Genomic DNA, 72,089 nt, shown 5'->3' with positions numbered 1-72,089 from the left:
ATGAAAGGCAAAGATATACAAATGCAAAGTATGCTGGGTGATCAAGAAACAAACCTACAGGGCAATCTACCCACTAGGAGGGGACAAAGGCATGCAATGATCCTTGAGGTTATGATATGAATGATATGGGCCATGAGGGATCTTAGGGCCCAAAATTGGGGTCTTACAGATGCCCCTATTTAAGGTCATTCTAGCCGGAGAAGTGAAGTTTAGAAATCTTCATCTCGACGCGGTAGAATGGGCTTAAATAACAGTAATGAGACAAATTTTGGTCCCTAAGAGACCTCATGATGCAAATGTATGTATGCAAAAGACACAAACTCTGTGGGGAATATGATTCACACAGAAGAAAAGATGATCCATCGGAGTAGTACACTCACCAGGAACAGAGGCTCTAACAAGACTCTATGGGGATAATAAAAGAAAAAGAAATGTGTGGACAATACACGACTCCAAACTGGGGAAGATAAAACTGACATAACGTGAACAAAACACGACTCTGATTAGGGAAACAGAAAACAGACTGGAGAAGTCACTGGGGAGTGAAGGACTCACACTGGGGAAAAGAATTCCAAATGGAAAATAAATCCATTGGAGAGACACAAGCTGACTCCTGGGGAGAAGCAACAAAAAGTTCCACTGGGGAAGTAACAAAGAAATGAGATGTTACCAAGCATACGGGTAACAAACTCAGGAAAATCTGACTCCACAGGGGGACCGAGGTCATAATAGGGAGCAGAAAGGAGGGAACACCAAGGATACCGATTACTGGGTATATAATAGGTGACCGACCAAAACGTGAATTGGTTTTCACTTCCAAAACACTCATCATCCTGAAGAGAGCTAGAAAAGCAAACTTGTTCAAAGGATGGACATTCAATTCCACAAGGAAAAAAGAATCTTACTCTGAGGGGAAAACAACAAAAGATTGACCCAAGAGTGAACGAGATATAATATCCATTACCGTCAGAACGTGGATAGAATACTCAGATGAGACATATTATTCATTACCGGCAGACCGTGAATAATATACTCGAGAGGAAAATTATCCTGAACCGGTTACTGGGTTGTTTATAGGATAAAATCCGAAAACGTGAATTGGTTTTCACTTCCAAAACACTCATCATCCAAAAGGAGGGCTTGAAAAAGCAAAACAACTTACAGGATGGACATTCGAATCCACAACGGGAAAACGAATCTTACTCAAATGGGGACACAAACCCAAAGAGTGCATGAGATATAATATCCATTACCGGCAGACCGTGGATAAAATACTCGCATGAGATCTATTATCTATTACCGTCAGAACGTAGATAATAAACTCGCATGGTAAGAAACACCAGAGATACCGGTTACTGGGTATATAATAGGTGATCTACCGAAAACGTGAATTGGTTTTCACTTCCAAAACACTCATCATCCAAAACACAAACTGGTTAAAGGATGGACATTCGTTTCTACAAAGAATACGAATCTTGCTCAGTTGGGGAAAATCAACAAAGGATTCCAACTAAAGAGCGCATGAGATATATTATTCATTACCGGCAGACCGTGAATAATACACTCGAAAGGAAAAGACACCAGAGATACCGGTTACTGGGTATATAATAGGTGACTAACCAAAAAGAGAGACAATCGATACCAAGCATACGGGTAAACGAAAGACAACTCAAAGGATAAATTGCAAGCATCCGGCAATTATCCAACAACAAGAAATATTCGTCTCCGCAAAGGGAAAAACGAATCTTACTCGACTGGGGAAACACAAAAGGTTTCGACTGAAGAGTGCATGAGATATACTATTCATTACCGGCAGACCGTGAATAATATACTCGCATGGAAGACTATCCACAACCGGTTACTGGGTTAAAAAAAGGATAAATCAACCGAACAGAAAGGCATCGGGGTACCAAATTAGGTATATAATGATGACCAATCAAAAGGGAGCAACAAACATTACCAACAGAAGGGTAAATGAAAGGCGATCTGCTGAGGATAAATTGCAAGCATCCGGCAATTATCGACAGAAAACTAGCTGGGGATGCATTGGTATACAACCAATGATCCGGGGAACAAATCACGAGCATACGGTGAAAAGACCCACTGGGGATAAAATTGCTAGCATACGGCAATCATCCACAAAAGACTTGCTAAGGATATAAGTGCTGATCTGAGCAACTTATACAAGCAAAGGAAAATCAACATCAAGAACTAGATGAAGATAACCACAAAATTAGGGTTTACATCTACCGAATACGGGATAGAAGACCAAGAACTCCGCGTGGGGATAGAACAAATCACAAATCCGCACGGGAAACCAAAATAGGGTTTATAACAAACCACAAACTGCTGAAGAGCAGAAAAAAAGGGTTTACAACTACCGGGTAGTAGGTAGAAGACCAAAAACTTTGGCTGGAGAATAAAAGGTGTATAACCACAAATTCTGTTAAGAAAGCCAGGAAAGATAGGACTTACAACTGCTGGTTTGTAGGCAGAGGCCCAAAAACATTCTACTGGGGAACAACCCACTGGGAAGCACAAGACATCTGACAAATAGCCAATTCGGGAATGATCCGAAAAGACAGACTGAATAAAGACACGTCCTAATGAGGATGTAACTCAAATAGGAAAATCCATCCCAATATATGTGTTGGGAGGAAACGGAAGAAACCGTCATCCACGAGGATATATCTCAGTGGGGAACTGCAGAAGGAAAAACAATATTTTCTGCTTATGGGGTTGACTCTATATGGAGAGATTTATAAACACCCAACATCTGCTTGGGGAGATCTGTAAAGAGATCTATATCGCCAGAGCAGGAGACACGACAAACAAAAGATATATGGCAAAAAATGCAACATGAATATCTGAATGTTTATGAATATGCATGAATATGCGTGATTTATGTTTGATGAATGCTGACAAAACAGACAATTCTAACACAAACAGGTTCAGGAACCAAACGTCCGGTATTATACTTCCAGGGAAAAAAAACCAACTGGAGAGCCAATCTGCGGAGATCTACGTGCTGTAAAGCAAAGATCTGCAGGTACTGCTGAAGAAGCAGAAGGTCAGAGATATTAGGAAACAACCCAATCAGGGTACAGAAAGTCACAACGGGCAAAACAGCCACCAAGACAAATCTGTAGGGGAACAAAAGAAGTCCCAAAGTATATCTGCAGGAGATCCCAGTGTCAACTGAGAAACAAAAAGTGCATTGCACAAGCACGAACTGCTGTAGAAGCAACTCCACATAACTCCGCTGGGGGAAAAACCCACTGCGGGAGAAAGATATCATCCAAATAGAATCTTACTGCATAAGCAACTCTACTGGGGAAAACTGTCGGCTACTCTCTTGGGAACAAACCATTGAGGGAGGACAGATCAAACAAGCAGATTCTGCAACAAATCACTCCACTTGGGGAGAAAACGTAGCAAACTGATCACAACAAGTAGATTCTGCAATATAAGCCACTCTACTGGGGATCACAGATAGTCAGGAAATTAATCCGTTCGCTGGAGGCTAGAGCCATCATCCGACCATATCGGGGATTGAAGGAGTATTCAACGGGCGAAACTGCCACAGCAAACATTCTGCAGACTAAGCTGAGGAAAAGATGGTTGCAAGATACTGGGATGTCAACCCAAATCAACCACTGAGTAGGAAAATAAATCCTGCTCTGCTGAAGAGAATAACTCTGATGGAGAGATAGCAATAATTCCGCAGACGACTTCGCCGGGGAAAAGGTAAAGTACCGGGTATCAAACCACTGACTTACCGAGTCTTCAAAAAGAAAACAAACGTGCTGAGGAAACAGACAGTTCCGCTGGCACACTGCATGGGGAGAAAAGCGGTAACAACTCCACTCGCAACCCTGGTGGGGATATCAATAACAGCTCTACTCGCGACTCCGAGGGGAGTATCAATCAGTGGCTATACTCATGACTGTGCTGAGGAGACAAATGAAGTCTGGGGATACGACCCACTGGAGAGAGTGACGGGGCACCAAGATGACAGACCATCAACCGCCGAAACTTCTCGAGAAAACACCCATGCTAGGGGAACTGCTGCTGGAGAAACGAAGTCTTCAACAACAAATTACTTGCGACTGTACTGGGGAACAGCCCCAACAACAACTCTGTTTGAGGAACAACCCCAACAAAGATCTGAAGAAAGAAAAAACCACCAAACCAGGAATATGAACAAATGTCTTACCTGTTGGAAATCATGCCACCCTCGGGAGAGCACTGAGATATTCTTGAGTATCCTTTCAATCTTGTGAATGTTCACCTTGTATAAAACAAAAATTTTGAAAAATTTGATCTGTTTAAAACAATGACATTTTATCAATTTAAAACATGCAAAACATTTGTTGAATTGAAACAAATAAGAGTGCAAATAATTGGATAAAAAGCTCAAATTGATTTGATGGAATGGTAGCCTGCGAATGGCAAGACTCCATAGATCTGTACAAATTTGAAATCAGTGATATATATTGGAAGAGGGCTACATTGAACATAATGATCCTTTCTCTACCAATTTGAATCTCGATGTATCCGAAGCTTCAGTTGACGACGAGTCGAGAATCTTCTGACGAAATGACGACTGATGAACCAGAAAGTCTTGTCAGGATGCAGTTACTTGCCAAATCCCTAATTTTTGCCTAGATTGCCCCAGAGTGAGGTACTCAATCTAGCGGGATGCAAATATATATTTTTTTTCAAGTCTCTAATTTTTGCCTGGATTACCCTTGCGGGTCCTCCACCGAGACGCTCATTTTTGCCTAAGCCGCCCTTTCGGGTTTTCAACTTAGCGAGCTATTCTGTTTTTTCATTTCATTTTTTCATTTGCATATACCTTTTTTTTTTTTTTTTTTTTTTTTTTTTTTTTTTTTTTTTTTTTTTAGGCAAAGTATCTCTTGACTGCATCTGAATTCACAGGACGAGTGAAATCCTCCCCATCCATTGTTGTAAGCATCAAAGCTCCGCCTGAAAAGGCTCTCTTGACAACATATGGACCCTCGTAGTTTGGAGTCCACTTGCCCCTGGAATCGGGCGCGAAAGACAAAACTTTCTTGAGCACAAGGTCACCTTCTCGGAACACACGAGGCTTGACCTTCTTGTCGAATGCTTTCTTCATCCTCTGTTGATACAACTGACCATGGCACATGGCAGTTAATCTCTTTTCTTCAATCAAATTCAACTGGTCAAAACGACTCTGAATCCATTCAGCATCAGTCAACTTGGCTTCCATCAAGACTCGCATTGATGGGATCTCCACCTCTACTGGGAGAACGGCTTCCATGCCATAAACAAGAGAGAAAGGGGTTGCCCCTGTTGAAGTGCGTACAGACGTGCGGTATCCATGCAAAGCAAATGGCAGCATCTCATGCCAATCTTTGTAGGTGACAGTCATCTTCTGTATAATTCTCTTGATGTTCTTGTTAGCAGCTTCAACAGCCCCATTCATCTTAGGTCTGTAAGGAGAGGAATTATGGTGTGCAATCTTAAATTCAGCGCACAATTCATCCATCATCTTGTTATTCAGATTGGATCCATTATCAGTAATGATCCTCTCTGGCACACCATAACGGCAAATCAGCTGGTTCTTGATAAACTTCACAACCACCTGTCTGGTTACATTCGCGTACGAAGCGGCTTCAACCCATTTGGTGAAGTAGTCAATTGCTACGAGAATAAAGCGATGTCCGTTGGACGCTTTCGGTTCAATCATACCGATCATGTCGATTCCCCACATAGAGAAAGGCCATGGTGACGAAATCACGTTCAGGAGTGTCGGAGGAATATGAATCTTATCCGCATAAATTTGACACTTGTGACATTTCTTCACATACTTGCAACAGTCAGACTCCATTGTCAGCCAATAATAGCCTGCTCTCAACATTTTCTTAGCCATGGCATGTCCATTGGAATGAGTACCAAATGAACCCTCATGGACCTCAGTCATCAATAGGTTTGCTTCGTGTCTATCCACGCATCTGAGCAAAACCATATCAAAATTTCTTTTGTACAGCACTTCTCCACTGAGGTAGAAACTGCCTGACAACCTTCTCAAAGTTTTCCTATCTTTCACAGATGCCCCAGGCGGGTAGACCTGGTTCTGGAGGAAATTCTTGATATCAAAATACCAAGGCTTGTCATCTTTCACGTCCTCAATTGCAAATATGTGAGCTGGTCTATCCAAGCGCATCACAGTAATGTTGGGAACATCATTCCACCATCTGACAACTATCATGGAAGCAAGCGTAGCAAGGGCATCTGCCATCCTATTATCCTCTCGAGGAATATGATAAAATTCGACTTCTGTGAAGAAAGTTGAAATTCTCCTTGCATAATCTCTGTATGGGATGAGACCTGGTTGATTCGTCTCCCATTCACCCTTGATCTGATTGACAACCAAAGCTGAATCACCATAGACATCAAGATACTTGATTCTTAAATCAATGCATTCTTCAAGTCCCATAATACAGGCTTCATACTCCGCCATGTTATTCGTGCATTTGAAGGTTAGCCTTGCTGTAAATGGAATGTGCGATCCCTGGGGATTAACAATTACTGCCCCAATTCCGTTTCCATACTGATTAACAGCGCCATCAAACACCATCGTCCATCTGGAACCAGGTTCTGGACCTTCATCAAGTGTAGGCTCATCACAATCTTTCATCTTCAAATACAGAATTTCCTCGTCAGGGAAGTCATACTGAACAGACTGATGATCTTCAATTGGCTGGTGCGCTAGGTGGTCAGCCACGATACTACCTTTGATAGCTTTCTGAGCTCGATACTCAATATCATACTCAGACAACAGCATCTGCCAACGGGCAATCCTCCCAGTTAAAGCAGGCTTCTCGAAGATATACTTAATTGGATCCATTCTGGATATCAACCAAGTGGTATGATTTATCATGTACTGGCGCAAACGCTTAGCTGCCCAAGCTAAAGCACAGCACGTCTTCTCAAGCATAGAGTACCGAGACTCACAATCAGTAAACTTCTTACTGAGGTAGTAGATAGCAAACTCCTTCTTCCCTGATTCATCTTGTTGACCGAGTACACAACCCATCGAGTCTTCAAGAACTGTCAAGTACATAATCAGAGGTCTTCCTTCCACAGGCGGAGACAAAATCGGAGGTTCGGACAGATAATCTTTGATACTGTCGAAAGCTTTCTGGCAATCCTCGGTCCAATCATGAGACTGATCTTTCCGGAGGAGCTTGAATATCGGCGCACATGTGGCAGTCATGTGGGATATAAATCTGGAAATGTAATTCAAGCGGCCAAGAAAACCTCGGACTTGCTTCTCAGTTTTGGGTGCGGGCATCTCTTGTATTGCTTTGACCTTTGCAGGATCAACCTCAATACCTCTTTCACTTACCACAAAACCCAACAACTTGCCGGAACGGACTCCAAAAGTACATTTGTTCGGATTCAGACGAAGTTTGAACTTCCTCAAACGCTGAAAAAGCTTCAACAAATGCTCAATATGCTCAACTTCCGTTCGGGACTTAGCAATCATATCATCAACATAGACTTCTATCTCCTTGTGCATCATATCATGAAACAAGGTAGTCATAGCTCGTTGATACGTGGCTCCGGCGTTCTTCAAACCGAAGGGCATCACTCGATAACAGAATGTTCCCCAAGGTGTGATGAATGTTGTCTTCTCCATATCCTCTGGTGCCATCTTGATTTGATTATATCCGGAAAATCCGTCCATAAAGGAAAAGACTTTGAATTTAGCTGTATTGTCTACCAACATGTCAATGTGTGGTAGAGGAAAATCATCTTTTGGGCTAGCTTTATTCAAATCTCTGTAATCAACGCACATACGGACTTTTCCGTCCTTCTTAGGAACAGGCACAATATTGGCCACCCATTGAGGATATGTCGAAGTCACCAGAAACCCCGCATCAATTTGCTTCTGAACTTCCTCTTTGATCTTCACTGCCATATCTGGATGAGTTCTTCTGAGCTTCTGCTTCACAGGCACGCACTCAGGCTTCAAAGGCAGGAAATGTTGCACAATATCTGTATCTAAACCCGGCATGTCTTCATAGGACCAAGCAAAGATATCTGAATATTCTCGTAGCAAGCTGATCAAATCTTCCTTAACAGACCCTTCAAGAAGTGCCCCAATCTTCACCAGGCGCTCACAATCTTCAGATCCCAAGTTGACTGTTTCCAAGTCTTCGAGATGCGGCTGAATGATCTTCTCTTCGTGCTCAAGGAGACGGGTGATCTCATCAGGGATCTCTTCAACGTCATCTTCTTCTGCCTCAAATACAGGGAATTCAAAGTTGGGAGATGGCGTTGGATCATTATGTTCAATGGGTTTTAGAATCAACCTGCATAATGATTTTGGTTAAGAAAAATTCAGCATTTAAACAAGCAAATCATTATGCAGATGAAAGAATGTTGCTTTTATAGCTTTTATTTTTGTTTTTATGGTTTTTTGTGATCACTGATTTCATAAAGAAAAGCAAAAAGTGAAAACAAAGGAAAAACAAATGTTTTGACAATGCAAAAATTGAATGAAAATATCATTGTATATATGTTTTGCCAACAATGTCATCACTTCTCCTTTTGGCATGGGAGAAGGGTTTTAAACAAAATGAACAATTACTCTGATCTATGGATAACTGTAGGAACATCCACAGCGACCCAATTGTGGCAGACACCACCAGGAATAACAAAGTTGTTCACGTCTTCTGCATCTTCTTCTTCGATGATAGCAGCAGCTTCCTCTTCTGCAGGTTGATCAGCATGGATGAATCCTCCACTCGTGAACAGACCTTGCTCGTTGAATGCCCCAGAACCATAGCCAATGCCAGCCCGGGATCGATTATCTTCAAGTTCAAGCACTTTACCTAATCCAGCTACTGCACCACATTCAATGGCCAGTTTAGCATCTCGGTAGGAAGTGAATGAAGGAGACTTCTTCTCGATTGGTTTATCAATAGATAAAGCTTGGAACTGAGTTCCAACTTCATCCTCTGCATCAATATACGAGAAAGAAGATAGATTACTGACCAGGAGAGCCTTTTCTCCCCCTACTACAACCAATTTCTTGTTTTTCACAAACTTCAGCTTTTGGTGTAGGGTGGATGTCACGGCGCCAGCCTCGTGAATCCATGGTCTGCCCAAGAGACAGCTGTATGATGGGTGAATATCCATTACTTGAAAAGTGATCTGGAAATCACTTGGTCCAATTTTGATTGGGAGATCGACTTCCCCAATCACGGTCTTACGCGACCCATCAAAAGCTTTAACAACAACCCCACTCTGCCTCATAGGAGGACCTTGATATGACAATCGAGAGAGTGTGGATTTTGGCAATACATTAAGGGACGATCCAGTGTCCACCAGTACATTGGACATTGCATCAGATTTGCAATTCATAGATATGTGTAAAGCCATGTTGTGGTCTCTTCCCTCCTCAGGGAGATCAGCGTCACAAAAGCTCAGAGTGTTGCAAGCGGTAATGTTTGCAACAATGCTATCAAATTGTTCCAAGGTGACGTCGTGATCAACGTACGCCAGGTCCAAGACTTTCTGCAGAGACTCCCTATGAGGCTCTGAATTCAGCAATAGAGAAAGAATGGAGATCTTGGAGGGCGTGTGTAGAAGCTGGTCTACAATATTGTACTCGCTCTTTCTGATGAGCCTCAGCATCTCATCAGATTCTTCATCAACAATGCCACTCGGGCCAACAACTGAAGAAATGGGAGTCTTTTGTACAGACGAGGAGGGTTTGGCAACATCAAGTGCCGGATTCTGAACATTCACAGCATTCCCTACAGGGCGCTCAACAGATTCAGAAGAAACAGCAGGAGCTTTGGCAGGTGCAGAAAAGACACGGCCACTACGGGTCAATCCACTAACATCAGCGATAGTGGTTACGGAAGTAGACGGCAGAGGTACCTCAACCCCATCCTGGACAGCAACAGGATTGTACCGGAAAGGTACGGCTTGATCAGATGAATACGGCACAGGGCCAGCTGGTTTGATGATCAAAGCAGGGGAAGCTTTAGGCTTGTTGCTATTATAACGAATAACAACGGGCTCTGGCAATTTGAACACCGGGGAGATAACACTCACTTCGGGCTCAACTGTATCCACATTGCGATTCTGGAGAATCTCAATGGTACCTTCGTTCAACATCATCTGCAGTTCCCGGCGAACCTGATCACAACCCAAGCGGTTAACAGAACAGACACGGCACTGGTCATGGTTATGCTTCAAATAGCTGTGCTGACACAGCATCTTATGTAATCCAACCAATGACTGCCGGATATGACTGACATATTTCACCTTGTACTTCCCAAGGTCTTCCTGGATCATATTCACAGACTTCCCATGCGAAGGCAATGGGTTCCTGGTGACATTCGGGTTAGAGTCTTCAAAACTCAAGATTCCACTTCTCATAAGGTCTTGAACCTTATTCTTCAGTGGGAAACAGTTCTCAACGTTGTGGCCCGGAGCACCGGAATGGTAGGCACAATGCTGGTCTGGTTTGTACCACCATTGCGGATTTGCAGGAATAGCAGGAGGATCCCTGGGTGAAACCAACTTCCTCTCCAACAAGGAGGGATAAAGCTCTGTATATGTCATTGGAATAGGGTCGAAGCTGACCTTCTTCCTATCATAGCTCACATTCGCCTGATTGGTCGTACTTCCACGAGGCTGGTAGGCCTGTTGCTGTGGACGCTGTTGTTGCTGTTGATATTGCGGTTGTGGATATTGCTGCTGATGCTGATACTGTTGAGCATTATCCTTGAATACAGGTGCCACACTAGCCACCTGATGCTGATGTTTGGAATGATGTGCAGGCTTCCTCTGAACAGAGGGTCTTCGATGCTTGGGCTGAGACTGCACAGCATGAGCTTCACCTTCTTTCCTCTTAAACGCTCCATACCGTTTAGAGGAAGAGCCATCATCTTTTGCTAACCGTCCTTCACGGACACCTTCTTCAAGACGCATCCCCATGTTCACCATCTCGGTGAAATCAGAGGGAGCGCTGGCCACCATTCTCTCATAATAAAATGACCCAAGAGTCTTCAGAAAGATCTTGGTCATCTCCTTCTCTTCTAATGGTGGAGTAATTTGAGCTGCCAGCTCACGCCATCTCTGGGCGTACTCCTTGAACGATTCTTTGTCCTTTTGTGACATAGACCTGAGTTGATCTCTGTCAGGCGCCATGTCAACATTGTATTTATATTGCTTGACGAAAGCTTCGCCAAGGTCATTGAAAGAGCGGATGTTGGCACTGTCCAGACTCATGTACCAACGGAGAGCAGCACCAGACAAGCTGTCTTGAAAGTAGTGGATCAAGAGTTGATCGTTGTCTGTCTGCGTGGACATCTTTCTGGCATACATAACCAAGTGTGCCAAAGGACAAGTGTTCCCTTTATACTTTTCAAAGTCTGGGACCTTGAATTTAACTGGTATTTTCACACCGGGAACTAGACAAAGTTCGGCTGCTGACTTGCCGAAGAGATCTTTGCCACGGAGAGTTCTCAATTCCTTCCTCAGCTCAAGGAATTGGTCGTTCATTGCATCCATTTTCTCATGCACATCTGAGCCTTCAGAAGCTTCAGAGTGATAAATGGTGTCGTCTACCCTAGGCATGGTATGCACGACAGGAGGCACAGGAATAGGGACCGGGCTAGATGCCGGCATTTGAGCGAATGTAGGAGCTGGCAGATCAGGCATGAAGCCAGGAGGCATCCCCCAAGGAAAACCGGGAGGCATGGCGTTTGGCTGCGAGGCACTAACGGGCACCGTTGAGGTAGCTATCTCAGATATGACTGTCCGCTGAACCGGAGTTGCTGGCTGTTGGGGGAGCGGGCTGATTCTGGGCAGCAAGAAGTTGCTCCATCAATGCGCCAAGTCTGGCGACTTCATCCCTCAGAGTCTGATTCTCTTGTTCCAATTGCTCCATAATCCTGGCGGAGTTGACTCGCGTATAATACCGGTGAGTCAGCTTGTCTTCAAAATAAATGAAGAGCAGATGGTTAGAACCAGAAGACCAGAAAAAGGTACCTGTTTATGCAAGAATGATGCATGAAATGCTCGTGCAAATGCTTTGATTTTCAAGGAACCCTTAGGGTACATTTGCAATATTTGAATTTTTAAACACTTTAATTGTTCATGGAAAATATTTCATTCAAAATATATATAGACAAAGAAGTACAGCATTCTTTTAAATATTACAAAGAGAAAAGGTAAATAACATCCTATGGATCCCTATTAGCTCGGGATGCTGGAAGACGAGAAGTGTACAACTTCTTGATCTCTCTCTCGTAGGCAGCCTCCATATCAGCTTTCTCCTTTGCAAGTTGATCATACTTCCTTTTCCAGAATTTGGAAGACTGAGGAAGCAGAGAAGTCCAAGTGTCGTTCGGATCATCGATCACTCGGTGCTCGAGAAATTCAATCATATCATCTTTCTCCTTGAGCTGCTGCAGCAATTCTTCTCTCTCGCGGATCCAGGCACGCGAAAGGTCTTCTTCTCTCAACTCCTCTACACGTTGGGTAGGGAGGGTTGAAGGCCCAGCCACATCCAACAGTGTAGGTCTCGGATGATCATACGGCATCAGGTAGGTAGCAGCCCTCTGTCTGACCCAAGAGGTGTATGGCTCCAAAGCAATGCAGTTCTTTGGACCCAATTCATTCCTACTCTTTATGCGAATATTGCGCCAAGCGCGGACAAATCTGGCTTTCAGGCCTTGGGGATCTTTACCCTCCTGAAAGAATACACCTTCTAACAGAATGTTATGGGGTTTATCCTTTAGGGGGAACCCAAGCTGACGACGTGCAAGCGTAGGGTTGTAGGTAATCCCACCACATGTACCAAGAAGAGGCACATTGGGGAATTCACCACAAGAATTAATGATCTGGACGGTATCATACACGCGATCATACCAGGTGATATCATCATTGGTGAGAGACATGAGTCTCTGAGACCACCGTAGACATCCCTTGTTCTCCTTGAAAGCAACTGTCTGCGGCAAGTGCGAAATAAACCACTTGTACAGCAGGGGTAAACAGCAGACAATGACTCCTCCATTCTTCATATTCCTCAAATGCATAGAGACATATGCATCACCCAACAAGGTCGGAACCGGATTAAGGACTGAAAAAATCCTAATGGCATTCATATCGACGAACTTGTCAAAGTTGGGAAACAGCACCAATCCATAGATAAGCAATACGAATAGAGCCTCAAAGGCATCCTCACTCATGGCCTTCCCATAAAAGGTAGCTTGGGCAATGAGGAACTCGGAAGGAAAACCCTGAATTCCGCCTTTGGTAGTCAGATTAGCTCTAATCAGATCTTCATCTATGTGCAACAGACTGGAAATCTCTCGAGCAGATGGAATACTCTCTAAGCCACTGAACGGCACTTGATCCAGAATCGGAATCCCAATAAGGTGAGAGTATTCTTCCAAAGTCGGCAACAACTGGAAGTCCGGAAATAAGAAGCAATGATAGAGCGGATCATAGAACTGAGCAAGAGTGCTCATCAATCCCTCATCCACTTGAGTAGTCAGCAACGGCAGAAGCTTCCCATATCGAGCCTTGAAACCCAAGGGATCTAATACATATGATGTCAGATTCCTTAACTCTTTTACATCAGGCTGCTTAAAGCTGTACTTCTTTGTATGCCTTTTCGGTCTTTCCATGTCTGAAAATTTTGCAAATAACCCTTTAAGTTCCTTGAAAATTTTCTCTTTTTGATGACATGAATGCGGATGAATGCGTGAATGCATGAATGCAACAAACACACTCAAGGATCAAACAAAGCACACCAAACAAAGGTCGTGGGAAAGCTCTATGTATCCCTAATATCAATCATCCATTTTGGTGGATTTAGGTTTTCACCTTATCGACACCCAAGTTCCATTGATATTAACGGTACATGAACCGGTTCAGACATTCTTAATATCAACCAGCCGCTTTGATGGATTTTAGGTTTTACACCTGATCCGGGATCCATTGATATTAACAATGTTTGAACGACTCAACCACGAATCACGGGTTTGTTGAGAGTCACGAGCATGGAGTCTCGGTTAAGAACCACCCAAAGGGAGTGTACTAGGGTTTAAACCTGCCAGACATGTTCTATCAGAGGTTCCCATAATCATCGTTCCATCTTTCGAATATTTTCGGAGGAACGAATACTCGTATTCCAAGAATATTCTCAAGAGAAACTCTTATGAGTGTAGTATCGCGTAACAATCGTATCAGAACTGACATCTGAACGACCTCCGCACTACGGTCCTAAAAATAGGCCAAGATGGGTTCGGTAAACTACGGTCCTTGGCTTCTGCGGAACATGATTGAAAGAATAATGCCTAACCACAAATAACTTGTGTGACATTATTAGTTCAACATGACCTCCACCAAGTGAATGGTCTCGCAAGTCAACTGGCTAAGGACTACTCCACACCAGTCGACAAGACTATGCCATTCTCCTATCCTAGAGAGCACTCGAGTTCGGGTATAGAACTCATCTCACAGATCACCAAAGCACACAGCAAATGTATATCAAGCAATTCACACATTACAATCAATACATTCATCCCAAATTGTACAAAAATATGTCAGATAAACAATAATAACATATATCACAACAAGGGTGAAAAGTAGGCAATACAACCAGAGATTCTGGGTTCGATCCCCAGCAGAGTCGCCACTTTTCTGTAGCGGTGTATTCGTCGCTATATGATCTATCGATTAAATCATAAGCAAGAGATACATTGAAATTTCGAGTCGCCACCGCACTTTTATTTATCCAAAGGACTGGCTAAAAAGCGAACAAAAGCCTAAGAAGTTTTACACGTAGAAAACTAATAAAAAGATCAGAGAGTCTGGGTAAGGGGTAAATTACGCAATGGGAAGGTGTTAGGCACCCACTACGTCCTAGGTACTCCTAGGGAGCCCTTTTCACACTTGTTATGCAAAAATTATTATTTGTTATGACATAAAGATTGTGCAAACATGATTGGGATGGTGAGAAAAGAATATACAATTTATTATTATTGGGTTCGAACGGATGAACCCGTTGCCTACGTACCTTCCATCAAAGGTAAGGATCAGAACGCCGTAGTTCGGCTAAAAGATTTCCAAAAGTGGGTTAGGTTCAATTTTAAACACAAACCCTAGGTCTTACGTTATCCACGGGAGAAAACTCAACCTTATACAGACAACAACGTCCACCATGTGAGAACAGCTTCAACTGGCCAGAGAGGGGTTAACCCTATAATAGGCGAGGAAGACTTACAATTCAATCACTAAAGACAGAAGGTGAGATTAACATCAACCACTAAGATAAATCAAACCTATAGCTCATGTATGAAAAGATTAATGGACAAAGCCAAAACAAGTGAATGAGTGGAGTTACTGATTATGATTATGAAAATGGAGTCAAAGTATGATTAAGATCAATTCAAATAAGTATTATGAAATGGATTTTGGAAAAAGGTCAAGGACTTGAGTCCAAGTTTTTAGTTAGAAAACATGAAGATGTTTGCACAACACTTATGTCAAGTTTGAAAGATAAAGTGTGAAAAGGTTCTAAGACGTAATGAATGATGAATGGATGAAGGATGGATAGTAAAACTTCTTAGAAGGTTCACTTCTTGGAATCATATGGAAGATGATTCAAGTGTGTCCTTTGGAATGGCAATTAATAATAACAAACAAACAAAGCAAGCAAAAGCGGATATCGGATGCCAATCACTGGTCTTATACCAATCTCCTAAAACAAAATGGGATATCAGAAGCCACTCAATGGACTTACACTAATCTCCACAAGCAAAGAAGTAAAAGCGGATACCGGATACCAATAGATGGATTTACACCAGTCTCCTAAAACAGAACAGGATATCAGATGCCACTCAATGGACTTACACCGATCTCCTCAAAAGAAAAACAAAGATGAAATATGGAAGTTAACTGCCAATCTATCTGGACTTAGGTTAACTCCACAGTATGCTCACAGGAAATCCAATGCCACATCACAGGGACTTACAATGGATCCTCACATACAAGAACAAGAGCAACAATATGATCACAGGTATGCAAATGCCAACTTACAGGGACTTATAATTGCAACCTCACATCAACAAAGAAAACAAACTATGATCACAGGAAAGCAGATGCCAACTTACAGGGACTTATAACTGCAACCTCACATACAAATCAAACAGATCAAATTATGATCACAGGATAACAGATGCCAACTTACAGGGACTTATAACTGTATCCTCACATACAAACAGATAAACAGAAGATATGAGTGACCAATGAGGTCTTACACTCTATCCTTCCATATCATAGGAGCAAAGGCCAAAAGAGATGGACTTACAATTGTCCTCAATGGGCAAACAACAATGATAACATCACAAAACAAATGAGATGATCATGCACTAATGGCAATTGATGATGATGATAAATGCATAGCATATGGGCAAGCAAGTACATATGAAGCAATCAATCAATCAATGAATAACAAACAGCACACTCTATAGCCAAACAATGGGGGCTCACACAAGAGGGTTTGACTTTAACAGCCCACTGTAATAGGTAAGTGTCGCTCTTAACCTGGCCATTGAGGGGCTCAGGTGAAGCAGATGAAAAGGAGATGAGGGGTGTGCCTCATTGCTTCAATCTCAGATCAGAGAGAGCATCAAAGAAAGTGTGGGAGTTCAGAAAGTAGGAACTCTCTCCACATTATTGACTCGATTAGATCTTGGGTATTTATCTCATTGCTTCAACCAGGTACTGGGAGCAAAGAGAGGACACACTGAATAGTGGGGGATAGATTTCTTATCCCTACCTTCCACCAATTGCCTTACTTGAAGGACTTTTCCTGCTTGGGACAATTATAAACACACACAGGCATTGCCTCTTAAGGAGGACTTCAGACAGTTTGCCCGGTCAAATAACAGACCGGGTCTCCAGACTACATGAAGAAGAAGTAATTATACCTCAAAGCAAATGCTAAAAAGCAAAGCAAGCAAGCAAGTTCAAAGAACTTAAGCAACTAAAGCACCTGCAAAAGTCAAACTCATTAGTAAACAAGTCAACAGTCAAAATCAAAAGGAAATGAACCAATAGTCACACAGTGGGACCAATTGTGCAAGGCACAAAGACTCAAGCATGTGAGTCACCTACAAAACAAAGGTTAGCAAACCATATAATTCAACTCAAACAAATATTTGAATGATCCTCAAGGCATTAGTGTTCAACCTGAAACAGATGAACTCAACATAAGCTCAGAAGACCACTAGGACTGGCCTAGGGTCAAAGATGAAAGAAAAAGTCAAGGCAGCAAGCAATGTTCAATCAAAGTCAAATTCAATCATGTAAGAAAGTAAACACAATTGGATTCAAACTTATATCATGCATCAAAGCCATTTCATATGCAAAAGAATGCAAAGCATAGCAAAGGAAGCATGTAAAAGTCAACAGCAAGGACTTCATTCAAAAGTCAACTCAAACAATTTCAAAAATTATGAAATAAATTACACTCAATCCTAACATCTAACATGGAACACATGCAAAATTTCATGGCATTTGGATGAGAGGAAGGCAGTCAAATAAAATCATGAAGTCAAATCAAATTCAAGTAAGCATGGTGAAAGTCAACAAGCATGGGTCAACTTCAAAAAATCATATTAATTTGAAAACAGAAGAGAAATGAATGAGATTAACACCAATGCAAAGCTTGAAGTGTCTAGTTGTCACATATGAAATTTCATGGACATACAATAAGATTTGAGAATTTCACAAAAGATTTGGCAAGGCATAGCACAAAAAGTCAACAAATGACCACATATGGAAGAAAATTCTCAATCAAATGGAAAACAGCATGATTAATTCCAATAAAATTCATACATCAATTAGACATTCAAGGGATCATTCATGCAAAATTTGGAGTCATTTGGATAAGAGGAAGCATGTGAACAAAAATTGGGAAAATGCATGATCATGGTATAGCACCAAATGTAACACATAACTTCAGAAAATCATAACTCTCAATCCACAAATGAGAAATGCACAAACTTTATATGGAAATGAAGGTCAATGTGTCTAGTTTTACCACAAAAAATTTCAAAGGCATTGGATATAACATGAATATTTCACAATTGAAATGGTGAGATGTATCATTTATGCACACATGTTGGGAAAACAAATGCCAATAAAAATCCAGCCAATGAAAAATTTATTAAAAATCAAAATCAAATACTAGACACTCTTGTGAAAATGATGGAAAAAGTTTCATGATTTTTGGATTTGATTTGAGTGAAATATGAATTATGGAAGATTGGTAAATATTTGGATGAAACATGAACAAAAGTAAGGCATGGCAAGTCAACATAAGTTGACCGATGGCATTTTTGCAATTCTAACTATCACTTATCAAAACGGCTGTGTTTTGGAGGGCCAAACGAAATAACCTGATTGGTTGGCCCTCAATGCAACAGTACACACAACAACAACAGCCAATCGAAAATCAAGTTGCTGGGCAACATAAACCCTAGGGTTTCAACTATGGCAAGGCATTCTTGTGCAACCAACTCAACAACGAATTTCAACATCATCAAACAAAAAGCATGGCGTTGATGCAGCAGGTTCATGACACAACATACAAACAATAAAATTCAAACATGATTCATGAAAAAAATCTGGGCAGACATGCTTTATGGTTGGTATAGCAATTCATGCTCATGCGACCAACATCAACAGACCAACATACACAGCAGGATAGTCATCCTCCTTATCACAACAGCAAGGCATAGCATCATGTTCATCAATCATCATATCAAATAGAACAAACAAAAGCAACAACATGTTTCAAAATTGCAGCATGGTTTTAGCATGGCAGCATGTAAAACTTTGATCATACAACAAACCAACATTCATGACCAAACACAACAAATACCAACATGTGGATTTTATGAGCAATGTTCAGGAAGTTTCAAACAAGCAGCATCATGGTTTTATGTATCATTCGACCAATAAAACAAACAACAGCAATGTTCACAATTCATATGGTTTTTCATGGCAGCTCAAAAATAGCAAACAGCAGGGCATTCATGAGATTTTCTTATCAGCTAATGGCAGCACAACAGCAGCAGGCATCTAGCATAGTAAGTGATAATGGTTCAATGCAATTAAAACAAACAAAAGCAGCCAACAGGAGTCTAGAAAATGACTGAGGTTTATGTGTTTGGTTGTGGCAGCAACAGGTCAAGCTCATGTTGTTCACCCAACAGCAAAGTTCCAACAGCAAGGAAAACACAATATGGCAATGGTATGGACTCTCATACAATTAAAGCAATAGTAAACCAACACAAAACAAACATGTTCATGGGAAGTTTGGGTATATTAAGGCAGCAAATCAGCAGCAGGGTTTATTGGGTTTAAAAACAACAGCAACAACCATCATCATGCAATTAAACGAGCACAAATCATGAACATTAGCACCATGCATCATCAGTCAACAACAGCACAACAGCATATAACATATTGCACATGGAGCATAGATTTTCTAGGCATGGTCAGGTTTAAACAGCAGAGCATTGCACATTTTCATTGAAAACTCATCATTAATCGAAAAACAAACAGCAAGGCATATAGCAGGACATGACCAAACAACAAAACAGTATCAATAATCCAACAGGCCAAAACAACAATCATCATGGAACATCAACCAACATTGGAACAAGCATGCTCATGGGAATGTTCATGCTGCAACCCAAACAAAAACAGACAACAGCACACAACAGCATATAGCATATTTCACAACTGCAGCATAATGTGTTCATCAAAATCATCATCAAACATCAATCCACAACAAAGCAAATGTTAATCATGAACACAAAAACTGGACAAGGCAGGTTGTAGCAGCAGCATAATTCATTCATCAGTCTACAGCATGACTAACAGCACAGCAATAACAATATGCTCATACAAATACAAGCCACAACAGCCAATAAACTTCACAATTCTCTGGATTCTCATGCAGACCTTAGGATCTCTACTAGCAGCCAAACATACAGCACACAACAATATGGACTTTAGCAATAGCAGCACATGACCATATGGATTTTTTTGAGCACGTTCAAGGTTGCAATGACAGCCGCACACATGTTCAACTTCATCATCATCGAAACAAACAAAAACAAACAACAGCATGGCTTGGCAACTTCAAGCTCATGTTCATCAAAAACAAAAGCAAGCAACAGCAACGGTAATGATCATTCATCATTATCATGTGCATCATCATGAAAAGACATCAAGCAATCAGTAGGACAGTTTTTTTTGGAAATTAATCTTAGAATTTGTCAAAACAACATGGCAGCAACAACAGTCAAACATATGCCTGGATTCTGGAAGGCAGCTAGGGTTTTAATCAATATGGCAGCTCATGCAGTTTATGGTCTTGGCAATGCAGACCACATTCTCAAACAAAATCATATCAAATTGGGATTCCAAAATAGCACACGAACAACAAGGCAATGATGCAACCATACTCATGCACCAAAACAGCACAAACCCTACACATTCAATGCAAAATCCTGGACAAGTTCTAAGGTTCATGGACAGGGTATATGCAGCAACAATAGCAGGGTAGTAACAGCATGGTTTCAGTATTTTCAACATCCACACCAACACTTGGTCAGCAATTACAACAGCATGGTTCAACTAGCATTGTTAGCAACTTGGTTCATCAACATCATGTCATCATCATTATAACACAGATCATGAACAACAGCATATACCAATAACAATCACACCAATACAACATCCAATCAAAAAAACTGGACAGGACAGGTAGTTTAACAGCAGTATACACCATTCAACATACAAAATCACCAAAAATCAACATGCCCAGAAATCAACCATATGCATATCAATAGCTTCATCAAACTACATACAAGCATTATATAGCAAGGGTTTTCATGAAATCATAAACATGTGAGCCAATCGATGGAGAATGCATTTGGACCTAGAAATGAAAGTTCAGATTTCTTGCAATATGATTAACCAAATCAAATGATGTAAAGCACACAACATTCAGCATGGCAAAAACTATCAAAAACATATCATAGCATAGCAGATAATGAAGGTCGAAACCTTACTTGGTTTTGAAGAAAAGTGAGCTACAGTGGTCCTTTTGTGGTTGTGAGCAAAAACAGGTGAGCACAATGGTTGCTAATGATGAAGGCTTGAAGAAGATCAGTTTAAACTTGCTTGGTTTCACTCTAAACCCCAGCTGCCATTGAAGGACTCCTTTGAAAACAGAACCGGATAAAAACTGTGCAGAGGATGTTTTATACTCGAAAGGAGTTCCAAAGAATGTCCAGATGAAGAATCAATCCCAGTTGTTCAAGGGTTTTTTGTGTTTTAAGCAGAAAATGCCAAAAACGAAAAATGGAGAATGAGAGAGTATCAAGGTTCTTGGTCTGTGGCTGCAGTGTCTAGGGTTTTGCAATGTCAGAAAATGTCCTTATATTCATCTGTTAATCATCACTTAATTAAATGGTAAGCTTGTTTTGTTCAAAATGGGTGATTTGCATTTTTGCTAATTGAGGAACAAGTGAAATGGAGGGTGTGTGCTGCTGCGAATTGGGCTGCTACAGGCTGCAAAAAGGACAACATATTTGCTGTTTTGGTTGTACAAGAAAAAGCTGTACTGATTTTGCCTTATGTACTTCTATTTGCACCTTTTGCCAATTTTGAATTTTGATCCAAAATGATGATGGAATGATGGTATGATGATGGTTTTGGAATTGGAACAAGTCAAAAATGTGATATGGAACATTTCCCAATTGACCAAATCAAGAAAAAGTCAAAAACTCAAAAAGTCAAAGTTTGGTCAAACTTTGAATTTAAATGCAAAAGGTCCAAAAATGCCATTTTGAATGGTAAGGTTTTAGGTCATGAAATTTATATTTTTGGAAAGAGGATGAAAAATGTGGTTTGTAGAAAAAAACCCCACCAAATTTGGCCTTATGGTTTGAGAGATATGGCTTGTTGAAGTTCAAAATTTGGTGAAAATGATTTGATCATATCTTGACAACCACACATGGGATTTTGATGTTCTTGGACTTTTTGAAAATGGGAAGACAAGATCTTCAACTTTCATGTTGGGCAAAAATTCATTTGGAGCTTGTATCATGATGTAAGTTTAAGATCAAGAAGTTTCCATTTTTGGCAGTTGAAATTACAGGTCCACTTTCTATTTCTGGAAAATTTTCTGATTGGCCTGATTTTCTTCCATGATGAGGTTGAACATGATATATGAGGCTTATACAAGCATGAATGAGCTTCTTCAAATCAATTCTATCCATCAAATTCTTGATTAAATCCTCAGTTGACCAAGTTTGACTTTTCTAGGGTTTTGGACTGATTGAACTTCTTCTGATGATTTCCAAACCCTAAATCCTTGAGAACTTGACTTCAAATGATGTCTCAAGTTGTATGAACTTGTGATTATTGACCATGGTGCCCAAATTCTGCAAGAATGGCCACCATCCATTGCTTTGACTGACCGTTGACTGTCTTTGACCTAATTGCTTCATCTGCAATCAACAAGGTTAGACTGACAATATTTTTGTACTTTTTGAATGATAAACATATGAAAGGCAAAGATATACAAATGCAAAGTATGCTGGGTGATCAAGAAACAAACCTACAGGGCAATCTACCCACTAGGAGGGGACAAAGGCATGCAATGATCCTTGAGGTTATGATATGAATGATATGGGCCATGAGGGATCTTAGGGCCCAAAATTGGGGTCTTACAGTATCTTGGCTGACCCTTTAGCGCACCAGCCGATCGAAGATCATCAGTCTGTTCAGTATGACTTCCCTGATGAGGAAATTCTGTATTTGAAGATGAAAGATTGCGATGAGCCTACACTTGATGAAGGTCCGGAACCTGGTTCCAGATGGGCGATGGTGTTTGATGGCGCTGTTAATCAATATGGAAATGGAATTGGGGCAGTGATCATTACTCCTCAAGGTTCACACATTCCGTTTACAGCAAGGCTAACTTTCAAATGCACGAATAATATGGCGGAGTATGAAGCTTGTATTATGGGACTTGAAGAATGCATTGATTTGAGAATCAAGTATCTTGATGTGTATGGTGATTCGGCCCTGGTTGTTAATCAGATCAAGGGAGAATGGGAGACGAATCAACCTGGTCTCATCCCATACAGAGATTACGCAAGAAGGATTTCAACATTCTTCACAGAAGTTGAATTTTATCATATTCCTCGAGAGGATAATCGGATGGCAGATGCTCTTGCTACGCTTGCTTCCATGATTGTAGTCAGATGGTGGAATGATGTCCCCAACATTACTGTGATGCGTTTGGACAGACCAGCTCACATATTTGCAATCGAAGAAGTGAAAGATGACAAGCCTTGGTATTTTGATATCAAGAATTTCCTCCAGAACCAGGTCTACCCGCCTGGGGCATCTGTGAAAGATAGGAAAACTTTGAGAAGGTTGTCAGGCAGTTTCTACCTCAGTGGTGAAGTGCTGTACAAGAGAAATTTTGATATGGTTTTGCTCAGATGCGTGGATAGACACGAAGCAAACCTGTTGATGACTGAGGTCCATGAGGGTTCATTTGGTACTCATTCCAATGGCCATGCCATGGCTAAGAAGATGTTGAGAGCAGGCTACTATTGGCTGACAATGGAGTCTGACTGTTGCAAATATGTGAAGAAATGTCACAAGTGTCAAATTTATGCAGATAAGATTCATATTCCTCCGACACTTCTGAATGTGATTTCATCACCATGGCCTTTCTCTATGTGGGGAATCGACATGATCGGCATGATTGAGCCGAAAGCGTCCAACGGACACTGGTTTATTCTCGTAGCAATTGATTACTTCACCAAATGGGTTGAAGCCGCTTCATACGCGAATGTAACCAGACAGGTGGTTGTGAAGTTTATCAAGAACCAGCTGATTTGTCGTTATGGTGTGCCAGAGAGGATCATTACTGATAATGGATCTAATATGAATAATAAGATGATGGATGAGTTGTGCGCTGAATTCAAGATTGCACACCATAATTCCTCTCCCTACAGACCTAAGATGAATGGGGTTGTTGAAGCTGCTAATAAGAATATCAAGAGGATTATCCAGAAGATGACTGTCACGTACAAAGATTGGCATGAGATGCTGCCATTTACTTTGCATGGATATCGTACGTCTGTACGCACTTCAACAGGGGCAACCCCTTTCTCTCTTGTTTATGGCATGGAAGCTGTTCTCCCAGTAGAGGTGGAGATCCCATCAATGAGAGTCTTGATGGAAGCCAAGTTGACTGATGCTGAATGGATTCAAAGTCGTTACGACCAATTGAATTTGATTGAAGAGAAGCGATTAACTGCCATGTGTCATGGTCAGTTATATCAGCAGAGGATGAAGAAAGCATTCGATAAGAAGGTCAAGCCTCGTATGTTCCGAGAAGGTGACCTCTTGCTCAAGAAAGTTTTGTCTTTCGCGCCCGATTCCAGGGGCAAGTGGACTCCAAACTATGAGGGTCCATATGTTGTTAAGAGAGCCTTTTCAGGCGGAGCTTTGATGCTTACAACAATGGATGGGGAGGATTTCACTCGTTCTGTGAATTCAGATGCAGTCAAGAGATACTTTGCCTAAAAAAAAGAGTATATGCAAATGAAAAAACAGAATAGCTCGCTAAGTTGAAAACCCGAAAGGGCGGCTTAGGCAAAAATGAGCGTCTCGGCGGAGAACCCGCAAGGGTAATCCAGGCAAAAATTAGAGACTTGAAAAAAAAAGAGAATATTTGCATCCCGCTAGATTGAGTACCTCACCCTGGGGCAATCTAGGCAAAAATTAGGGATTTGGCAAGTAACTGCATCCTGACAAGACTTTCTGTTCTACAGCTGTCATTTCGTCAGAGCATTCTCGATTCGTCGTCAACTGAAGCTTCGAATACATCGAGATTCAAATTGGTAGAGAAAGGATCATTATGTTCAATGTAACCCTCTTCCAATATATATCACTGATTTCAAATTTGTACAGATCTATGGAGTCTTGCCATTTGCAGGCTACCATTCCATCAAATCAATTTGAGCTTTTTATCCAATTATTTGCACTCTTATTTGTTTCAATTCAACAAATGTTTTGCATGTTTTAATTGATAAAATATCATTGTTTTTAAACAAATCAAATTTTTCAAAAAAAAAAATTGTTGTTTTAAACAAAGTGAATATTCACAAGGTTGAAAGGATACTCAAGAATACCTCAGTGCTCTCCCAAGGGTGGCATGATCTCCAACAGGTAAGACATTTGGTTCATATTCCTGGTTTGGTTGTATCTTCTTTCTCCAGATCTTGTGATGGGGTTGTTCCCCAGCATAGTTGCAAGCAGAGTGTTGTTGAAGACTCAGTTTTCTCCAGCAGCAATTTTCCCCAGTAGATTTGCTTATACAGTTGGATTCTACTTGGATGTTGTCCTCCTTCAGTGGGTTGTTCCCCGGAGTTGTTTGGAGTTGCAAAACTTTTTGTTTCTCAGTTGATGCTGAGATCCCCTGCGGATCTTCGAGATTTTCTCTTGTTCCCCAACAGATTCGTCTTGGTGGTTGTGTTGCCCGTTGTGACTTTCTGTACCCTGGTTGGGTTGTTTGCTGATCCATCACTTAGAGATTTGGTGTTTCCTGATATCTCTGATCCTCTGCTTCCCTTGCAGTACCCGCAGATCTATGCTTTATAGCATGTAGATCTCCGCAGATTGGCTTTCCAGTTGGTTTTTTCCCTGGAAGTATAATACCGGGCGTTTGATTCCTGGACCTGTTTGTGTTAGATATGTCTGTTTTGTCAGCATTCATCAAACATAAATCATGCATATTCATGCATATTCATAAAACATTCAGATATTCATGTTGCATTTTTGCCATATATCTTTTGTTTGTTGTATCCTTGCTATGGCGGTGCAGATCCCTAATAGATCTCCCCTAGCAGATGTCGGGTGTTAAATCTCTCCATATAGAGTCAACCCCATAAGCAGAAAGTGTCTTTTGTCTTGTCCTTCTGCAGTTCCCCACTGAGATATATCCTCGTGGATGACGGTTTCTTCCGTTTCCTCCCAACATATATATTGGGATGGATTTTCCTATTTGAGTTATATCCTCATTAGGACGTGTCTTGATTCAGTCTGTCTTTTCGGATTATTCCCGAATTGGCTATTTGTCAAATGTCTTGTGCTTCCCAGTGGGTTGTTCCCCAGCGGAGTTTTTCGGGCCTCTACCCTTATACCGGTAGTTGTAAGTCCTATTTTTCTTTGCCCTTTCAGCGGAATTGGTGGTTATATACCTTTTTTATTCCTCGGCAAGAATTGTTGGTTTTCTACCTAGTAGGGGGTAGTCGTAAATCCTATTTTCCTGCTCTCCAGCAGTTTGTGGTTTGTTATAAACCTTATTTTTTTGGTTTCCCGTGCGGATTTGTGATTTGTTCTATCCCCACGTAGAGTTTTTGGTTTTATACCCCGTATTCGGTAGATGTAAACCCTAATTCGTGGTTATCCCCACCAGAGTATGGCTATTACCCCGTATTCGGTAGTTGTAAGTCCTATCTCTTTTTCCCTAACAGAGGTAACCTTTGTGGTTCGTTCTGGTTGTTGGTGGATTGTGTGCTGTTCTGGCCCCATCCCCAGTTGAGTCTGTGGTTTTCTACCCCGTATTCGGTAGTTGTAAATCCCAGGTGTTGATTCTTTCTCCTCAGCGGAGTTTGTGCTTGTGGTACAGTTGGATAATTGCCGGATGCTAGCAATTTTATCCCCAGCGGGTCCCTTCACCGTTTGTCAGTGATTGCGTTCCCCGGATAGTTGATTGTCATCAATATATCCCCAGCTTGTCATTGTGGATAATTGTTGTTTATGCAATTCATCCCCGGATCATTGATTCTCACCAGTGAATCCTCAGCAGATCATCTTTCATTTACCCTTTTGTTGGTAATGTCTGTTGCTCCTTTTGATTGGTCATCATTATATACCTAGTTTGGTATCCCGATACCTTTCTTTTCGGTTGATTTATCCTTTATTAACCCAGTAACCGGTTGTGGATAATCTTCCATGCGAGTATGTTATTCACGGTCTGCCGGTAATGAATAATATATCTCATGCACTCTTCAGTCGAAGCCTTTTGTGTTTCCCTGGTCGAGTAAGATTCGTTATTTCCCTTCGCGGAGTCGAATGTTCTTTGTTGTCGGATAATTGCCGGATGCTTGCAATTTATCCCTTTGAGTTATCTTTCGTTTACCCGGATGCTTGGTATCGATTGTCTCTCTTTTTGGTTAGTCACCTATTATATACTTCGGTATCTCTGGTGTCTTTTCCTTTTGAGTATATTATTCACGGTCTGCCGGTAATGAATAATATGTCTCATGCGCTCTTTAGTTGGAATCCTTTGTTGATTTTCCCCAGCTGAGCAAGATTCGTATTCTTTGTAGAATCGAATATCCATCCTTTAACCAGTTTGTGTTTTGGATGATGAGTGTTTTGGCATATATACCAATTCACGTCTTCGGTAGATCACCTATTATATGCTTCGGTATCTCTGGTGTTTCTTACCATGCGAGTTTATTATCTACGTTCTGACGGTAATAGATAATATATCTCATGCGAGTTTTCTTATCCACGGTCTGCCGGTAATGGATATTATATCTCATGCACTCTTTGGGTTTGTGTCCCCAATTGAGTAAGGTTCGTTTTCCCGTTGTGGATTCGAACGTCCATCCTGTAAGTCGATTTGCTTTTTCAAGCCCTCCTTTCGGATGATGAGTGTTTTGGCACATATACCAATTCACGCTTTGGTCGGTTACCTATTATATACCTCGGTATCCCTGGTGTTCCTTCCCTTCTGCTCCCTATTATGACCTTGGTCCCCCTGCGGAGTCAGATTTGCCTGAGTTTATGTACCTTTTTCAGGTCTTTCTCAGACGTTTGGTTGAATGATATCTCTCACCCTTATACCGGTCTTAGATATTCATTCTTCCTGAGTTTGTTACCCTTATACCGGTAACACCTCATTCTTTGGTGCTTCCTCAGTGGAGTTTCCTATTGCTTTTCCCAGGAGTCAGCTTTTGTCTCTCCAATGGATGTCTTTTTCCTTTGGAATTTTCTTTTCCCCAGTGTGAGTCCTTCACTCCCCAGTGAGGTCTCCAGTCTGATTTCTGTTATTTCTTAATCAGAGTCGTGTTTTGTTCACGCTGTGTCAGTTTTGTTTTCCCCAACTTGAAGTCGTGTCCTGCTCACGCATTCTTTTTCTTTTACTATCCCCAATAAGAGTCTTGTTAGAGTCTCTGTTCTTGGTGAGTGTATTACTCCGATGGATCGTCTTTTCTTCTGTGTGAATCATATTCCCCACAGAGTTCGTGTCTTTTGCATACATACATTTGCATCATGAGGTCTCTTAGGGACCAAAATTTGTCTCATTACTGTTATTTAAGCCCATTCTACCGCGTCGAGTTGAAGATTTCTAAACTTCACTTCTCCGGATAGAATGACCTTAAATAGGGGCATCTGTAAGACCCCAATTTTGGCCCTAAGATCCCTCATGGCATCATATCATACCATATCATTGCCTCAAGGATCTTTGTGCACCTTTGCTTCCCTCCTAGTGGGTGGGTTATCTTGTGAGTGTGGCTCTTGATCACCAAGCATGTATTGCATTTGTATATCATTGCTTTTCATTTGTCTATTAACCAAAAGTACAAAAATATTGTCATCTAACCATATTACTTGCCGATGAAGCCAATTAGGTCAAATCAATCAAAGTCAGTCATTGAGATAGATGGTGGCCATTCTTGCAGAATTTGGGCACCATGATCATTCATCAAGAGTTCATATGAGTTGTGACATCATTTTGGATCAAGATATCAAGTGGTAGGGGCTTGGAATTCACCAGAACATGGTTCAGTCAACCAAAACCCTAGCAAAGTCAACTGAAGTCAATTGTTGGTCAACAGTGCATTTAATCAGTGATTTGATGGTAGGAATTGGTCTGAGAGGTCTCATTCATGTCCATATAAGCCTCATATAACATGTCAAACATCCACAGTGAATAATTTGAAGTCAGACAAGAAGTTGCCAAAAATAGAAAGTTGACCTATAATTGGAATTTGCCAAAAAAGGAAAGTTCTTCTCCTCAACATTACTTCATCATACAAGCATCAAATGAATTTTTGTCCAACATGAAAATTGAAGATCTTGTTCTCCCATTTCCAAAAAGTCCAAGAACACTCATTTCTCATGTGTGGTTGGCAAGTTATGATCAAATCATTCTCAAAAAAAAATTGAACTTCAAAGTGGCATATCTTCCAAACCATTTGGCCAAATTGAGTGAGGTTTTTTGCTACAAGTCATATTTGATGTGCTCTATCCAAATCCTTCATCATAATTCACCAAAACTCAACCAATCAAAATGGCATTTTTTAGTTGACTTGAATTAAAAAGGAAAGGTAAAAAAGTTGACTTTCAAAATAGCCATTTGCTACACTTTCTACCAATTGAACTTGACTAGAAATCATATTTGGGGTATGTCTAAGGCCCAATTTCGTGCAGTCACATGCACCCCATGCATTTTTGGTTAGTTTTTAGCAAATTGGCAAAACACTTCATTTTTAGCTAATTTTCACTTACCATTCATTAACCAAACTTAGCAACATTAAAACAGAGTATATATACTTCTTTTCTGCTGAGAAAACCCTAGCCACACTTTGCCAAAGCAGACCAAAAACTCATTTTCTCTCAAGCTCTCATTTTCTTCACTTGACTTTTTTCTAAAAAAATCTTCAAGAGCTCGTGTTTCTGAGTTTTGTTTCTTCACTCACCATCCTTTTGGAAGCTGTAGCAAGCATCAAATCTCAGCTGTAAAGCCTCTCATACCACTGTTACATTAAAGCTTCATCCATGGCAGATCTTGATTGGAGCTGTTTCAAAGGTTGTTGAGCTAAAATTCATTCTCCATTCATCAATACAAACCTCCTTGTACATCTGTTTCAGCCTTTTGCAACCAAACAACCACTGTATCATCACTGTGCTCCAAATCAAGTAAGATTTCGAATCTCTTTATTCTCAAAATCATGCCATGCTTTAGAAAGGTCTTTCCATGCTGATTACATTGAGCTTTAAATCGTGGCAAATGGTTGAGTATTTTGAGAGTTATGTTGTCATGAAGTTTCATATGTGAATATTGTTTTTGCTTAGTTCTCTTTTGTTAGCATGAGTTAGCGAAATTTAAGGTTAGATTATTGATGAGCATGTTGAGATGATTTGAATGGTATGTCGATTTTTGAGTTTTGTTGCATTTTGTTCTTGCTGCAAATTTGGAAATAGTGAACAAGATGAACATTGTTACTGTAGCGTGGAACCCTAATTTCCTAAACCCAGAAATCGCGTTTGCATGAAAGACACTATTCCATTGCCATGCGCCAACCATCGCTTGACACCTCCTTAAGTGAAACGCAGAGTTTCACTTAAGGGACTCCCAAATTACCAGTATGCCACTGCCGTGTTTTTATTTCATTAAATCATTTTATTTTTTTTATATTTATTTCATTTTGTGTCCCAAACTTAGAAAAATCATAAGTTCCTCAATTTTAATCCAAATTTGATGGGATTTTTTGCTAAATGCTCCTCTTGATCTCTAGTTTTTTATGATAATTTTTCCAGATTTTTTGCACGTATGGATTTTAAAATGTGCTAGGGTTTGTTCATGTTGTCCATTTTATGTATGTCATGCCAAATTGATTGTGAAATGATTATACATTATCCAATGCTTCCCAAATTTTTTGTGCTTAAACTAGACATGTTCATGGTGATTTTGGTGTAGAGTTTGTGAATTTATCATTTCTGGTTGTGGAGATATGATTTTTTGATTAGGGGTGTGACAATTTGTGTCACACCATTCATGTCCAACTTCATGATTTTTATTACCATGCTTATTAAACTCAAATTGGTCTGGACTTTTGCATGAACATACTTGCGGATGTCTAGTTTACATGTGAATTTTTCTGGAATTATTGATGGCATTTCCTATTTGATTGGAATTTCCTCCCCTGTTTGGTCATTTGTTGACTTTTTGTGACACATGTTTTTATTTGATTTGGGAAATCCTCATGCTTAATTGGATGGACTTGAAATTTGACATGTGATTAGTAGACATCTTAAAGTTTGTCATGGTTTTAGCCCCATTCATTTCTCATATGTTGTCACTGTTTTATGATTTATTGAAGTTGATGCATGTTTTGATGCTTTGTATGAGTCTACTTGAGCTTTCTTTGACTTTCTGATTTTCATTGACCTACTTCCTTTGATCCAAATGAGCTGAAATTTGGTACGCTTATCATGTTGTGGATGATGTTTGATCATGAATTATTTGAGGATTTATTGAAATGTTTATGATTGGTTTTGACTTGAATCATTCTGTTGACTTCTTCGAGGTTCTATATGACATGTTTTGACCTAATTTGTCTGTGAAACGATAATGATGAATGATATGAATGTGCAACCACTTGGGTTTGCTTCTTGATTGTTTGAACTTGATTTTGGATATCTTTCACTTGCTGTCTTGGATTTTTTATCTCCTTTTGACCCTAGGCCTGTCCTAGTGGTCTTGTTGCTCATGTTTGAGTTTGTTTTTCAGGATAAGCAACAAATGCTTCAAAGAGATCAATACAAGTTGAATGAGTTTGATTGTTTATCATAAACTAAGTTGTTTGTTTTGTAGGTTACTTAGCTCACTTGTTATGAGCTTGTGCTTTGCACATATGCTTGACTGTGTTGTCTGTTGGCTTATGCTGTTTGTTTTAACTTTGTGTCTGGTATACTAATTGTGTTTGACTGATTTCAGGTACATTAGTTGCTAATAGTTCTTTGAGAACTTGCATTGCTTTGCTTGATAGCATTTGCATTGAGGTAGAATCTCTTATTCCTCATGTAGTCTGGAAGACCTGGCCTGTTACTTGGCCAGGCAACTGTCTGAAGTCCTCCTTAAGAGGCAATGTCTGTGCTTGTTTACTTTTGTCCCAAGCAGGAAAAGTCCTTTATATAAGGAAATTGGTAGAATCCAAGAGATATGTAACCTATCTCCTACTATTCTGTGAGTCACTCACCTTGCTCACACTACTTGTGTTGATGCATAGTGAGTAAAAACCCAAGATCTATAGAGTCTAACTTGTGGAGAGAGTTCCATCTTTCTGAACTCCCACACCTTCTGATATTCAAAGCTCTCCCTGACCAGGGATAAGAGCATGAGGCACACCCCTCATATCCTTTCATCTGCTTCACCTTGGCTCTCAATGTCAAGGTTAAGAGCACGATTAACCCTATTCCAGTTGGCTTCAATGCCTAACCCTTTGTATGAGCCTAATTGCTTGGTTATAGTGTGTGCTGAATGCCTCTGATTGATTGATTACTTGGTTCATTTATACATGTTTGCTTGTATGCTTTGTGCATTTATCACCATTAATTGCTCATTAGTGCATGATCATTTCATCTGTCTTTGTGACATATCTCTGTTGTTTGCCCATTGAGGACAATTGTAAGACCATTCATTGGCCATTGTTCCTATGATATGGAAGTGAGTATAAGACCATTTCATTGGCTACTCATCATCTCTTTGCTTGATGCATTTGTTTGATTTATGTGAGGATGCAATTGTAAGTCCGTGTAATTTGGCATTTGTTTTCCTATGATCATATGTTGGAAGTTAGAGTAAGCCCAGATAGATTGGCATATAACATCCAAGTGTTTGCTTTATTTTTGTTGGAGATTGGTATAAGTCCAGATAGATTGGCATCCGGTATCCACTTTTTATTTCTTTGTTGAGGAGATTGGTATAAGTCCATAGAGTGGCCTCTGATATCCAGTTTTGTTTTAGGAGATTGGTATAAGTCCAGTAATTGGCATCCGGTATCCGCTTTTGTTAACTTTCCTTTGCTTTGCCTGTTTGTTATTGTAGCGGTGTATTCGTCGCTATATGATTTATCGATTAAACCATAAGCAAAGCATACAATGAAATTTCGAGTCGCCACCGCACTTTTATTTATCCAAAGGATTGGCTAAAAAGCGAACAAAAGCCTAAGAAGTTTTACACGTAGAAAACTAATGAAAAGATCAGAGAGTCTGGGTAAGGGGTAAATTACGCAATGGGAAGGTGTTAGGCACCCACTACGTCCTAGGTACTCCTAGGGAGCCCTTTTCACACTTGTTGTATAAAATTGTTATTTGTTATGACATAAACATTGTGCAAACATGATTGGGATGATGAGAAAAGAATATACAATTTTTATTGGGTTTGAACGGATGAACCCGCTGCCTACGTACCTTCCATCAAAGGTAAGGATCAAAACGCCGTAGTTCGGCTAAAAGATTTCCAAAATATGAGTGGATTCAATTTTAAACACAAGCCCTAAGGTCTTACGTTATCCACGGGAGAAAACTCAACCTTATACAAACAACAAGTCCACCATGTGAGAACAGCTTCAACTTGCCAGTGAGGGGTTAACCCTATAATAGGCAAGGAAGACTTACAATTCAATCAACTAAGGACAAATAGGTGAGATTGACATCAACCAACTAAGATAAATCAAACCTATAGCTCATGTATGAAAAGATTAACAATGGACAAAGCCAAAACAATTGAATGAGTGAAGTTAATTGATTGTGATTATGAAAGGAAAGTCAAAGTATGATTAAGATTAATTCAAAGAAGTATTATGAAATGGAGTTTGAAAAAAGTCAAGGACTTGGGTCCAGGTTTTTAGTTTGAAAAGCATGAAGATGTTTGCACAACACTTATCTCAAGTTTAAAAGTCATGTGTGAAAAGGTCTAGGATATAATGAGGATGAATGGGTGAGGATGGATTGTAAAACTTCTTAGAAGGTTCACCTCTTGAAATCATATAGAAGATGATTCAAGTGTGTCCTTTGGAATGGGCAATGGATAATAACAAACAAACAAAGCAGAAAACCAAAAAAAGCGGATACCGGATGCCAATCACTGGGCTTATACCAATCTCCTAAAACAGAATGGGATATCAGAGGCCACTCTATGGACTTACACTAATCTCCTCAACAAAGAAAATGAAAGTGGATACCGGATGCCAATCACTGGGCTTATACCAATCTCCTAAAGCAGAGTTGGATATCAGATGCCACTCAATGGACTTACACTAATCTCCTCAAAAGTAAAGTAAAGATGAAATATGGAAGTCAACTGCCAATCTATCTGGACTTAGGTTAACTCCACATATGATCATAGGAAAACCAATGCCACATTACAGGGACTTACAATGGGTCCTCACATACAAGAACAAAAGCAACATATGATCACAGGAAAGCAAATGCCAACTTACAGGGACTTATAATTGCAACCTCACATACAATCAAACAAACCAAATTATGATCACAGGAAAGCAAATGCCAACTTACAGGGACTTATAATTGCATCCTCACATACAATCAAACAAATGCATCAAGCAAAGATAATCTGAGTGGCCAATAAAATGGTCTTATACTCACTTCCATATCATAGGAACAATAGCCAATGAATGGTCTTACAATTGTCCTCAATGGGTAAACAACAATGATAATGTCACAAAGACAAATGAGATGATCATGCACTAATGAGCAATCAATGATGATAAATGCATAAAGCATACAAGCAAACATGTGCATATGAGACAAACAATCAATTAATGAAAGCAATCAGCACACACTATAACCAAACAAGGAGGCTCATACAAAAGGGTAAGGCACTGAGGCCAACTGGAATAGGGTTAACTGGTGCTCTTAACCTTGCCATTGAGAGGCTAAGGTGAAGCAGATGAAAGGATATGAGGGGTGTGCCTCATTGCTCTTATCTCTGGTCAGAGAGAGCATTTGAATATCAGAAGGTGTGGGAGTTCAGAAAGTAGGAACTCTCTCCACATTATTGACTCGATAGATCTTGGGTTTGGATCTCAATGCTACAACCATGTAATGGGAGCAAGGAGAAGACTCACAGAATAGTGGGAGATAGACTACTTATCTCTTATATCCACCAATTGCCTTACTTGAAGGACTTTTCCTGCTTGGGACAAAAAGTAAACACACACAAGCATTGCCTCTTAAGGAGGACTTCAAACAGTTGCCTGGCCAAATAACAGGCCAGGTCTTCCAGACTACATGAAGAAAAAGGGATTATACCTCAAAGCAACTTGCTAAATAGCAAAGCAAAGTAAGTTCAAAGAACTAAGCAACTAATGGTACCTGAAATAGTCAAACAGATCAGTACACAGTTCAAGAGTTCAAGCAAAAGGAAGTAGGAATCAACAGTTAAAACAGACAGACAAATGTGCAAAGCACAAGACCCAAATCATATGAGTCAAGCCACCTACAAAACAAAGAGGTTAGCTCATCATAAACAAATAAACTCAAACAGTCGGTAAAAGTTTCCTTGAGGCAATTGCTCCTCAACCTGAAACATGAACTCAATCATAAGCCACAGGACCACTAGGACAAGCCTAGGGTCAAAAATAAATGAGAAAGTCAAAACAGCAAGTAATATCCAATCAAAATCAAATTCAAACATTTAAGAAGCAAACCCAATTGGTTTCAAGTTTATATCATGCATCATCATCATTTCATAGACAAAAGAAGTCAAAGCATGGCAAATGAGGGCTCATAAAAGTCAACAGCAAGACTCAGCTCAAAAGCCAACATAGACATTTCAAAAAATTACCAAATAATTCATGATCAATCACAATCCACATAATGACATGCATATAAAATTTAAGCTCATTTGGATCATGGGAAGATGGTCAATTAAAATCAGAAAGTCAAACAATTTCAAACATGCTCAAAGAAGTCAACCAAACATGTATCAACTTCAAAAATTCATAACTCAGTGATAACATACTAGAAATGAATGGGATCAACACCATGGCAAATCTTAAGATGTCTAGTATTCACATGTAAAATTTCATGATCATCCAATAAAGTATGAGAATTTCACAAATGGAATGGCAACATGTATCGCAAGAAGTCAACATTTTACTAAACAGGGGAGAAAATCTCAAACAATTAGGAAATGCCTCAAATAATTCCAAGAAAATTCACATGCAAACTAGACATACAAGAGTAGGTTCATGCAAAAATTCACATCAATTGGAGGTCAAGAAGCATATTATCAAAAATCATGAAGTTGCATATCATTGGTGTGACACAAATTGTCACACCCTAATCCAAAAAATCATAACTCAATGACCAGATAAGATAAATTCACAAACTCTATACCAAAATCACCATGGATGAGTCTAGTTTATGCACAAAAAATTTCAGGGCCATTGGATACATCATCACAATTTCACAAATGATTTGGCAAGATGTACAAAAATTGGTCACATGAACAAAACCCTAGCACCAATTAAAATCTATCCATGCAAAAATTCTGGAAAAAATATGATAATAAACTAGACATTGTGATGAACATGATGCAGAAAATCCCATGAATTTTGGATCAAAAATGATTGAATTATGAATTTTGTAAGTTGTGTAACCAAAATGAAATAAATATTGCACAATTAAAATGAATTGATTTAAATAAAAGGAACCGATGGCATTTTTGTAATTATAGGCACAACTTAATAAAACGCCGCGTTTAAGACAGAACAATGGAATGTTCTGATTGGTCCGGGCAGTGAACAGTGAAGCGAACTCATGCAATACGTGAACAGGGAATTCTGGAAATGCAAATTAGGGTTTGTGAAAGCTACAGTATTCATCATCTTCTTCAATTGACATCGTGCAAAAATTATTTCCAGAAATGGCCAAACAACATATCAATAAAATCAGCAAACCACACACATTCATAATATAGCATCCACATTCATCAAATCGAGCTAACAAAAGAGAAAGAAGCAAGAACAAGTTTGGTCATGAAATTTAAAATCCAGATTTCTCACACATAACTCAACCATTTCATGTGATATAAAGTTCAATGGAATCAGCAAAGCCTAATCTAACTAAAGCATCTCATGATTTTGGAAATAGAGAGAGTTGAAAACTTACTTGTTCTTGAAGCAAATTGTGAAAACAGTGATGTTTGGATGTTGTAAGCTCAAACAGATGTCCAAGAGGTGTCCAGGAGATGAATAGAGGAAGGTTTTATGCTCAGCCCTGTTGGTTTCAGCTCAGATCGTGATTTGCCATTGATGTAGCTTGGAAAATCAGAACTCGAGAATGGCTGTAGTTGGTGATTGATGCTTGCAAAGGCCTCCAAATGATGGTCAGATGATGAAACAACAAAGGGTAGCTCGAGTTGTTTTGAAATTTTTCAGCAGAAATTCAAAAGATGGAGAAATGAGATTTTTTGAGAGAGAGTTTTTCTGTTGGTAATTCGTGGCTGCTAGGGTTGGAATTCTCAGAAAAAGTGTTTATATATCTCTGTTTTGCATTGGCTAAGCAAGTGTTAATCAACATTAGCTTAAATGAACCAATTTGCTCACTTTGCTAATTTTCAACCAAATGGCAAGGAGGTGCATGTTCTGCACGAATTTGGGCCTTTGGGCAAGTTTCAAATGCATATTCTGTTCAATTCCCATTGGCCAAAGTGCTTAAAAATCAATATTTGGAAAAGTCAAATTTTAACTTCACTTGAAATTAAATAATGCAAGTCCAAAAAGGCCATTTTGAATGGTGATGTTTTGATGCATGAGGATGACATTTTTGGAAAGAGGGGATCAAATATGACTTGTAGGAAAAAACCCCACCAAATTTGGCCAAATGGTTTGAGAGATATGGCCTTTTGAAGTTCAAGAAATTTTGAAAATGAATTGATCATATCTTGCCAACCATACATGGGATTTGAGTGTTATTGGACTTTTTGGAAATGGGAGAACAAGATCTTCAACTTTCATGTTGGGCAAAAATTCATTTGAAGCTTGTATCATGATGTAAGTTTAAGATCAAGAAGTTTCCATTTTTGGCAAATTTGAATTACAAGTCAACTTTCTATTTTGGGAAATTTTCTGTTTGACTTCAAATTCTTCCATGATGATGTTTGACATGATATATGAGGCTTGTATGGACATGAATGAGCTCCTTCAAATCAATTCCCACCATCAAATCACTGATTAAATCCACAGTTGACCAAGTTTGACTTTTCTAGGGTTTTGCTTGACTGAAGCACCTCTGATGAATTCCAAACCCTAATTCCTTGAGATTTTGATTCCAAATGATGTCACAACATATATGAACTCTTGATTATTGATCATGGTGCCCAAATTCTGCAAGAATGGCCACCATCCAATGCAATGACTGACTTTGACTGATTTTGACCTAATTGGCTGATGATTGCTTCAGCTGCAAGTAACATGGTTAGATGACAATATTTTTGTACTTTTTGGTTAGTAAACATATGAAAAAGCAAAGATATACAAATGCAAGACATGCTTGGTGATCAAGAATCAACTCACAAGGCAACCTACCCACTAGGAGGGAAGCTAGGGCATGCAATGATCCTTGAGGCCATGGTATGATATGATATGGGCCATGAGGGATCTTAGGGCCAAAATTGGGGTCTTACAGTTATTGCTCATTGCCTATTCCAAAGGACACACTTGAGTCATCTTCTATATGATTTCAAGAGGTGAACCTTCTAGGAAGTTTTACACTCCATCTTCATCTATTCATCCATTTTGTCCTAAACCTTTTCACACATTACTTTCAAAACTTGAGATAAATATTGTGCAAACATCTTCATGCTTTCAAATTAAAAACCTGGACCCCAAGTCCTTGACTTTTTCAAACTCCATTTTCATAATACTTCTTTTGAATCAATCTTAATCATACTTTGACCCTCCTTTTGTGAATACTCATAATCAATTAACTTCACCCATTCAATGGTTTTGTGGCTTTGTCCATTCTTGTTAAGTTTTCATACATTAGCCATAGGTTTGATTTATCTTAGTTGGTTGATGTCAATCTCACCTATTTGTCCTTAGTTGATTGAATTGTAAGTCTTCCTTGCTTATTATAGGGTTAACCCCTCACTAGCAAGTTGAAGCTTTTCTCACATGGTGGACTCGTTGTTTGTATAAGGTTGAGTTTTCTCCCGTGGATAACGTAAGACCTTAGGGCTTGTGTTTAAAATTGAATCCACTAACTTTTGGAAATCTTTTAGCCGAACTACGGCGTTTTGATCCTTACCTTTGATGGAAGGTACGTAGGCAACGGGTTCATCCGTTCGAACACAAAAATAATTAACTTGTACATTCTTTTCTCATCATCCCAATCATGTTTGCACAATAAATATTTCATAACAAATAACAATTTTTATACAACAAGTGTGAAAAGGGCTCCCTAGGAGTACCTAGGACGTAGTGGGTGCCTAACACCTTCCCATTGCGTAATTTACCCCTTACCCAGACTCTCTGATCTTTTCATTAGTTTTCTACGCGTAAAACTTCTTAGGCTTTTGTTCGCTTTTTAGCCAGTCCTTTGGATAAATAAAAGTGCGGTGGCGACTCGAATTATTTGTATGCTTTGCTTATGGTTTAATCGATAAATCATATAGCGACGAATACACCGCTACACTATGACACTTTGGGTGCTAGCACCTTCCCTATGTGTAACCAACCCCTTTACCTATAATCTCTATAATTTTATTAGTTTTGATTTGAAAACTTCTTATCTTTTGGGTTTTGTTTGTACTTTTCCCTTTTTCTTTGGAAACAATAAAAGCACGGTGGCGACTCTGGTTTTATTGACGTTAAGCTTATCCATATCTTGATGCTCATGAATTTACCGCTACAATAGTCAATCCCCTCTTGCTGACTATAACCTTGTGCTACCATTCGAGCCTTGTTTATTACTACCTCTCCTTGTTTGTTCAACTTTTTTTTGAAGACCCACTTTATTCCAATAACATGAGTTCCTCTGAGTCTTGGCCCCAAATCCCACACGTCATTTCTAGAGAATTGATTGAGTTCCTCCTGCATAGCCAGAATCCATTTTGTGTCCATAAGCACTTTATCAATTGATGTAGGATTTATTGCAGAAACTAAACCTAGAAGAATCTCTTCATAAGGTTTGAATGAGGATCTGGTTTTGACAAGTTCAGATTTGTCTCCCAGAATTAATTCTTCAAAATATGAAGATCTTTGTTTCTGCCTTCTTAAAGGAGTCTGAGCTTCAACAACTTCTGGTTAAGTAGCTTCAAAGTCTTTTTCTTTAGCTTCTTTGGCTTTTGTACTCTTTCCTTCAAAACCTGAATAAGCGATCTCCAGATCTACAAATTTCTTAACTAACTTTGCCTTTTCAGAGTCAAGCTTATCATCAAATCTAACATGGATTGATTCTTCAACAATCTGTGTCTTAGTGTTGTATACTCTATAGCTTTTTGAGTGTTTAGAATATCCTAACATGATGCACTTATGTACCTTAGAATCAAACTTGCTCATATTCCCCTTATTGATCAACATGAAACAAGAACATCCAAAATAATTCATAAGGAGTCTCACCCATAATAGGTCTTATAGAGATCTTGTTCCAAAATAACACACTGTGTTGACTGCCTCTTCCCAAAAGTGCTTAGCCACATTAGTCTCATTGATCATGGTTCTAGCTATCTCTTGCAGAGTCTTATTCTTCCTCTCTACAACTCCACTTTATTGTGGAGTTCTAGGGCAAGAGAAATCATGGGAAATTCCATTAGCATCAAATAGTTTTTCAAAATCTTTATTTTAAAATTCTCCATCATGATCACTTTTGACTCTTATAATTTTGAGATCCTTCTAATTTTTCACTTGGGAGAAGAAGGTAGAAAACACATAATGTGACTCATCCTTGTGCCTGATAAATTTTACCCATGTCCATCTATTGTAGTCATCAATAATGACTAGCTTATACTTCTTACCATTGACAGAGGCGGTTTTCACTGGACCAAACAAGTCAATATCAAGAAGCTCCAACGGTCTGGAGGTTGCAACGACATTTTTAGCTTTGAAAAAAGTTTTAGAAAACTTGCCTTTTTAACATGCTTCAAAAAAAACATCTGAAGCAAACTTCAGATTTGGCAGGCCTGTGACTAAATTAAGCTTGTTTAGCTGAGAAAACCTCCTCATGCTAAAATGGCCCAATCTTTTATGCCATGTTCATTGCTCTTCATTTACAGGCATAAGACATTTTACATTTTGATTCTTCAAATCATAATTTCTTATAAATGTTATTCTTCCTTTTTCCATTGAAAATAATTGAGTCATCCTTTTGACTGACATCTTTACAGGACTTGTGATTGAAAATAATGTCATAATTGTAGCAGTAAATTTTTTGAGATTAAGCTATTGACTAACTTAACTCATTAAGCAAGAGTCGTCACCGCGCTTTTATTGTTTCCAAAGAAAAAGAGAAAAAGTAAGAACAAAACTCGAAGAAGTTTTAAACAAAACTAATAAAAAGAGATAAGGGTTTGGGGGTTAGTTATGCAAAGGGAATGTATTAACACCCTAAACTTCCATGGTACTCCATGGGAACCTCATTGAAAATATGTACATTTTAGTTTTTAAAAAAGTGTTGTTTGCAAAAGATTGGAGGGATGGAAAAAGATTTTTTTTTTTAAATTTGTGTTTGCCAAGACTTTTGAAGGATCAAAACTTCGTAGTTCATGGTAAAAATAACAAAGATGTTTGTTTTGATTCATTTTTAATGAAAAGACACTTTGTCATTTTAAGGAGAATACTCAACTAGTCACCCACAAGTATGAGAACTTTGCATCATCATGAGAAGGGCTCCAACTTGGATGAGGATCAACAAGTATGCCACTAGCTCTCATAGATGGAAAATAATTATCATCAATATTATGGGGATAGGAGAATTATATCTCAACTATGAAATGAATCATGTCTAAAATTTGATAAAAAGTTTTAAAAGGAAAAAGGGCACAAAATGATTTGAATGAGTTATGCATTTTTAAGTCTTTTGAAATTGGTATGAATATGCTTAAGATGGATTAGCATTTATTAGGGAAAGGCTTTGAAAATCACTTGGCAAAAAGTCAAGGTTTGTTAAGAAAATGGTGCAAGTTAGAAAAACATAAATGTTTTGAAAAAGGGATAAGAGATTTTGAAAATTAAATAGTGGAGAAGAAAAGACTATCATAGAGCATAAAGTAAAATCTAGGAAAGAAAGATCTAACCAACAGATAGCAAGCTTTATGACATAAGTCAGGTAAGAATTCTCTCATTTGGATTAAACCTAAAACAAGCCAAAATGAGCAAAGAATATATCATGCATCATATGAAATCAAAGTAACCGAACCAAGTCTTCACAGAAAAGTCCAACGTCAAAGGCATCAGATGAATCCCAAAGTCCCAAATCAACAACTCCCAAAGCAAGGGTCAAGGTCCTAGTTCTAAGTCCATAACTCCATAACAATGCTAAGGATAGTAACCTCAAGTCCATAAAACAAGAGAATGGATTTTTTAGGGGTTTTCTTTGTTAATGTTTTTTACAAGGAATGAAAGAGAAGTCCAAGTGGACAAAGGACAAGTAACATAATCACAAATAATATGATATGGGATGCTAAACATAAAGTATATAGTAAATGGCATAAAATAAAAAAAGCATAAAGTAAATGACATTGAAGTAAAAGTTAATAAAATAAAATGTTAGTAAATGATGTTAGTAATAAAAAAGAAAGGTGGTTTGGTCATTCTTTGGAGAACACTCAACTATTCACCCACAAGCATGAAGACATGAACCCATACATCATTATGAGAAGGGCTCCAACTTGGATAAAATCAACAAGTATGCCACTAGCTCTCATAAATGAAAAGGGAGCAATATTTTCACACAATGCCATGAGGAGTAGAAGACTTACAATCTCATTTATAAAAATGTCTTTTGCTTTCGGGAGAAATTTAGCGCTATGTTAAGCAATCGTAATTAGACTTATGTAGAAGTCATAACTATTTGAGGCCGGTCAATAATAATGTTAGTGTTAATACATGCTAGAGAAATGATATGTAAATAATTCTCCTAAAGCCATGCCACACAAAAAATAAGAAAAGGAAACGATCAAGCACAAAGTCTAGGAGGATGGTCCATTACTTCAATCCATACTTCATGACACTTAGGACAAACTTATGCATTAATCTAAAGTACCTTAAATGATCCATGATCAATTAGGAGGTAAATTTGAAATGATGAAAGTTCATCAAGCACCAATCCATACATCATGAACAAGATGGAAACAAGTCATCCAATTGATCAAAGGGAGAAGAAAGAGATGAAGAAGATGGGGACAAGAGAAACCACACCCAAATTGGACAAAGGTTTGATCAAATCATCATCAAAATCAATCATCCATTTTGGTGGATTAGGGTTTTCACCCCATCAACACCCAAGGTCCATTGAGTTTGATGAGATTCATGATCCAAACCATCATGATCCAAGGCCAATAGAAGTTCACAAATATAAAATGCAATAAAATAAAATAAAAATATACTAAAAGTATTTTTAAATGAATTTTAAAATAGAAATAAACTGAAAAGTCCATAAAGTCCTTCAAAACACAAAGTAAATGGCCGACAAAATTATGGAAGGTTAGAAATAAAATAAGAAGCATGTAATAAATTTTTCTGAATTTAAAAATGCAGAAAAGTATTTTTAAACCAATTAAAACAAAGGAGAAAAGATAAAATTCATGAAAAATAGAAAAATAGTGAATTGAAATATGGAAAAATAAAAATCAGATGAAGGAAAATAAAAGAGAATTTTAGAAATTATTTTGGGATTTTTTGGATGAAAAATGAAATTACTATGAATTTTAAAAGAAAAATAAATTAAAAATAATAAAAGAAAACAAATTAAAAATCAGAAAAACACAGAGCGTTTGATCAAGCCTCATTAATTGACGTTGCAGATCCAACACTCCTCAAGTTAGGGCGCACGATGGAATGCAAAACAAACAATACATGGGATCCAATTTAAAATGAACCAATGAAAACATTTCATTTGTCCAACGTGTCTGGCCAAACTCAGACGACCTGGACCACTCTGGTCTTATTCTCCGGTGGTCTCTCATCGGAGTTTCATCGTTTGGTAAATTTAGAACACGAGACCACCACCATTGTGATCCTCTTCTCATCCCTGAATTCAACCTTATGCTCCAAATTCATTTATCTAAATCGAGCATAGAATTTCAGAGAAGTTTCAGAAGCAAGCAAGCCATAAAAAATCAAATTGAATTATTAACACGATCAATCAACACTGGATAAGTTAGGGGAAAGCATCAGAGAGTGAATGACTCGTTGTGGTAACTTGTTTGAGTTTAAATGGTGCTCAGAACTACCTTGTCCAAATGGTGATCAGAAGTTGATGAAGCTTGATCTAGTTATAGCACTTCAGAAGGTCTCAGAGCTTGGGAATTGTTGCAAAAGCTTCAGAGGATGCTGAAAATGCTAATGGAATCAAGATATTGGGTTGAAATAAGTTGGAATTCAAAACAGGATAGTTGAGTTTTTCTGGAAAATTTTAAGTTGCAGCAGGGGTTTCTTGGCTCTCAAAAGCTTGGAAATGAATGCAGTAACTTCCTCTATTTATAGGGAATGTGTTTGGATCCAAATACGTGTGGAATGATGCTGAATTCGTGCAAAATGAATTTGATCCGAATGTAAAAAAAGTGACTTGCAACTTATCAAAACTCAGCAAAATGATGTGTTTCAAAGGTCAATTAACTTCTAGAGACTTGGTTAAACATATTTAGGTCCAAAACACATGCTAATTTGGCTTGGAATTGAGATTAGTGAAGTTCAAATTTCGTGCAATGGTAATTTCTTTAGTTCCAAGTCACTATGTTCAACCCAATGGGGCATCCTACTCATGAGGCTTTTTGGTCCCATTCTTTTTGCAATGTGTTGACATCATAGAAAAGATTACAATGTGCCAAGAAAGGTTGCATTTGGATGCTTGAGTACAAAGTTATGGCATGTTGAAGTTGGCAAGAAAAACTGGTCAAATAACTTAGAAAATTCAAGTGTTCAATGGCTGAAAATGACCTGTAATGTCTCAATGAATTCCATGTCCTTCCGAGCATAATTTGACCTTGATCATTGAAGAAAACTTGTAGATGGCATCACAAATGATATTATTTAAAAAGAATCAGGCTCAAATGTTGAAAATTGAGGAAGTTATGATCCTTGAAAGTTGAGAAAAAGTCACTTGAAAATACGTCAAATTTCACTAAGTCCACAAATGACCTATAATGTCTCCAAACTTTTGATGATCCTCCAAGCACAATTGGTTCTTGTCATGTAAAGATAAGTTGTAAAGGATGTTGAGAAGAGTCATATGAAAAAATAAGCATTCAAAAATGTTGAGAATTGAAGGAGTTGTGATCCTTGGAACCTTGACTTCAAATGTTGACTTTTTGGTCAAACCACTTGGAACAAGCTTGTGTACTTGGACTTTCCTTGAATTTCAAAGTACATGGGTGATCATATGAACTCAAAATAAGATGTCCTTAAATGTACCTTAATTATATTGCTCAAATCTTGAGGTAACTTGTTGAAGAAGACATGGAAATAAACACATGAATCTTTGACTTTCTTTGAGAAGTAAACAACAAAACTTTGAGATGATCTTGCTCAAAATGAGATTGAAAGATGCTTGAGGACCTTAGAGATCATGCATTGAGAGATGGCCCCTTGAGAATCAATGGTTGGCCATACTTTGACTTGAGGAATCAACACAAACCCTAGTTGAGGAACCATGATTGATGCTCTTGATGAAAAAGCCTCACCTTGCATAATAAACTTAAAGAACATAAAATATACTTTTGCTATTTTGATTAGTGGTTAGATAAGTAACGAACATATAAATTAAATGGTAAAAAAACCAACAAAGAGATACTTGATAATCCCTGCAAAGGCTAAACCCAAAGATGAGAGAGAGAGGGACCAAAAGGTGATCTTGTTTGTGTACAAGGATGCCGATGGTATGTGGGATCTTATGGTTAAAAATTAGGGTATGACAATAACCATTATCATTTAATTGACTTATGGACAACATATTATACATTAATCCTTCAACTAAAAGAACATTAGTAATGGAAGGGAGAGTATTGATACCTACTGTTCCAAAGCCAATGATCTTCCTTTTATGATCACCTCTGAAACCGATGACGCCTCTAGGCTTGTTCCAGGCTAAGGAACATATGCCTTTTTCCGATCATGTGTCGCGAGCATCTAGAGTTCAGGTACCATGACTAGTGTCTCAACTCTTCTACTAAGGATATTTGCAACATAGACTATATTGTCCTTAGGTACCCACATCTTTCTGGGTCCTTTGGGTTTAGTTTTCCCAAAGTTCTTAACAAACTTGGGTTTCTGTGCAGGATATTTATACATGAATGCATGATTGAAATGGGCATGAGGTTTTGCTTTAGCCTTAGGTTTATAAACAATCCTACCTTTAGGCATAACACTATTTTGTTTCCTAGAAAGGACAAAATGGGGCTGAAGACTATTGGACTTATCATCTTTTTCAGAATCAGATTCATCATCTGAATCATAGCCAATACCCCTTGTTCCGTTTCTGCTAATGCCATAAAACATGAAAGCCATTAATCTTCTATTCAGGCTTCTAGAAAGAAATTTCTAGAAATATTTATCATATTTCTTTATGATATCACCAAAACATGTATAGGCTTTTGAAAGAATTTTCTTTTCAGGTTTGAGACTCTTATTGTGAGGCTCATAGTTTTTTTTTTAAAAACATGAGATTTTCTTCACTCAAACTTGAAAAATATTTATGAAGCTTATAATATGCTTCTTATTAATATATATGAATCTTCTTCAGATCCTTGTATTTTTCCAGAAGGTTCTGATACTTTTCCAGAACTTCAGATAAACTAGATTTAAGTTCAGAACAAGAGTTCAGAAAATACCTCTTCAGAATCTGACTTAGACTATGATTCTGATTGAATCGTTTAGACAAGAGATTTTATGAAAGCCACCAGCGCCACATTAGCCTACTCTTCCTCAGAGTCGTCTTCTGAGGACTCTAAGTCATCCCACGTTGCTATCATACCTTTCTTCTTTTCTCTGAAGTTCTTCTTTGGTTTGTCTTTGTTTAACTTGGAAAATTCATTCTTGAAGTGGCCAGACTCCTTGCACTCAAAGCACGTGAGCTCTTTACCAGCTCCAACCTCCTTGAATCCATAATTGGACTTAGACCGACCATATATCCTTCTATGTCCTCTGAATTTGCCTTGCCTTTTCTTCCATAGTTGATTAACATGTTTGGGGAGAAGAGACAATTTATCATCTTCTTCTGATTCCTCTTCAGACATTTCATCAGTTTCTACATGAAGAGCTTTTCTCAGATCTTCCTGAAGACTTCAAAGTAAGAAATGTTATCTTTCTCTTGGGCTTATCTTACTCCAGCTCAATCTCATGACTTCTTAAAGAACTAACCAGTACTCCAAGAGAAGTGTTGTTTAGATCCTTTGATAACTTTGGAGCAGTTACCATAGGTCTTTAACACTTAGGTAGACTCCTGATGATCTTCTTAACATGATCACCAGTAGAATACCCTTTTTCCAGAACCTTAAGTCCTACAACAAGAGTTTGAAACCTTGAGAAAATGTTTTTAACAATTTCCTCGTCATCCATCCTGAACGCTTCATCTTTTTGAATCAAGGAAAAAGCTTTGGTTTCTTTGACTTGTGTGTTCGCTTCATGCGTCATCCTTAGAGAATCAAATTTAGATTTTGCAATATCTTTGTTGGTGATCTTTTCATACTCAGTGTATAAAATAACGTTTAGCAAGATGGTTCTTGCTTTGTGATGATTCTTATAATCTTTCTTATGTTGATCTGTCGTCAATCTTCTTTCAACCTTATTACCACTTGCATCAACTAGGTGTACGTAGCCATCAACTACCATATCCCATAGAACGACATCGTGACCTAGAAATAAGCTCTCAATTATATCCTTTCAATAGTCAAATCTATCTCCATCAAAAATAGGAGGTTTTAGATTTGTAATGATCTCTATCATTTGTTTGAGCAATCGGTGGTGGAATATTAGCCATGTGTTTCATGCTGGATCTTTATCTGACATTGTTAAGTGTTTGATATCGTATCAAGACCAAAACAAAAAGCTCTGATTCCAATTGAAGGTGGCAATAAACACAAGAATTGTGTGTTTGTGGGAGGGGGGAATTGGGTTTCTAAAAATAAATGCTTTTTCAGAGCCAACTTAATCAAACAATAACACGAAAAAAAGAAATAACAAGGTTATTTTTATATTGGTTCACTGTTAACGAAGTTACCTCCAGCCCACCCTACCAAGGTGATTTTTCCTTCTCAACAAGTACTTAATCCACTATAACCAAAACTGATTACATACACCATAAAGACAAACCGTTTTTTCTTCTTGAGTCTATTTGACTAAAACCTAGTCACTCGAGGAAACCACTCAAACAACTTTGAGATTTACAAGTTTGTGTTTACAAAGAATACTTCTAAGGAAGCAGATTAACACAAGTTTAATACAATGAATATCTCACACAATAATGAGCAACAACTCTATATGTGTTTACAAAACTATACACATAAAATATACTTTAGAAAAATAGCGTGTGTATGCTCAATAGCGTGAGCGTTAGCATTAGAAACTTCTTCTAATCTTCCAAGCTCCTTTATATATGAAGTTAAAAGATCCGTTGGAGGGTAAAATTAGAATAGCAAACTGCAATTGTCTCTTTGTATAACGGTTTTCATATAGGAGACAAAATGGTACAATAGTACTATCCTTAGCCCACAAAATCAGTGTAGTGGAGGAAAGGGTGATCTTGTATTGTATACTATTTTCCTAAGCAAAACCTTTTGATCTTTTTTTCTAATCTTCAGAGGCTTCTGATGAAATGATGTTGAAGCATGCTTAGAAGAATCAAGAGACTATTTGACAGAATCTTCAGAACCTCGGTCTTCAGAATCTTGACACAGTTCCTCTAAACCTAGTCTTTAGAGTCTTCAGATCTTGTTCTTCAGAATCTTCAGAACTTAAGCACAAAATCTTGAAGGCTGGCAATCCTTTAGAGGCTCTTCAATCAGAGTCACAATCATAAGCTTTAGCATAAATGTTCGTCAAAATCGTTGTCTAAGAGCTTTCTAGAACTTGACAGCATCTTGTAAAGCACTTATATCTCTTCAGAGTCAGAGTGTGTTGATTCCAGAATCTGATGATGTCACACGTCAAAGATTCAGAGTCAGGACCTGTTTGCAAAAGCTACACACTAGATAAAAACCATTAGTGTAAAAAATTGTTCTCTAAGAAATAATGCATTCTTATCATCAAAACTAAAGGCCAGATGCAGAATCAAACATTGTTCTTACACTTTTATACTTTTTTAATGAACAAGTATGCAAGAAAGATGAACGAAAACTAGAAGTGTTAGAGATATTTTAACCATTGAAGAATGTGATATGAATGATGAGTTGCAAAATGTTAGAAAAACATTGATTAGTGTTAGATGTTTTTTAAATACAACATTATTTTTCATATTATTATGTCCAAATACAATTTAATAGATTATATGTTCAAAGAGGGGTTAGTGAAACAAATAATTGGTATTATATATAATAAACTCAATTGTATTTTCTTTCACTATAAAATCATCTTGACATGTTCAGAGGAACAAGATGACAGTTGCACAAAGAATCACAAAAACCACAATCTTAGTCTCAAACTAAAACTAAAACTAAAACTCAATAACAACAACTAAACCCTAAACATATATATTTCAAAACTTTGCTAAGTATAACAACTAGAAAACAACAACAATAATAGCAACAACTCAAAAGCAACAACAATAACATCAACAACTCAAAAACAACAATACATAACAACAACATTAACATTATCTTAATATAAACAACAACTAAAAAACAATCTCTCGACAAAAATACAGGAACATCAACAATAAACCTATAACTTCAATCTCAATAAACATATAATGTATTTATCTCAACAAAAACAATAACATATAACATCAGTCTCAATTTAAACAACAACGACAACAACAAGAGTAAACCTCTAATATTTTGGGTCTTAACAAAAACAAGAAACAATAATAACAAACAACAACAACAACATTAATGAAACACGAATAGTAAATAAGAAGTGAAGAAGTAGAAGAAGAAGAAGAAGAAGAAGAATCGAACAAGAGCGCTAAACACATATCATCTTCGTATTTTCCTTTATTTTTCAGAGTTAGATGATGATATGTGTTTAGGACTCTCGTTGTCTATAATTCTTCGTTAGGGTTATGTGGGTGTTTTTTTAGTATATGTTTTTTAGCTAAGCGAAGGTGAACGCTACAAGCTATATATATATATATATATATATATATATATATATATATATATATATATATATATATATATATATATATATATATATATATATATATATATATATATATATATATATATATATATATATATATATATATATATATCAGAGTAAACAATTTCACCTCGGTTAGTAAACAAAATCGAGGTGAAAAATGGATTTGTTTTTATTAAAAACATAAACTGAAGTTGTTGGGATTCGAAGTCTGTACTCTGAATTAGTTTACCCATCGATTTTCTAGAAAAACTAATGGGTAAATTAAGTCGAAGCATAAACCGATGTTTCCAAGATAACCTGAATTAGTTTACCCCTCAGTTAACCGAGGGAATAATTTATTCATTTTAAAAATAAAAAATAGATATATGGTGTGTTAAGGTATTATACCTCGGTGTTTTGTTACGTGAGGTAAAAACATTGTTATAAAATGTAATGTTTGTAGTAGTGAGGACTTGCCCATGGCGGCGAAAAGCTTTGTTCGATGTTGTTTTAAAGTAATTTAGGAGACTTGCTCATTCGAGGTGAGAGGCTCTTCTAATTAATGATGATGCTTGGTGGTAAATGTGGGGTAAGACATAAATGAGTGTCATGCTCTATAGGGTGTGTAAAATATGTATCACTTGGTGTTTGTTCTTTCTCCCTTGAAAAGAGAGGTATTTATAGAGGTTTCTAGGACCTAGGATTTGAATCATCCTTGGTGGTGTAAACCATTTTCCATTCTCCAAGGAAGTCATAAACCACCTATATTTTAGGAGTCTTCAGAGACTCCTCATTAAATGCCCCATACGTCACTGCTACCTCTGGATGGGTCTTCGAGTCATCGCCCCAGTGACACGACTCTTGGGCGAGGGCACCCTGGTTTAGAACACCCACAAATATAACACTACAACTTGTAATATCCTGGATTTTGATTCAAAATATTACTTAAAGAATTATTATTTTTCCTTTAGAAAAATAAGATATTATTAGTATTTTTTTAAACTTAAAAACATAAAATCTAATATCCTTTTTATAGATCTACTCATTAATTACAAGTTAATTTGAGGAAAATTAAATTTGTTATAAGTAAAAAATGAAATTATGGCATTAATCAATTAGGTTTTCTCAAATTGAATTTCCATAAATTTAAAATAAATTTAAAAATGATAGAATATCATCAACATCTTTAATGGAAATAAAATGGTCTCTGTATTTCTAATCAAATAAGTTTTTTAAAAAATTATCATGGTAGTTTTATTTAATTATGAAAATGTTTAAGAAAACCCATGAATTTTTAAATTTAAAACTTAGAAGATTCAAAATTTGTCAATAAATTGAAAAGTCTCAGGATTTGTAAAGTTTATTAATAAATTGAAAAATCTCAAGATTTGATAAAAAGTTGAAGAAGACTCATAATTTATTAATACTTAAATTGTTTTTAAAATATAAATTTATTTTTCTATTTAATTATTTGTGATTTACAATATATATTATGAATTGTATTATTAATGCATTATTATGCATACAAAATGAGACTCTTGAACATTTTGAAACAAAAACAAATACGAAAGGAATATGTAAAAAAAAAAAAGAAGATAATATGTTAGAAGTTGAATGTGAGTTTAATTGAAAAAGGAAAATTGAAAGGTTCAGATATAAGAAATAAATTAGTGCGTAAAAATGTTGAGCGTAAAACACATGATTCATGAAAGAAGGCAGTAAAGTAAGAAGAAGAGCGTTGGTAGCCTGTGACAAAAATAAATAAAAGTGTGAGGTGGAGATTTAATCAATCATCTTTAGGCTCTCTCGGTGTCATTTTCTGTGACCACCATCTCAAACCCAGCTCCCACACACACTATATAAAAATCATCACCTTCGATAAAAACACCCATTTCCATTGTCATCTTCTTACTACGGTCTACTATTGTAGGGTTTCATGATTCTCTTCTACTTCTTCTACACTTGACTTTCTTTCATCTTTGTCTGCTTCCAAACAGGTTTCTTATTATATTTACATGTTTTATATATATCTTTAACATATGTGAATTATATCCTGTGCTCAGGTGGAGGGCCCTCAAGAAACTCTGGTGGGGCATCAACTGAGCTTGTTTTAGGGTTTCTTTCCATTAAAGTCAACTTGTTCATAATGGAGAAAGATAATAACTATTCGGTACAAACATATTCTCTCTCTAACTACCCTGCCTTTTATATATATACATATATGTTATCTCTTTTCATTTCATCCTATACACCGTAACCTCATATATCCCCATGTTGTTTTGCTCCAATTTTGAATCGCTACAGGCACCACCCATGCCACCGTGTTTCAACACACTTGACTACTCCCTTGATCAACAATACCAGCAGCTCACGAAATATCGTGTGGGCGAAACTTCCGGTGAAAACAATAGCGGAATGGTGGATAATTACCTGCCTCAAACACAAAACTCAGGAGGCTTTTATGGTACAACAAACAACTCTTTTGATAAAATGAGTTTTGCAGATGTGATGCAGTTCGCAGATTTTGGACCTAAATTAGCCTTAAACCGCCAAGAGTCCGAGATCGACAATGACCCGGTTTATTTTCTCAAGTTTCCTGTCTTAAACAACAAGATGGAAGACCAAAACTTGATGTTGAATCAAGATGGGGTAGGAGAAAATGGAGATAGGTTCAAAGTGTTGGATAATTTAAGAGATCAAGAAGAAACTCGGGTTTCTGATGAGAACAACTCGGTGCAGCTTGTGCAAGAGAGGAATTGTGCACTAGTGCAAGAGAACAGCAAGAAGAGGAAGAGACCGAGAACTGTTAAGACAAGTGAAGAAGTTGAGAGTCAACGCATGACTCATATTGCTGTTGAAAGGAATCGAAGGAAGCAAATGAATGAGCATCTTCGTGTCCTCAGATCCCTCATGCCTGGTTCATACGTTCAAAGGGTATGTAAGATTTATTTCATACAATGATTTTTCTAAAACTTTACATAGCCATTGCTCTAAATTGCACTCATACCTCAAAATTTAAGTGTAAGGATAATTTATTTAACAATATAGGGTGATCAAGCATCTATAATTGGTGGAGCTATAGAGTTTGTGCGAGAATTGGAACAACTTCTTCAGTGTCTAGAATCACAAAAGAGAAGAAGACTAGTTGGAGAAGCACAATCAAAACAAGTTGGGGATTCAACACAACAACAAGCTCCATTTTTTCAACAAGCTCCTTTACCAAATGAGCAGATGAAGATAGTTGAGATGGAAAGTGGACTTGAAGAAGAAACTGCAGAGAGTAAGTCATGTTTGGCTGATGTAGAAGTGAAAGTTTTAGGATTTGATGCAATGATTAAAATCCTTTCAAGAAGGCGGCCTGGACAGTTGATCAAGACCATTGCTGCCCTTGAAGATATGCAGCTTATTATCCTTCATACAAACATCACCACTGTTGAACAAACCGTTCTTTATTCATTCAATGTCAAGGTATATTTATTAATTAGATAATTAGATTTACAAATTAATTATATTTATAAATTTAATCATATTATTTATTTTTGTAATGTGTGTGTAGCTGGCTAGTGATACAAGGTTCACGGCAGAAGATATAGCAAGCTCCGTTCAGCAGATACTAAGTTTTATTCATGCAAACACTAGCATGTGATTATTATTATTATTATTATTATTATTATTATTATTATTATTATATTATTATTATTATTATTATTATTATTATTATTATTATTATTATTATTATTATTATTATTATTATTATTATTATTATTATTATTATTATTATTATTATTATTATTATTATTATTATTATTATTATTATTATTATTATTATTATTATTATTATTATATTATTATTATTATTATTATTATTATTATTATTATTATTATTATTATTATTATTATTATTATATATTATTATTATTATATATTATTATTATTATTATTATTATTATTATTATTATTATTTTATTATTATTATTATTATTTATTATTATTATTATTATTATTATTATTATTATTATTATTATTATTATTATATTATTATTATTATTATTATTATTATTATTATTATTATTATTATTATTATTATTATTATTATTATTATTATATTATTATTATTATTATTATTATTATTATTATATTATTATTATATTATTATTATTATTATTATTATTATATTATTATTATTATTATTATTATTATTATTATTATTATTATTATTATTATTATTATTATTATTATTATTATTATTATTATTATTATTATTATTATTATTATTATTATATTATTATTATTATTATTATTATTATTATTATTATTATTATTATTATTATTATTATTATTATTATTATATTATTATTATTATTATTATTATTATTATTATTATTATTATTATTATATTATTATTATTATTATTCTTATTATTATTATTATTATTATTATTATTATTATTATTATTATATTATTATTATTATATTATTATTATTATTATATTATTATTATTATTATTATTATTATTATTATTATTATTATTATTATTATTATTATTATTATTATTATATTATTATTATTATTATTATTATATTATTATTATTATTATATTATTATTATTATTATTATTATTATTATTATTATTATTATTATTATTATTATTATTATTATTATTATTATTATTATTATTATTATTATTATTATTATTATTATTATTATTATTTTATTTATATGTTGTGTGCTACCTATATATGTATACTCTTGTCTTTATATTTGCTAATATATACATTTATTTACATTTCCTTTTTCAACCAATGTCATATGGATTTTCATACTAGAAGCCTCTTTTTACATCAAAGGATTTTTTTCATCTCTATTCAAATCACATTCCATTAAACTAACGGATGAGGGATCAATACTAAAAAAATAAAGTTAATCAAACCTTTGAAAAATCAGACGGCAAGGCAAAGTAACGGATACAGCAGAGTCAATTTAAGATGTATATCATTCAATTGGTTTCCAACTTAAAACAAAACGTTCAGTTTAACTATATGAATGAATATTAACTAGTTGAGTTAGATATAACTGGGAGGCAATACAACGTAGGTGTTGGAATTCAAGAACAAACAAGACTTTGTATTTTAAGTTGGATGGTAATATTTTTTGTGATGAATTGTATTTTATTTATGATGAAGATGTGTGGGTCGAGAAAATTGAACTATATATCGGTGGTTGTATATTTTAAAAAATATATATGGTCTTCTGTGTGTTTTTGTAACTATCAAGAAGATGAAGCTCGATAAATCTATATGATGGATGAGCTAAATATATCTATTGAAAAAAACTTCGGTTTAGTGATGATAGTGTGACCAAAGATGATAAATTAAATATGTATTAGAATAGAATGAGAAGGGATTTAAAAAATATTTACGAAAACTGATTATAATATGAAGTTTCCCATCATTGAGCAAATGTGTAAGATAGTCTATCAAAAAAACCACTGATATGACACCAAATCAATAAAAATTAAGAATAATCAAAGAAGGTCTAACCAACTCCTAATGATAATTCAAGTAAGTGGTCACCATCATTCTATGAACATATATCCACTAACTTTATTCGTTCAAAGCAAAAATAATTGTTAGTGAGGATGCTCGCATTAGTAAATTGTCATCCTTTATTGAGAAGATGTATGTTTTAGACACATAAATTGACAAAATTATAGATGTTTCTGGTGATGTAAACTACGGATTGATGAGAAATTAAGACACAATAATAGACCAATATATAGCGGATATAAAATTCTATAGACTTGTAGGAACCTTGAGGATCAACAACATATATAAGACGACTACTCGAACAAATAAAGACACAAAAGAACGCTGATGTTTTTAACGTTAAAAACCCCTCAATATGAGAGTAAAAACCACGATTCGTCCATACCAAATAAATAACTCCACTATAATCAATTACAGATACACGAGAGTCTTCAAGTGATTCACAAACTAGTGCTAACAACCGCAAATCACAAAGCAAACTATCTTACAAATAAGAAATAGAAAAGGTGAAATTTTTTCCAAATCTACAACTTCAGTGTGAAGTAGATAACTTTTACCTCGATTGTTTTTTGAAATTCTGAACGGTCAAAAGTTATATACATGTGTTACAAACCTGCCCTTCAAATTTTGAGCACGATTTCATGGTTAACGAATTGGGTATCGTCGATTTAGTGAGACATCTTGTAAAAAAACGAGAATGAGTTTCTCTCCTTTTTTCTCTCTTTTAAATTCTTTTTTTCTCTCTATCTCTCTCAATCCTAAATTGATCATATCATCTTAAATAAGTGAGACAAATGGGCTAATTATATTTGGGTATTTCTCCACATAGAAAGGGAGTCCAAACCCAACATGGATTTCAAGTTGTTTTAACTTTAATTGGTAAGAACAAGGAGAACACCCAATTGTCTGTCATAATATTAAAAAGTTAACTTCTTATAAGGAAGATTACTTTAGCTATATGGAAAAAAAAGATAAATCAATAGTTTTCAAATGGTCTCATTCATGATAAAATTAAGGTCTCATCACCTCAAGGAAAGTTTATATATGCGATTTCCTAAAATCGGTCATCTTGTTAAAAGTACATATGACCGAGGTTTAGTTGAGTTGAGAACGCATGGTTTTTCAAAAAAATGTTCCCCTTTACAAAGTTGCTCTCCAAAAATATTTAGTTGACTGAGTTATTTGTATATGATGAATTTCAAATAAGATGCACTCTGTGCAGGTTTACTTGAAATCAGAATTTCCTCAACCACAAACATCTGGAGAATGGATAGACCATCCCAAAGAAGAAGCATATGGTTGAGAGTTTTCTTTTTCGATAGGATGGATGAGCTTGACAAATTGAATGATATTGAAAGGGAATCAAATAGAAAAAATATAATGCGAAAAATTTGATAAATTTATTTGATTTCATTGATTTTGATGTGTTTTAACTTGTATAATTGTTTGTGTGTGTTCAATTCTATTTCGTAAAATGTTTTCTTTTAATTATATACAATATTAAATTTGATATGTTGTTTAAAATTATATATATAATTATTTTGTTAAGTTTAAGGGATGTATCTGAAAAAAAGTTTCCTAAATGTGAATAACAAAGAAAAATGGGTGTTTACATAAATAAGATCTGAAATATGAATAACAAAGAAAAATGAGGGTGTATATAAGTAATTTTCAAGAATTTTAATAACATAGCAAAATGGGTGGATCCGAAAATATCTTCAGAATAATGAATGCAATGAAAAATGTGATTATCCATAAATAAGTTTATGGAGGTGATTAACGATGCAAACGAGGTTTGTAAAAAAGAAAATATCCATAAAATATATACCGAAGTAAAAAGGTGTGTGTTTGGAAGAGATTCTCCAACCACACCCTGGCTAGAAGTCGAGTTCCAAACATTCCCCTTAATAGAATTTAAATAATTTTACAAAAATATACTTTTACTAGCTAGATAATAATATTTGGAGTACCTATATTGTAGTCATAAATGTTGCAATTATAAACCTCAACAATCATATAACTCAACAAATAAGAGTTTTATAAAATTTAGTTTTGTCATACAAATTAAAAAGTACACGATCATCACAATTTGACTATCATATAAATCAAAGATCACAAAGTCATTAAAAATTTAAATATAAGTCTAAGAAGTAAATAATAAACAAGTAATTTAAAATAGTCTATTTACGGAATATTTGAAGTTAGCGGAAATATACCCGAACGCATTGCACGTTCAACGTACAACAGAGTCGTCATCGGACTTTATTTATTCCCGAAGGAAAGGGAAAACATCGATAAAATCTGGGGGAAATAGATATGTTGGGTAAGGAAGTCGGTTATGCAAGGGGAATGTATTAGCACCCTAACATCCATGGTACTCCATGGGAACTGTTTTGATTGTTTTTGCTCGAATGAGTGTTCTATCTAAAGATTACTCACGAAAGAATAAGAAAAAAGAAAAAAAGAATAGATAGAGTGCTTGGTGAGAATTGGGGCCCTCATGCCTACGTATCCTCAAAGTGCAATAAGGAATTCAGAGCTCCATAGTTCATAGAACTAATGGTGGGATGTGAAACGAAGTTGTGATAAAGGTATGGTATAAACTAAAGGATTATATGATTTGAACTCCAAAAAAGGATGAAATTTGAACCCAAGAATAAAACTGGCGTTGACCAATATGTGGACTAGCCGGAAGTGTCTGTCACTATATGGTATAGCGTAAAACAAAGAGAATTAAGTGTTTAGGTATGAGCCAAAGAACTCTTGGTTCACAAGGTGACACAAGATGGAGCTCAGAGAGGTAGTGTATTTGGCTCAAAGATAATAGGTATATCACATGGAGTGAATGAAGGTAATATGTGAACGCATCATGGAGATGAATAGAAAAGTACCTAAGGCAGAAGGAATAATAAGAAATATGCTCGCCAAAGATTCGCATCCTTGTGCCTACGTATTCTCATTGTGCAATGAGAAAGTTAGAGCATTCGTAGTTCGGACCACTAAGACTGAAACAAAGGAAGATAGATTGATTACCAAGAGACAAGGTAGGTTGCTTAACAAGCAGGAATGTGGTACTAACCAATGATGGTAATCACCCACAGGGACAAATGAGATATGATTGTCCTATACACGAGAGAATTTATAAGGCAAGAGATTCGTCTAAGCACGAGAGGTCTTATAAGACGAACAATGAATATGAGATAATTTGCCAACACGCGAGAGGGTTTACAAGGCAAAGAGATAAGGGGTTTGTCTAAGCATAAAAGATCTTATAAGACAAACAAAGATTGTGGGGTTTTCCAAAGCACAAGAGGTCTGATAGGGAAAACAGTGATTCCGAGGTTTGTTTAAGCATGAGAAGTCTTATAAGACAAAATAATTTTTAAGGGTTTGCCAAAGCACAAGAGGACTGATAAGGCAAACAATGATTGAATAGAGTGGGCCTGAACACAAAAGGTCTAGTAAGGCTTATAAATGATTGGGTTGATTAATTAGGATTTAAATACTTGATCACAAGTGGTATCTGAATATCAAGGAGAGTATGATTGATGATCCATTGAGGAATAAATGATTGAAGTGCATTGGTGCTCCACTGGTTGAAGTGTTGAATGATCGGTGCTTGCTTGAAGAGGACTTGTCAATTATATGATTTAAATTGCACTAAACTCTATGAATGAGGGTGAATGCTTTGAATATCTAGGGCCAACGACCCGTACACAAAGTCACTCTAGACAAGGGTAGGAGAAACTCTGTCTCATCATTCCTCATTACTTAAGCCTCGTGTAACCCTTATCATGATTGATAAGTGTTGTTAGAGGCTTCTGATTATTGATCTTGATGATGCCATGTTGTTTGTTGTATTGAGAAGACTTGGCAATTGTTTGATACGAATCGTGCTAAAGTCTATGAATGAGGGCAGATGCTTTGAATAGCTAGGGCCTACGCCTCGTACGCAAAGTCATTCTAGACAAGGGTAGGAGAAACTCTGGCTCATCATTCCACATTACTTAAGGCTTATGGCTTAGAATTCGAATCACACTTGTCAAGTGTTGATACCTTTGTTGTGCTTTGGGAGGTAGTCCACTTTGCTAGCTATGTTTGACGATGTTGACTTGTAGTCTTGATCTCTTATTTGAACCTTAAGGTATTGAACCTTAAGGTGTTTGCCCTATCAAATTATAAAGGGTTTTTTGATCACTTAAATAGACTTAGGGAATTACAACACAATTACAAAAGATTTGGTTGACCAAAGCGACCTTTGGTCAACACTAATCAATGGGGTTAAAATAATAGTTGAACTATATACAATAATAATCCCTATTGAATTAATCAAGTAGATAGATTTAGATCATTCTAATTAAGACCCTAAACTAAAGGAGCATGCATTAAAAATCAAGATTTTAAGCCTTAAGGGCAAAATGGTCAATATACCAAAAATTGATTAATTAGAGAAATATTGAATTAAATTTCTAATCATGCAAAGATTAAAATCAATTAAATCTAACAAATCTAATTAATTCTAGTTTCCTAAAAAGACTAATTTCCTAGTTAGTTTCTAACTAGAATTCTAAAAATATATTAACCTCATTAAATTAATCAAGATTTAAATCTAATTAATCTAATCTTAACAACTAATTCCAAAATCTAACAATTCTAATTAATCTCTAATCATACTCTAATCTATAAAAAGATCCCTAATTAACCTCCTAAAAAGAAGATTAAATGGCATAATTAAGAAAGGACTACGGGTGCAGGTCCAAGTATGGATGGTGTTTGGCAGAAGTGAATTCTATTGGGCTTGGGGCTTAAGCCCAGGATTACTCTCCTTCGTGAACGGGGTGTGTGAATAGCGCTTGGATTTTCCAAGAATCAGGAAGGGTATGTGCATGAACGGGGGTGTGAATAGCGCTTGGATTTGCCAAGAATCAATCTGTTTAGGCCTAAGGCCCAAACCAAATTCCAGGTTCAACTAAGCAGGACAGCTAATCTAGGAGGAATATTCAAAGGCGAAAAAAACAAACACCACCAAAAATCTCATAGCGGCGCCTTCATGGCATTCATCACTGCATTTTCACATAGCTCTTCACCTTCTCGGCGTCATGCCTCCATCCAAGACTTACGTCGCGTTCGCATCCCCGCGTCTTGGAGCATCGTTTGATCGGAGTCGTCGTGTACGTGGATCCAAATTTCACCGTGTTTCCAAGTGTGTCTTTTTCTTCGTGCAAAAACATATGAGTAGAAAACAGACTCAGATTCACCATGTGGCTTCATCATTAGGTCGAATTCATCGTCGTCTTCATCAACTCCGAATTGCAAGATTCAACATCAAAACAAAATCTATGAAACTTCGCATCTCGCGCGTGGAATGGTGAAACACCACATATGAATTGATAATCGAATCAAGAAGAAGAATTCTTACTGGATTGGATTTTAAGAACACTTAATGATGGAGCTCTGATGCTATGCTTTCATGTATCGAAATCATTCTATTTTTCCTCTGCTCTTCTTTGTTCTGAACACTTTTTCTTCTTCGTACTTCTCTTATGTAGATCGTAGGAATGGAAAAAAAGTTGTTGATTCGTGATATTGCTCGCTGCGTTGTGTATTTGAGGGAGCTTGTGTTGCAGATTGCAGAATGAAGTTCTCAGGTTACAAAGTGGAGAAAATTGATTGCAGAATGAAGAAAACTTGGTGGAGAATGAAGAAGAAGGTTGCGGTGAATTTTTGGTGTCAGAATGGTGAGTTCGTGTCGAAGCAAAGAAATTGCAGGAAGAACAATTGATGCAGTATGAGGAGTACTGAGATGCAGAATGAAAAAATCCTCCTCAAGTCACAGTGCAGCTGTGCTTAAATAGAACCAAAAGTTTGTTAGAAATTCAATGGAAATTTACATGAAATGAACTCTAATTAGAAATGCAGGATTTCTGTAATTAGTTAGTTAAAAATTTAGCTGAAAACTGAAATGAAATTATCTTGAAATTCATTATAAATTTAGTCTGAAATGAATCGAAATGTGATATATTTTTTTAGAATGAAATAAATTAGATAGCAAATTGAAATGTTAGTTGGAAATGTAAATTCAAATGAAATGGAAATGCATTAAGTTGAATTTGGATTTAGTTTCAATATGGGTTTGAATCTAATTGAATATGACTTGAGTGAATGTGTAACTTAATTTGGCTTTATTTTTTTGTAACTGTTACGCGGCTGTTGGTTATGGTGGACTTCAAAATTTTCAGGGTTATGAGTTCTTTTAGCAAATGTGCAGGGTGTACGATAGTTGTGAAGTTTTTGTCCATGCCCTATTAAAAGGAAATCTGCAGGTGTATGCGTGATAAGTTCTGCTATGCATTTATCCAATATTCAAGTTGCTTGGAATACATGTTTAACAGGGCCTCGTGGAATGAAGTTATTTTTGCAGGTTTGGTGTGTTAAGAGTTTGTACATGTTAGCAGGTTAAATTGATTTGGAGTTTTCTGTTATAAGCTTCAGTTTGTTGCTGCTATTTTCCATTATAGACTGTTAGCGAAAGGTGTTAGGTTATAAGTTCTGTTAAAAATAAAGTGTATGTTAGTAATTAAAGCATTTGTCATGTTATACGTCATGTTATTGTTGTTAATTGTTAGCCTTTATTAAGTTAGTTGCTATGGATGTTTGGTTAGCGATTAAGTTCTGAATGTTTGGTTAGTGATTAAGTTCTGAATGTTGTTCACAAACTAGGAGATGGACCTCTATAAAATTGTTATGTTATGAGTATGAATGCTTTTGGAATGTTTGGTAGTGAGCTGAATATTGTGTATGCTTGCTAGAATGAACATGCTTGCTTTTAGTTTTGGTTATGTGCTCATGTGAAACTCCTATTTTGCAGGGGCATACACGCAAAAAATAGTGGAAAGGCCAAATCTCCCATACATAAAGTGTTCAAAGCATGCCATAAGGAGTGGGATTCACCAAGAAAACAAGCAAATGGAGCCTTGGGAAGCTTGGAAGGATATGGGATGATGGATCATGATGAAAAGATTAGGGTTTTTAGGATTTTTAGAATTAGGTGGTTGACTTTGGTCAACTGTTGACCAAAAAGTCAATAAATGACTAAAAAGTCAACTTTGCCAAAATCTCCAATTTTGTAACTATTCATAATGGACAATGTAAAATGAAACTTGAATGTAATGAGAACTTATTTACTTTAATGCAAAAATGCTTTTACATTTCAAAAATATAACTTTCCCTCCAAAACTTCAAGTTTGAACCACACCTTTAAGTTATGTATTATAAACAAATAAACTTGTATGTACACTACCAAAAGGTCATGGGTTGAATGGAGCCATGAAAGACGTGATTGCAACAATGCTGACTATCAAGTGGACCAAAAACTGAGTATTAAACTGAATCTAAGTGGTGAATCAAACCATAGGGACCAAGTAGTTCAATGCATGAATTATGGTTTCTCAAGATCAATAGATAAGTCATTATCCACAAATGTCAAACATACACCATTATGCAAATAAATGGATCACAAATGTCAAGCAATATCGACAAGGATGATTAGACAAGCAATCAAAGAATCCTTAATGCCATAAACCAAGAAATTAGGGTTGCAAGCCACATGATCCAAGCAATAATGCTCTTTAAGCTAATCAAGACAATTGGCTCATGAAATTGGGGTTTCATAACCACTCAAGGAAAAATGAATACCCAAAGTCAAGAACTAGGATTTTGAATACATAAATGAATGTCATGGGGTTTGCATGCCATGTGATAAGCAATTCTCGAATCCTCAAACAAAACCCTAGTTTTAATTAACCATAAGCTTTGCATCTGTGATGCTTGTGAGAATGAATGCATGATGCACATGAATGAATGCAGATGAATTTCAAGTCCAAGGTTGAGTGAAATATGAAAAGGGGAGGGGAAATTTTGGGGTACTACAGCTGCCCCTATTTAATCTACTTAAACCTGAATGGTCGAATTGCGAGAGCTTTTTGGATATCCGAGGTATAAGTGTATTAAATACCGAAGTATCTGAAAATTTGTCTGTTGTGAATGGTCATAGTGGGGAGAATTTGACTTTTACAGGTTCATCTGTTGGGATTTTTTGATGTATTATGGGGATATTATTGGCAGATGCAGGTAATGATATGCATGATATATTGTATGCTTTGTTATTTTATGGAACACGAGGCCATGTGTCCTACTTTCTAATATAAGAACAGGGAGCCCATAAGCTTAAACACTAAAGTTCCGGAATACCCTTGCAAACAAGGGGTTTCAAAAATGAATCATCAGTTCAACAACTGGAAACAAAGTCAACCACTGAGATTTGAAAAAGAAGAAATGTTATCGACCCTGGAGGTTGAGGAAAAGTCTATTAACCATGTAGGTTGAAAAAAGGTGCATCAACCACGAAGGCTGGACAAAGATTCAACAACCACGAAGATTGGAAAAAGATTCATCAACCCTAGAGGTTGGGAACAAAGGATCATCCAGCCTAGAGGTTGAAAAAATATTTATCGATCCTGGAGATTGAAAAAAGGTTTACCGACCACGAAGGTTGGAAAAAGATTCATCAACCCTAGAGGTTGGAAACAAAAGATCATCAACCCTAAAGGTTGGAAAAAGATTTAATGACCATGAAAGTTGGAAAAAGGATCATAAACCCTAAATGTTGGAAAAGGATTCAACAACCATGATGGTTGGAAGAAAGGTACCAATCAAATTGGGCTTTAAAAGATGCCACGCAAGTTGGATTTTCGGAGAGAGTGTCAAACAAGCTGGTTTTAAAAGGTACCAGGCAAGTTTAGGATTTGAGGGTGCCAATAAAATATTGGGCTTTGATTCTAATGAGTTGCATACACTGTTTCGTGCTATGCTAGATGAATGATATGCATGAGTGAAGCGACATGATTAATACATGATGACAATTTATGAAAAGGTTAATCCAGATGCTCACATAAAGGGAGGTGAGAATTTTGGGCTAGGATAATGGTCATGTAGACGTGATTCTCCGACACCTACTTCAAGTTGAACAATTGTTGTCGCACCTCTGGATTATATTTGAAACATGAAGAGAGCTTGTACCTGCGTAGCATGGCTCTGCCCCAATATACTATGTGTTACTAGTTATGAAGTAGTCTCCTCATCTAAGTATCTCAAACTGGCTTGCCCCAGTGTCTTGAAACTGTATTCTCTTGATTAACCATTCTGAGAGTGATTAACTTCTCATGCTCTTGGGATGGCCTGCCCCAATATGAGTCTTGAAGTAACTTGCCTCTGTCTGGCTGATTCAGAGAGATTTGTAGAGTCTCGACGTAGTTGCCATAGATTAGATGACTCTTGAAGAGATCTGAGCTATGGGATACGATAAGAAATGTTCAAACTTCCCATTATGTAATCTTCCTTGATGTCAAGTGACTATTCATATGTAATATGCTCATTTTGAAAATGATAATTGTAATGTCATGCTCATGCAAGTTTTGAAACTCAAGTATGTTCACTAAGTTTATGACATCAATTGAACGAATCACTGATTAAAATGCCATATCAGTATCAGTACATATGACAAGCAAATCTTTAGGAGTCAGCTTGACACGACCTTACCATAGTATGATTTCAAAATAAATCATGCTTCAGTTAGGTCTTTTAAGGGTTGTAACATGGTCTGGTTTATGGTTTCAGAAAGAAATGATATAAGGCTCAAAACCTATTCTAACCCACCCGTTCTTCATGGTGTTCTCCATTCCTACGTTCAGTTAGCCTAAAACAAGTGTCCATCTTTCAGAAAAGGATTTGGAATATCAGCAATGATGGTTATGGAACCTATGAGAGTTTGGAATGACAGACACTCACCTTCTGCTTTTGTTTCAGCCACATAGATTTTCTTTTGCTGAGGACTTTGATATTGATCCTCTTGTTGTTTTGCTTTCCCTTATCTTTTCCTGGCCTAATCCTTTGGGTCTGCAGCTCACCGGGATGCCCTAACTTTTTCCTAAGTCAATCTTGTTTTCAAGCTTTTGACCTAGCGGGCTTTTCATTTGCTTATGATTTTTTATTTATTTATCTCATCTTCTCTTTTGGATTGGAGCAAATCCTGTGACATTTTTGCTTTCTGGATTTATTACATGGGTCGTGACTATCTTACTCCTTTTGTGGGTAAGGATTTTAATTTGTGATTTCATCCTCTTAAGAGGGATATGATATGATTGATCACTTGGCGAGATATTCTCCTTTTGAATTTTGAACGCAAGGTTAAACTAACTGAAGACTACCCTGACCCTGGTTAAACATGAGGGTTTTATGTATAAAGAAAGAAATTCCTACTTCAAGGCCCAAAGGGATTGACTAGGGATTATCTTCCTTATATTTCGGTGTTTAGGGATTTGAACAATGCCTTACATCATCAGCACGGTCTTAGTCAAAAGCATACAAGCAACGATCTTGCGCATTTTAATTGCATCATTCTCTTTTGATTTTTTTTGAACAATAATATGATATTGATAAAATAAAATATGAGTGAACACGAATGGATTTAAGCAAAACATGCACGTTTATTTCATTATTATTATCATCTGAAAACCAGACAAGTTTTACAAGTAAACAACATATAATAAACAAGAAAAGGCTACAAATGAGACATGATTGAATCAGTATGATATTGCTAGCCTTGATACTCCTCTGAAGAGCCAACTGAATCTGAGCAATCTTCACCACTAACTGCATTAACAACTTTGTCCACATTGATCTGGCAACGAGTTGGTTACGACACTGGGTCTTTCCTTAGAGAATGACAAGACCTTCTGATCAATCAACTCTTGTACTCTGGTCTTGAACAACCCACAATCTTCAGCTGAGTGCCCTATATAGCCGGCATGAAATGCACAAGAAGCATTAGGATTATACTTCAGGCTATAGGGGTAAACAACTGGAGGTATTTACTTTGGCGCAATTGCCCCTTGCTGAACAAGATACGGTAGCAACTGAGGCTATGATACAAGGATCTAATCACATTGAGGACGCTTCTTATCATAATGTCTGCCCTGACCTTGACTCTGGTTTCAGTTATCCTACAGAGGTCGCTGATTCTGAGAAGCTGAAGCTTATGGAGGCTGCTTATACTAAGGTTGGTATGTAGGTTGTTGATATTGAGTAGCGATAATGTACAGATAAGGGTAGTATATCGTAGGAGCCATATCTGCTTGAACCTGATGGCAGACATTTGCTATCACAACACTTTCCTCCGCCTCTTTCTTCTTAACAAAACCCTGATATTTATTGGCCACTGTATGACTATCAACATTGCCGATCTTTCCTGTTTTCATCCTATTCTTAATACGTTCTCCAATGGTTACTATGTCGGAAAAGTTGGACGAAGAGCTACCAACCATATTCTCATAGTACAAACCTTAGAGAGTTCTCATGAAGATATCAACTAATTCAACATCTGCCATCGCAAGTCTAACTCTAGAAGCCATCTCACGACATCTCTAAGCATATTCTTTGAATGTCTCATTGATCTTGCAGGCTTGATTTTGCAGCTGTAATCTGGTGGGAGCCATGTACAGGTTATACTTGTATTGCTTGAGAAAGGCTTCAGACAAGTCCTTCTAAGATCTGATTTTACTGCATTCCAGACCCGTATACCAATCTAAGGATGCCCCAGATAAGTTGTCTTAGAAGTAATGGATGAAAAGCTCGTCATTATCGATGTAGGATGCCATCTTCCTATAATACATGATGACATGATTTCTTGGACAACTTAAACCCTTGTATTTCGGTAGGTCTGTTGCTTTGAACTTAGGAGGAAACACCATATTAGGAAATAAGTACAAGTCCTTAGCATCCATACCATAAGCAGAGAAACCTTCAATGGCTCTGATCATCTCATCTAGTAATCAATAGCCTGCTTGTCTAATCTGATCTGAACCAAAAGCAATCTGATTACAGTTCATAGCATTTTATTTGACTAAATGGAAAATAATATAGTAAAACGCTAAGAGGCATCCTACCGTCTCGCAGTAATCACGATCCTATCAGACCTGTTGATCACATGTGCCCAAGTCGTATAGACAACATCAAACAAAGAGAAAAGGGGTGAGAATACATTTAAATGTAATAACGTTGAAATTTTTAGCAACAAAATGACATTAAAGAAACACAACAATAATACATAAATGGTATATATCAATAAAATACAATCACAAACACCCATCACAATAAAATGCAATGCTATGATCCACCAACTCTGTCACCTATATGCATGTCGTACCAAAAGTATATTATGGAATCAGAGGAATGTTACTGATTTTATTACACTAGTCCCTGGTCCTTCACACCTAGACCAACGATCCTCATCAATGGATTTGGGACTTACCCCTGGTCTTTTCGACCAAGACCCACAATCCCCACCATTGGATATGAGGCCACCAAAATGGACCGAAGTCCCACCTAAACTCTAAAATACATGAATGCATGGTAAAATGAATCACGAATATGCATTTCATGGACAAACATCATAATTCACAAAAACTATGTATAATAATACTCACAAACACCAAAAGTATCCCAAAGGATATCACCAAAATAGGTCCTATTCGTGAACCATAAATTATTCAATAAGGGTCACCCAAATTCAAAGCACCTAAAATTATGTTTATTAAACAATATATTCACGTTTCCTACACCCATAATTATTTAATTATTTATATTCCTAAAAGTGAGTTAAATATACTAATATTTTTATAATATTTTATAAAAGGTATATTTAATTATTTTAGAGCTATTTTATCACAATTTAAACTTTTAAAATAATCAACTGAATGGTCTTCGAACTCAAAAATGGAAAAAGCGAAAAAATGACCAAAATGCCCCTGAGTCGCCGTCGGTCCGTCGCTTGAACCGTCATCGCCGCCCGATCCACCGCCGTCAGTGGTGGATTTAGAAACATTTTAATTTGGGGGAAAAAGTATAACTTAGAATTAGTCTTTTTTTAAATATTTTAATATTATAATAATAATAATAATTATTTTTTAGAGATATTAGAATATAATTTTTAAGATATAAAAATTATATAATAAATAAACCTTTAATATTTGGAAGATTAAATTTTTCTTTTTTTAAATAAAAAAAGAATCCATACTCTAAGTATATCCGGTTCGTGGAAAAATAAGTCATTTAGGAAAAAAATAGACTTATTTGACATTTTGAGAAAAATACTATTTTCTGACTTTATGAGAAATAGTTTTACAGTATCGATATAACTACATCAACATCTGTGAAGTTATAAAACACTAATTAAAAATTATATTATAATAATTTCATCGTTTATTTATAGGGTTTAAACCCGAATCATAAAAATTCTCTATGCCACATTTCATCGTCAAAATCAGGGTTACTACCAAATGGGATTATCCCATTTTGGACACATATCGATTCATCGATCGATTAAAAAGTGACCAAATGGGAAAATTCTCATTCAAAGATTTATTCCATTTGCTCACAGATCGTTAGAAGCTATCGATTCCAAAAATACCAAATTCACAAATTTATTCACATATGCATACAATCACAAGGAAAAACATACAATGACTCATAAGGGGTTTGACTAAACCCCATAGGATCAAACACACAAAATTGTATATTGATTTGATACAATAAAGATCACATATCACATGAAAAAAATCATAGGTGATGAGATGACAAGTGTACCCTCATCATCCTGCTACTAAACCCGCCATACAGTAAATAATCTTCCCTCTTACCTGATAATTGCAGCTTTCACAAATCTCGAAAAGTTTTGCGTTTCGCCTCGTGTTAATTCTAAGGTTGGAATTATATTCCTAATAATTGTTAATTATTATATATTGATAATAATAAAAATCTCATTGTGTTCCCTAACGGTAACAATACTTAAACTTTCGAACATTTCACTTCCTACTTAAACATTCTCTCATAATGGTGAAATACTATAATATTATTTTAATCTCAATTAAATAATTATTTCAAAATAATATAATTAAATATTTTTGTTATTTTTACTAAAATGTCACAATTAAATATTATTTAATTATAACATTTATTTATTTTATCAAAAAGAAAAGTAACACTTTTATTAATTTAAATATTTTATTTTAAATAATTATTTAATAAAAATACTCATTATATCTATTATAATTATTTCTAACTTTTTCAGTTGTCATGCGTTCAACCCTCAAGTCCCAATTAACCTTTTCACCCTCATTGTTACATACATCCTTAAGTAATAAGATTAATATATTTTTAACGATAAAATATTATTACTATTATAATTAAATAATTAATCCCATTAATTAAATTATTTCAATTATTACTAAATGATTAAAATTATCTAATATTTCATTATTTAATCAATTAATAATTCCAACACTTATTTATTTCATAAAATTCTAATTCTCAATTATTTAATAATTAAAACTCTAAAATAACTATTTTATTTTTAATTCCCCTAATCCACTAATTCTCTCTAGATACTCAATTATCTAATTATTTCTATTACATTAATTAATTCTATTTTTCTTCACCATTCTAAAATACTCTTATATTCCTACAATTTAATTAAATTATTGAAATATCCCTTAATTCTACAAAAACCTATTATAACTCAAATAGTCAAATAATTGAAGCAGTACACATATAAACACTCAAATAATTAGATTAAAATTAATAATCTAAAAATCAGGGTTGTATAACTCTCCCCCACTTAAAAAGATTTTCGCCCTCGAAAATCGCTCGACACACACAAATTAAGAGAAACTTTATTATCTGACTTTCTATCTCACACACCACGCTTCCTCCTTGCTCTAAGACACACGCCCTCCAAAGAAGGAACAGTCCTCTCAGTCTAGACTATTTCTGATACTCAATCTTCGACTTTTGACAAGTTAAACAAGCGTAAACAAACTACGTAATGTCTCTCTTCATCCTGGCCATCCAAAACGTCTTCTTAAGATCTTGGTACATTGTAGTAGCCTTATGAGGAATACTTAAACTGCTCTTGTGACTTTCCTTTAAAACCATTCTCTCAAGCTCCTTTCGATCAAACAAGTATTTAAAGCTCTTATAGTTGTTGAACACCTCAAACCTCGGACCATACAAGTAGTGCTTTCACACCTTTAGCACAACACCACAACTGCTAACTCTAACTCATGGGTATGACAATTCTTCTCATGACCTTTTGTTCTCATGAAAAATAAGCTACTACCTTGCCATCCTGCATAAGTAAACCACCTAGACCCATCTTGGACGCATCACAATACACCACAAAAGGTTCTTCCGCATCTGGTAAAATTAGAACTAGCACTATCGTCAACCTTTTCTTCAGTTCTCAAAAACTCCCATCGCACTGGATTTCCCAAACAAAAGCTTGACCCTTTCGAGTCGAATGAGTCAAAGTTAGAGATAACTTCGAAAAATCCTTGATAAATCTTCGGTAATAACCATCCAGTCGAAGGAAACTTCTGATCATTAGTAACTGACTTAAGAGCTTCCCACTGTAGCACTTCATCTACTTTAGAAGGTTCTGCCACCACTAAATTTACATGAGACACTATAGGTAGATCACTAATTACAGTATTTCCACCTGTCTAAAAAAACAACATCATAAACACTTCTGGACCCTCTTTCATAGACTCACCCACTTGCTTAGCATAATAGACAACCTTTCACCTCCGTCGAACTCAGATTCACACTATGGAGGCAAGTCGCAGATATATTCAGGAAAAATATCAGAAATCCAACACCACCGGTACTTCACTAGACGTCACATTTGTTCTCCATTCTCTGAGAAGCAAAACATCAACAATACCTGACTGTTCTCCCTCAAGGACATCTCAACTTGACCGGTAGGAAGGAATCTCGAATACACATCCACTTCGGTTTCGGAAAAACCCCACAACTTCAATATCACCTGAACTCTTGCAATCAACACCTTACTAAACCAATTTTTCATGCTTGCAGCAAAGAAGCGAAACATAAGCTTCTCCCCCACTTATTTCAATTCCGCTCCTGCTAAAAAGCATCAAAGGAAACAAGCAAGTATCGACAGTGTTTCACACAC

At 36.7% G+C, this 72,089-nt stretch overlaps 1 protein-coding gene and 1 long non-coding RNA gene across 6 annotated transcripts; both read left to right on the top strand.

The window, feature by feature from the left end:
* The first annotated feature begins 52,278 nt into the window (after nucleotides 1-52,278).
* LOC127118991 (transcription factor FAMA) lies at nucleotides 52,279-54,102 on the top strand. Of its 3 annotated transcripts, none has more exons than XM_051049205.1 (5): nucleotides 52,279-52,382; nucleotides 52,520-52,626; nucleotides 52,761-53,390; nucleotides 53,505-53,924; nucleotides 54,013-54,102. In XM_051049205.1, the coding sequence occupies exons 2-5, from the start codon at nucleotides 52,603-52,605 to the stop codon at nucleotides 54,100-54,102; spliced, it is 1,164 nt and encodes a 387-aa protein (XP_050905162.1). In that variant the 5' UTR covers nucleotides 52,279-52,382; nucleotides 52,520-52,602. The 3 variants fall into 3 exon arrangements, with proteins under 3 accessions (XP_050905162.1, XP_050905163.1, XP_050905161.1); XM_051049206.1 differs by having other exon boundaries at nucleotides 52,338-52,453; XM_051049204.1 differs by having other exon boundaries at nucleotides 52,343-52,626.
* Nucleotides 54,103-60,746: 6,644 nt separating this feature from the next.
* On the top strand, nucleotides 60,747-63,210 carry LOC127118990 (uncharacterized). 3 transcript variants are annotated; one of them, XR_007802519.1, is made up of 3 exons: nucleotides 60,983-61,474; nucleotides 61,552-62,423; nucleotides 62,871-63,210. It is a non-coding gene; the product is annotated as an uncharacterized LOC127118990 (long non-coding RNA). The 3 variants fall into 3 exon arrangements; XR_007802518.1 differs by having other exon boundaries at nucleotides 60,984-61,474; nucleotides 61,630-62,423; XR_007802517.1 differs by having other exon boundaries at nucleotides 60,747-62,423.
* Nucleotides 63,211-72,089: the final 8,879 nt, after the last annotated feature.

Source organism: Lathyrus oleraceus, chromosome 2 (genome assembly GCF_024323335.1).
Source record: "Lathyrus oleraceus cultivar Zhongwan6 chromosome 2, CAAS_Psat_ZW6_1.0, whole genome shotgun sequence".
In the NCBI taxonomy this organism is placed as follows: Eukaryota; Viridiplantae; Streptophyta; class Magnoliopsida; order Fabales; family Fabaceae; genus Lathyrus; species Lathyrus oleraceus.
Note: the sequence above shows the minus strand (reverse complement) of the source record. Positions and strands in the feature narration are given on the sequence as shown.

Coding starts and splice junctions, on each gene's coding strand:
- LOC127118991 (XM_051049205.1), top strand. CDS start 52,603: ATGGAGAAAGATAATAACTATTCG. Junction 53,391..53,504: donor CTGGTTCATACGTTCAAAGG/GTATGTAAGATT, acceptor TTAACAATATAG/GGTGATCAAGCATCTATAAT. Junction 53,925..54,012: donor TTTATTCATTCAATGTCAAG/GTATATTTATTA, acceptor ATGTGTGTGTAG/CTGGCTAGTGATACAAGGTT.